We start from the raw sequence: 72089 nt of genomic DNA, 5'->3' as shown, positions 1-72089 counted from the left end.
GTGTGAGAATTTAAATATTTTAGAGATATGTCTTCCTAGTATTTTTTGGTTTGATGAAGATCTTACTTCACTAAGCCATGTAGGTTGTTTTTAAAAAGAAATGCAGATAAATCAATAATGCCTTCGGCTTTAACATTAAATATTGCTTTGAGGAAGATAACATAAGAAATAGTTTTATATTGAGGTGAACTTTCTATTTTGAGAGTTTGGATGTCGATTTAAAATAAAATTAAATACCTCGGTAGGAAAAAAACAAGTGGCGTCTTTTTGTCAATACACTTCAAACTGTAAAGTTTAAATTCGAAGTCTATTCTAAATAGGAGTTGGCTTCATGTGAAACTATTTTAGCTTTACTTGGCTCAGCTTAACCATTTTCATTTTGAAGCTGAGCATGCACCTATCTTCTTTTGTAACAGAAAACCTTCCTAAAATTGGTCCAATATTTTCTGAATTAGGTTTGCCACATTATAATTAATTAATTAGCTCTATTGGCATGGATTTCGGTCCGTGCATTGGAACTGAAAAACCCATGCTGCATGCATGGGTTGGTATGGGGTAGGTAGGTATCAGTGGCCGCTCTGAGCCCAATTAGCGCTTTGGTGCGCCGTTTTGATGCCACAAACTCCTAAGACCGTGACTGTTGTTATGGGAGTAGGGAAGCAGAGTCCAGCCGACTCGGATCTTCAGAGCCAGCCCGTAGCATTCACGAAGGAAAGCAGCTCTTCCACCCTGCAGCTAGAAATCTTTCTGAGGTCCCCAAAGGATGGTTTACCCACTGTCCGCAGCCTGACTCTAGCCAGAGCTGGGCAATCGCAGAGAAAGTGCATGAGGGTTTTCCTTCCTTCTCCGGCAATGCGAGTTGTAGGGTATGCCGAGCCTAGCGGCATGGTCCCCTATGGGCCAGTGCCCCGTGCAGACGTCGTAATCTTGAATGCATTTGCATTCAAGCTGCATCAGCTCTCCTTGACTTGGCGCAGGCTTACAAGCTGTGCTGTGCTGTATTATCTCAGGCCCGCGGTTGATAGGTAGTGCGAGTAGACTCCGCCCCCGACAGCCGCCAGCGGAACACCGACTGTATTCGCCGAGGGAGTACCAAGAGTCCGTCAGCCCGCTCATTCCCCTCTATGTTCCTATGCCCGGGAACCCAGAGGAGGGTGACCTTGAGCGTGCCGCCCAGATGGTTGAACGCATTTCTGCACTGCCCTACCAGCCGGGAAGATGTCGTCGTTGAGTACAAGGCCTTGATGGCCGCTTGGCTGCTGGTCAGAATGGCTATGTTACGCTTGCGACTCGAATCGCGCTAAAACCATCGACAGATTTTCAATATCGCCAGTAATTCCGCCTGGAATACACTGGCGAAACCTGGGAGACCATACGACTTAGATACACTGTGTGTATTCGAGAAAACCCCCGCGCCGACTCCATAGGCCATCTTTGATCCGTCCGTAAAGAATACCGTGTCATAATCTTGCAACACGCCGCCGGTCCTCCACTTTGCCCTGGTTGGACGGTTCACAGCAAAGTTTCTCGTGAAGTTCAGCTTGTGTGAGACATAGTGCATGGGTGATGCCCACATTTCTCGAGGTATTTCATCTAGGATGTTGCTGTGGCCGTAGGACTTCGCTGTCCAGCATCCGGACTCACGTAGGCTGACGGCACTGCACGCTACAACATATTTGATGTGGAGGTCTAAGGGGAGGAGATGCAGGAGTACATTGAGAGCATCTGTCGGGCAGGACTGCAGAGCCCCCGTAGAACCTGCACACGCGGTTCTTTGAATCCTATTAAGCTTCGTTCCATTGTATTTTTTCTTCAAAGCCTGCCACCATACAATAGAGCCGTACGTTAGGATCGGACGCACTACAGCTGTGTACATCCAGAGAACCATCCTCGGCCGGAGATCCCATTTCTTTGCAAAGGTTCTCTTGCAGGCATAGAAGGCTATACATGCCTTCTTAACCCTCAGTTCTATGTTCAACCTCCAATTTAGCTTAGGATCCAGGATTACACCTAGATACTTTACATTAGAGGAAAGAACCAATCTTTATTCATTCAGCCGTGGTAGATGGAATTCAGGTAGTAGTGGTGAATAGCATCAGTTGCGTTTTGGTTGGGTTTATGCTGAGTCCGCATCTTGCGGCCCACAGGCATACCTTTCGCAATGCTCCTTCCATGATCTCGCTCATAATGGAAAGAAACATCCCTGATACTAATATCATCAAGTCGTCGGCATACGTAAAATTTTGTCCATTACTATTAATCAGAGCACCGGTAAGATGGCGCCACCCGGGGGCGTGCCTCTGTTCACAGCTCTGGTCAAGTGGTGGCCTCCCAGATTGGACTGGATTATCCTGGTACTCAGCATGGATATAATCCAATGCGTGAGATACCCCTCCAATCCAATACCGGTCAAGGCTTCCTTGATGGCGTTGGTACTGACGTTGTTGAAAGCTCTCTCTATATCCAAGAAGACAGCAAGGGTATACTGCTTGTACTGCAGCGACCGCTTAACCGTGCCAATTACCTCGTGGAGGGCGGTTTCTGTGGATTTTCGTTTGAGGTAGGCATGCTGGGACTTAGAGAAAGGCGTTCCCTCCATAATCGTCCTTAAGTGAATATCCAGGACGCGTTCTAGGGTCTTCAGCACGAAAGAGGTCAGGCTGATTGGTCGGAAGTCCTTCGCGGACTCATGACCTGCCTGCCCGCTTTCGGTATGAAAACCATTCGTGCGCGCCTCCAGGACTGCGGTACGTATCCTAAAGTGATGCAGCTCCGGTAAATCTCAACAAGCCACGGCACAACCCTTTCCTGCTGCTTCTGTAAATTGACTGGCATTATGCCATCTGGGCCTGGAGATTTGTATGCGGAGAAGCTGTTTATAGCCCAGCTGATCCTATCCTCAGTAATTATCGATTTGATAGTCTCACACAGCGCTGGGGTTGCCGCAAACCCTCCAAGCATGGTTCTGACTCACAGTCTTCCTCGCTGGAGGGAAAGTGCTTTTGAACTAGCAGCTCCAAGGTTTCTTACTGAGCCTCGCGGATTCACTAGTGCTTTCGATATTCTGACAATAGTCCAGCGAAGACCGCCTCGTGGCGGTCCTGATGGCCGACTTGTACTTCTCCAGGCAGTCCTTGTATGGCTGCCAGTATTTTTGCCTGTAGCAGATGTTGAAGATTTCTCTGGTCAGCTTCTTGAGACTAGAGAGATCTTCGTTCCACCACGGTGGCAGGGTGTTTTTGCTGTACTTAGCAGGGGACGAGACTTCTCCAGAGCCCCGACCTTTGACTCTAGTTCGTCTGTCGGAGAGTTCGTTCTTAATTACCTGACCAAACTTTCTCCAGTCGATCCTCTTGGGGTCTCTAAAAGGCTTTGAGACCTCTGCGGCGAGATCTAGACTGAAGAGTATCCAACTGTTGTCAGAGATCATGGGTTGGTATAATTTTGAATTTTATTTATAAGCAGATGAAAGATCATCAAAAGGACTCTAGTAACAGTTCTTTGCTTTAATATAGTGACATAGTATATGAAAACGTTGCAGATAAGACCTCGGTGCTTAAGAACTGCGCCAAATGGTCCTTCAGGTTAGGGGTTGCGAAGCTATGGAAAGACTCTATGACTGGTTAATTAGTTGGTCGGTTTACTTTGGCAGGGAGGGGGGAACATAACCTTAAGCACTTATGTTTTCTGTGATGCATAATGCACGGTTCCCTAAAGTTCCAGATCTAACGGCCACACATCTGTGGCGTTCGCAGGCTTCCTGGAATCTGACAATATCCTCCAGAGATCTTATATTGGCTGCATGTAACCGAAACCACCTAGCCAAGTTTTTCTGTGTGGAAATTTAAGGAGCAATGCCTCGTTTAAATCCGTATAAGGGCTTTCATGTCTCATACATTATTTATTCGAAAATGGTTATAGCTATTTACATGACATTCAGTGAAAGCAACGTAGGGTTTCAAATCAAATGTTTCGATTAGTGTTTTTCTAAGCAGGAGTCATATTTTATGTTGATAGTGAAAGCGGAAGAAAGAGTTTAGAAATCTTGATAAAAAAATCGTACTTAAATCAAGGACCGGTTCTCAGAAACTTCCTAATCCTTATGCAAGATCTAGACTTCGTTATCTGAGTAATTAAAAGTAACAAAAGATTGTTACTATATTTTGTAAATTTACTGCGAACCTCCTAGAAATGCAAAATTCGGTAGTAGACTTATGTAACATAATGCTAAAGAGTTCGGTGGGACAAAGTTTGAGCTTCTTTTTGGTAAATGTATTGCATCCTAAGACGTAATTTGAAAATATTTAATATCATGTGAAAGTACTTTGATAAAATAAATGCATATATACTACGAAGTTACAAGTGGAACCATCAGGAACTAAGTTATTCTTACACGCAAAATCCAAAGCCTTTCGTTCCTTATTTGTCGAACTTTAGGTTCGGACTTCTTTCATTTTGTATAATAAATTTTCGTGCTATGCCTCTTGCTTATCTCTTCAAAGACATTTTGTGTGCTTCATAACTCCTTCGGGAAGATGCAATCTGCCATACTCTATTAAATTTACGAGGCCAGTGATTTGTTAAAGATTTTTTTCTATTACGGTTTAGCATCTACGATAAGTCTACCTTCTACACGTTTAGGAATCATTTCCCATTTTTGGTAAGGTTTCCAACTCAGTAGCGGCCCCTTAGTCGCAAATGATCATTCATATTGCTAAGATCTTATTTGTAATGATAGTAGGCTAGCTGTCACCTAAAAATAATGCCTAGACTAATAAGTCGAATCGGAGTCTGTTCATTTCGAGTGCCTAGCTTAAGACTGTGGTTTCAAAAACCCTAGAGCTTTATAATTGTGATGCCCTTTATGGTAATTACTCGTACGAATAGAAATGTGTTTTTTCTTGCATAACTGGTGCCGTATTCAATTGTTGTCGTTGGTGTAGTCTGACTTGATTTTTTATAATTCTGGCTGCTGTTTTGAGCACAACCTTGATTCAGGAGAAATTTGGTCTTTATTGAGTTTACCAGCACCTAATAAGGTGATAAGGATACTGGCCTTGATTACAATGGTAAGATACGCGATTTCTGCTCAAAAGTGGTACCGTTTTGTTTTGTGTTGAATGTAGAAATTCTGAACTGCCTGGTGTATAAGACAACGATTAAAGGGCCGAAAATGAACAATGAGTAGCTGCCCTACGACTCCAATGTGCTGATCATTAAATATTATAAAAGCATTCAAAAAATAGCCCAAAAACACAAAAGCCAAAGTTTACTGTTTATTATGCAATAAAAACTTTACAGAATATGGCTCCGCTTCTACTATGAGCAAACAAAACTATAGACTTTGCGAAACATAAGGAACTGCAGTATCTATTGCAAGGAATTTTGGCACAAAGGTATAGTAACAGGTCATCCTAAAACCGTTCGCAATTTTTTTAACAGAAAGGGATTAAGGGCCTATACTTCAAAGAAGAAGGCATTTCTTTCTCAAAGAAATCTTGCAAAAAAAGAGTTGAATATGCTTAACAAGATCATAATAATGAGCCAACAGTTAAACACGGCGGAGGCAGCATCATGATGTGGGGTGCTGTGGCATTTAAAGGACCAGGATTAAGGCAAATAATCTACGAAGCGGTCAAAGGATAGCATTGGTCCCAGGGCGAAACCCTGGAACAAATTGTATCAACTGCTCCTCTAGGTTGGGGGTTGGGTGGGACTGCCAACCCTACACAGAAAACCGATGTTACGACGCCACAGAAGGAACCTCGGACAGGATGGACTTTAAAACGAAGAACTCGGCAACGACAACGGAATAACGGTTTGCACATTTTCTCATAGAACGTGCGCTCCCTGTACAGATCGAATGTTGATGAGCAACTGCCGATATCCTGTCGCAATATAAGGCTGATGTAACAGCGCTGGAAGAGATGCCCTGGACAGGGACCGGGGTTGTTCACAAAGCATGTGCATAATGTCTTTCGTTTTTTGTTGAGGGCTGGGCACCTATCTTCCGACAGGCCTTGTCCTGTTTAGCTCGGCTCTTGTAGAAGAAGGTGGGATATAGGTTTGCTTAGGAAACATCGCAGCATTGCCTCAATTAGTCTTAGCAGACAGTCCTAGCCTTATTAAGAAAATTGGATGCCATCAACATAGCAATTACCCAACATTTATTAAAATTGAAATTGACAAACAACTTTTAGACAAATATTTTACTCTTCTGCTTCTGGAAAGGCTATTTTCGCGATTGCCTTTTAAAACAATAAGTACTGGGGAGGGATGCAATGTGAGAAAGAGAGGGATGAAGAGAAAGAAAGAGGCGGAGAGCATATTCATGGGAAAACATTTTGTTATTAAATGCTCGTTTACTGTCGGATTTTGGTTTTGCCAAAGTAACAACAAGTCAGCTAGTCTTGCATATTTCTCTGAAAGCCCATTTCTTGCCGTAGCTTTCAAAAGTTTTATGGAAAGTAAAATCTTATTCAAAGGGATATGGTTATCCCGCGTATTTTTTTCAGAAAGGGTGGTGTCTGCTGACACCAAGTCTGGTGGAGAGGCTGGAATTGTGAACGCATCCAGTGAATAAAACCATCCCACACTTTAAGAAACGTCCATGTACATGCAAAAGGCGAATGTGCACATATTTTCAACCGAATATAGGCATATGGAGTATCAGATAAACGGTGTCAATGAGAACTTTTCGAAGTAGGTTTTAGTTGTGATATCAACTGTAATTTTTAGAAACTACATACATACATTGCCGATAAATGCCTGACAATGCCTCACACACCGATATCTCTTCAAATGAAGTGAATTTTGTGAATATATATTTTGTGAATTTACTGGAAAGCTTGTGCAATTTTCTTTTTTGAAAAACCTATTATTTCTGTGAACAATTTCTTTTGCATGTCATTATGAATATCATGAAATATCAAAAAAATTTTGTCATTTGGTGGTTTTAGTTGCTCTTGACCGCTGTAAAGGGCACTTACCGATACCAATAAAAACGGTGCAATTCTTTGCTAAGTGTAACAGATTCATTGAAAATTCAAACTGGATTCCCTTCATGGCACTCCAAAGTTGTGTAAAACAAAACCTTATTAAAATCGATTCAATGTCTGTCTGTCTGTCTAGACTTTTCTCCAAAACGGCTAAACCGATCCGAACGAAATTCGGTGGACAGATGGGAGCTATGAAATCTCACGCATACAGCGAGTGGCATATATTTAGGTGGAGTTTAAAGAGGGGCTCCCCATACATGCAAAGGGGGGATTCAAAATTTTTTTTCACCGGATATAGTTGTGTAGGGTATCAAATGAAAGGCCCCGATTTGTACTTTCCGAAACTGACATTAGTTTTGACATAAGTTGCACGCACTTGAAGTGAGACAGGACTCATTTTCGGAAACTACCCAACCTAAAAATCCAAAAAAAATCAGGGTGGTGCGCCTAGATGAAATCTAGGCCTCAAAATATGTCCCATTCCGACATCTACTCAAATAAACTTACTAATAGTCTATTACTACTTTTCAGAAATTTACTGAAAACCCCTCCTTAAATTCACCCGAATTTTGTACCAGCATAGGGGGCAATATTTCGTATATATGTGCTAAATTTCATGGAAATCAGCCAATTAACGCCAAAGTTATAGCAGTTCATACTTAGCAATTTCGCGCGAGTTTACTGCTTCGAAAGCCATGCAAATCAGATGCTGACGTCATAATTACCCTGAATAATTGACATTCGCGTGGAATATTAAAGTCGCATTTATGAAGAATCTATTTATCTGCAGACCTTTTTAAGGTTTTGTGTAAAACACTTATGTGAAATTTAATCTTCGAGAGATGTCCCATTCCGGTATCTGCTCAAATAAATTTACTAATAGTATATTATCAACTTTTAGAAATTGACTAAAAAACTCTCGTTAAACTCATCCTAGGTGTACCAAATTTTGCACCGGCATAGAGGACAGTCTCGTGCGTACACATGCCATGAAAATCCAACTATCAGTGTCAAAGTTATAGAAGTTTAAACTTATCGATTTCGTGCTAATTAACAGCATCTTAAGCCATACAAATAAGATGCTGACGTCATAATTAACGAGAATAATTGAAATACGAGTGAAATATTAAAATTCCAGTCAAGAAGAATCTAATTCTCCCTAGCCCTTTTTAAGGTTTTGTTTGTAAAACAAAACCTTATTAAAATCGGTTTACTGTCTGTCTGTCTGTCCGTCTGTCTGTCTGTCTTTTTTTTTTCCGATGGAATGTGGAAAGCGTCAAAAGCTACCGCAGGCTCCTGCCACACGGTTATGTGGGACTTACCCACTAAAACCACCTCCTTCTCCTTCCACTCTCCCCGCGGGACTCCCATTTGGTATTACGTCGCGGGGCTAGATCAGAATTTATTCTGCGCTCATGTCAACATTCGTGTTCCTCTCGCGTTCATTCTTTCGGATGACTTCCTCCTGCCTAAACTTCTTTCCGATGGCTGTAATAACTTTTTCAACTTCGGTCCATATCCCCTTGGCTTTCACCATAAGCTCCATGATATTTTCGGGTGTAAAGTGCTCCCCGGTTGTAGCTTCTAATGTAGCCCTTTGGGTTTCGAATTTGGGGCAGTGAAAAAAGACGTGTTCTGCGTCCTCTGGAATGTTTGCACACTGTGGGCAATATGGCGAATCATCACGCCCAAATCGATACAGATATGCTCGATAGCCTCCGTGTCCGCTCAAGAATTGAGTTAGGTCGAAACCTACTTCGCCGTGAGGTCGTTCGATCCATTTCCGGATATCCCATATGATTTTGTGAGTCCAACGGCCTTTTTCTGACTCGTCCCACTTCTCTTGCCATTCCGCGACAGTCTGTCTGTCTGTCTGTCTGTCCGTCACACGCATTTTTCTCAGAGACGGTTATAGCGATTGGCACCAAATTGGTAGAAAGGTGGGAACTATCAACGCTCACGCATATAGTGAGTTACATCCTCTTACGACGAATTTAAGGGGGGGTCCCCATACATGCAAAAGGGGGGTGTACATTTTTTTTTCATCAAATATAGTCATGTGGGGTATCAAATTAAAGGTCTCGGCTAGTACTTTTCGAAGCCGGTATTAGTTTTGACTTTTGCTGAAAAGGTGAGGAGTGCGGGGGGTTGAAAGTGGTCATTTTTTTAACAAAGCCATTCTCAGGAACTACCCAACGGAAAAATCTGGAAAAAATCAGGAGGCTGCCACTATATGGTGCCTAGGCTCCGAAATACCCTCCATATCGATATCTGTTCAAATAAAGTTAATAATGGTATATTACTATAATTTTTAGTAATTAACAGGAAAACCCCCCTTAAGTTCAACCTAGAATCACAAAATTTTGCAGCAATATGGGCTACAGTATAGATCATAATCCTGCCAAATTTGGTGAAAATCGCACTATTACTAACAAAGTTATACTAGGTCAAATCTGCGCTCCTCTGCAAATTCAAGACTATAAATGTCAATATCACTTGAAAGTGGCTTTTTTCACATAATATATGCATATTTTACGTGCTACATGCTTATGGGACAAATGCACGCCCAAATCTCCTTATAAACGAAAAACACAAAACGTTTCATACCTGAAGCGTCTAGCTTTCGGTTTCCCGACTTGTTTATATTTCATGTTGGTTAAATTGTTGGCAAATGCTAATAATATTAAACTCAGGGTGTGAGGCGTATGAGGTTGACCATTATCAACACAGGGCTTTCCATCAAATGATTTACTTAAATTGGTTTTTAGAAAATAGAAGGCAATGGAATTTTTAGCTATATTACACGAAGCTGTCGTGCACTCGTCGCTTCTCACATCTTTTTCTTTTTGTGCAGCCTTGAGTTCACAAGCGGGGTCGGCTCGTGGTGATCGGTTTCGTCATTTTATTTTATCAAATGCCTGATCAGGATGTAATCTTGAGACCTTTAAATCCCCATCCAGCGTTGTTTTGGCCGGCTTTTTCGTTGCTTACCATTGCTTTCGATGTTCTGACCAATACTGGTTGTTGAATTCTCGTTAGCGTGAATTACGTGACCACACCATCGAAAAAGCCTCTCTTGCAGTTTTTCCGCGATCGGTACAAACCTGTTCGATCGCGGATATTCTCATTTCAGACGTAATCAAAACGTGTCACGCCACCAGTGGAATGCAACATCTTCGTCCCCATTGCCGCAAGACGCTGTTCATTGACCTTTATAGTCGGCCAGTACTCAGAACTATTGAGAGCGGCAGTCGGACGACACTAAAGTAAATTTTAGATTTGGGACGTGCGCTGATACGTCGATCACAAAGAACACCAGTTAGGGAATGCCACTTCATCCAGGTTGCGTAAATGTGTGAAACAATTTCATTACGCAGTTCTCCATTGGCAGATAGCATTGACTCGAAATATTTAAATCGCTCAGTTCTGACAATGGCAGTAACCTGCCCCTCGAGATATTTAAATCGCTGAGTTTTGGCAATGTCGGTAACCTGTCCTTCGAGATATTTAAATCGCTCAGTTCTGGCAATGGCTGTAACCTGCCCAGAACTGAGCGATTTCAATATCTCGGGTCAATGCTCCTCACATAGGGAAACACAAAACCTTTCATACCTGAAGCGTCAAGCTTCCGGTTTCCCGACTTGTCTTTATGTACTTATCTGCATATACTTTTTGAAAAATTCGAAAAATGCGTTTTTTGGGACAATTCCCCACATATAAAATAAGGCATTGCTCTTTTTTACTTTTTGAAGGTTTACTTTACTACATTCAAAGTTTCTCCCTACGAAAAACGGCCCAAAGCTCGTTTGAGAAAAGAGGAGCGGTGAGTCGCTGCAATGTACTCGTGTAACAACCAGGCGTCTCAGTGACTAGGTACCCGCACATAATAATATTCCTTATTAATGTGTTGCATCTTTACCTCACTACGAACTGTTCACCAAATAGATGACACATGATTTCCGCCATGAATGCATTCAAACGAAGTAAAGCCACTGGGCTTGGTAGTTTCCCCGCAGGGCTATACATTTCTGCTCTTACATTGTCTGTAGAGATGCAACTTCCACTCTTTCCTAGCTTTGAAATACAACATATTTTCCAGTGAGTGGAAGAAGGGGATGATCTTAAACGTTTCAAAAAGGGGCACTCACCTTCAATGCTACAATTGGATGGTTATTTGCGTGGTCCCTGCCGCTGCAAACATAATGACTAAAATAATCATCACACTTCTCGAGGACTTGTCACTATCACATTAAAGTGAAAGGTCTGCTTTACTTGATAAATTTAACTATCAGCCTTTTATATGAAAAACCAAGAAACCTTTCATACCTGGGTTATAGAAATAGGGTCGAAGTGATGACTAAATGGACCAGAAGCTTAAACAAAGACTGCAGAGTAGTATTACAAAAACGAGTATTACTGAATACAAGCGATATTTGAGCCTGTTAAATCACATTTTCTTGTCAAATTGAAGAAGTATTTTTGTGTTCTTGTTTTTCCAACGCTTAACTAAATCAATGTACTGATTCGCCAGTCGAAATAACTTGAACTGTATGGAGTACTGACAAGAGTTGTGTCATGCAACGCGAACACAGAACAATGGCTCTATGCTTACCGGAGAATTTTCAGTTCTACTTATAGCACCACGGAAGCCGAAAGAACAGCAAAAAGCACAACATGTCGATTTTGCAGTCAAGTTTTCGGAAGCGAGGTTATGGAATCTAAATATTTTCGGTTCAGAAATTTCTCTAAGCACGTTGCTGAGGGGGGCACAAACGTTGCGAAATGGGTTCCGTAGGAACATTCAAAATATTGTCATATCATGGGAGCTGTGATAATATCGATGTATGTTCCATGAAAAAACATCATGAGAAACATGTCCTTTCTACGTTGCCTTTTCCAATGTAGGAACTGTTTTATAAACTTATTTGATATGTACAGTGAGTTGACTTTAAAATTTGCTGATAATTCCAAACTACACCATGTCGTTTCCGGAGACGAAACGGTCACTAGGCATTGCCCCTCGATTTGATCATGCAGAAAGAAAATTGAATTTCTGACAATATATTCGGTTGTTAGAAACTCGATAAGCACGATCAATGCCCTTGACAGTGACCAGCTCGGAACTCAGATCGATATTATTTGAACCTGACAGAGTCACCCACCCGGGACCCAGCAGCACATTCACTCTCCAAACCTTTCACCGTCAACAATGGTTGAAGACAATGGAATGCCCTACCATGTATCCTTTTTAACATGGGCTTGGAAAACATGATCCGCGATGCTGATGTAAATCTGAGAGACACCTTCCCCTTCAATTCCACCAAACTACTGGCCAGCTAACGATATCGACATTATGGGAAGAGCAACCCAAGATGTATAAACGAAAATAACAACTGATGATAGTTATGAAATGATGACGACAATAGAGCCCATTTCAGCTTACAAAAGCTACTTTGCTTTAAACGTGTCACCATCTGTGAAGATACATGACATTTCACATATCTATCAAGATAGATGACATACTTTGGGAGGTAGTCATGGGGAAAGGAAATGTGATGATAATATTTTTTAGAAATGGTTTTGGGAGACCACTTGGCCCCCAATGGGTAATTAGGCACAAATGACATAGATAAGAAATCCAAGAAGGATGACCAAATAGAGGAATGTATAGAACAACAACAACAACATTCTGGGCCAGATATGTTGACGACATTTGTGCAATTGGGAAACGAAACACAAGCGGGACCATCTAAAAAATCTTAAGTTCCTATCATCCATTCCCGAATTAGCTACAAGGTGAAAACATTCTAAGGAAACGTGACATCGAAATGATATCTATCAGCACACTACATCCACTGAAGAAAAGATTAGGAAGCGTCAAGGACTCGAAGGAAGACAGGGAGAAAATCGAAATCTATCAGATAACCTGCACCAATTGTGAAAAATCAAACTAGAAGATTAATAACAACGAGGTTCAACGATCATATAAGGGAAGCAAATCTGGGGAAAGCATAAAGCAGAGTGTAATTAAGGAGGTTAATGACTTCCGCAAATTAGACGCATTAGATAGTTTCAACATCCACAAGATACGGGAGTAAAAAGAATAAACAGTGATTTAGGAAACGTCAACAGTTGGTTTTTGGATTAATTAGGCAATAAAATTAACTAGCAAGTCCGGATTTAGATATTTAGGGACAAACTGGACCATAAGCAGTTCAGATAAAAACTTAGTGAGGAAGGGGACAACTGGTCCTCGAAACACCGATATATGAGGAATAGAAAAATCACTATTCCGCATTTAAACAGTTCTTGGTGGTTACTCTAGATCTGGATTTCAGCCATAATTCGTATTTTTTGGAATACACCTCAGGCCTTCCCAGTCGATCAGATAGTGTATTTGTGGAGGTTACAACAAAAGGTGGAAGTTTTGTAGCATATTGCAAAATGAAACTGCTCCTGCCAACCGTTTAAAGAAGTTTATTCAGGGATATGAAATATCTAAACTAAAAGTTAAATTCGGAAGGCTTGCGATGCGACCATAAGTTGGATCCTTTTGGGGGGAATCCAATTTCAAGAGGAAAGTGATGGGCACAGACTACACGATAAGCCAGAAAATTTATGAATACTAAGTTAATGGTACGACTATTGTGATTATGAAGCATGTTCATAGTCGAATGTTAAGTAGTTTCATCGTATGGTTCTTATGTCATGGTAGTATAAGGAAATTTTATGGTCGCTTTCTATTTGTGTGTTGCAACTAAGGACTTGATATGCTGTGTTGAATTTTTCGCCGCTTGCTCTGACTCTTTTATGTATTCCCCGAATTTCGTTTTCGACAACCGCCTTGTCTGACATATATATATAAAGTCTACCGCAAAGCAAACAAGACTTTTCCAAAAACAACACAATTTTTTTTTCGTAAATAGTCTTACTTTTGAAAATAGTCGTATCGATACAGCGTTTTGCACGATGAATTAGCATGTCGTTCAGCAGGAATGTACTTCAGAATCGCGATCGACGCTTTTGTATAGTCTCAACATCGGCATAGCGCCTTCTTTTCAGTGAGAAATGTAGCTGTGTGAACAGGTAGAAGTCGCAAGGTGCCAAATCAGGTGAGGTGAGTGGCTGACAGTTGAAATTTGGCTTTTGGTCAAAAAATTAGTGGTAAGTGTCGAATGATGAGCTGGCGCATTATCGTGCAAAAGACGCCAGATGCCATTTTCACGTTATTGTGCGAATATACGACAACCGTTTCATTAGACCAGGATAATACGGCCCATTATTTGTTTGGTCTTGTGGAATAAACTCCTTCTGGATTATTCCTTTGGAATCGTAGAAACAAATCAAATCTGTCTTGACTTTTCTAGCGATGGCTACTTTTCAGTTCTGGCTCACTTGAGTGCTTTTATACGGCACTTTGACGCTTTATTTCGGAGTCATATAGGAAACACTACATCTCGTGCATAGTAACAATGCTGTACTTGATCAACAATCAATTTGTGTGGAACAAAGCGGTCAAAATGCGATGAAGTGCAATGAAGTTTTTGGTTCATTTTTGATAAATTCACTTACAGCTTCCATGTTAATCAAGAAGCTTTTCTGACAGGGATGCTCATCGTCCTTTTAGTTCTGGTCTCCTCCTTTGAATCTTTTAAACCACCCATGGAAACCAGCGCGGGATAATCAATTGTCATCATACACTTGTTTCATTAATTAAAACGTCTCAGTAAAAGTTTTGCTTAACTTGAAACAAAACTTCGATATTCGTCCCTTGTTCAAAGTTCATTTTACCATCGGTGCTATAAAGACACTTTCAAACTTTCAACAAAGACAACAGAGCACTGTCGTTTATAAAGCAATAACTCGGCTTCTAATTGACCGTTGGCCATGAAATTGGTACTGAACGTCAGTGAAGGAAGAACCTTTCCAACTCCTAGTTCTACTAGATGGTCAGTTAAAAATTGCTTCTGCAGGCAATGAAAGAAACATTTTGCGTAATCTGCGAAGCTTAATGGTTCAAAATACAGTTCAAATTAAACCCTCTATCAATTTAGGCTTAAATATTACCATAACAGCTGAAAGAATTCGCCAAAAGCTACAAGCTTTTGTTTTCGGGAAGAGCCAAAGTCAAAAGATCCTTGTTAGTAACAAGGCATTTGGTAAAATCTTTAGATTTCGCAAGAAAGTATTCGCAGTGGACTAACGTTGATTGGGCTAAGGTGTTGTTGTTCGAAGAGTCCAAAATCAACTGTTTTAGACCGAATGGTCACGAGTTAGTATGTATGTAATACCCGTCCTTAGATTTGGTGGAGTTCTGATAATGGCGTAGAAATATATGATGATCAGAGGCGTTGGTAAATTTCATAGAATGTTCGAAAAAAACTGAAATGGAATGTAATAGAAGTTAGTTTATGTTGCTGTTTGAAGAAGTAAATACATAAAACTAATGACCAAAACATTTGTGTAGAAAAATTAATCCCCGTCAATGTTGCATAAATGAAGCATGGTAGGATTTGAGATGGTATATTTTGGTTCATTTTGGGCATGTGATTCTATAGACCCGCTCGTTTCTTCCTTGGTTTTCGGGCCCCTTTCGCTCTTAAGACGAGTTTTAAATTGCACATGTCTACTTGTTAGTACTCCCATTCATGCCTTTTTTGAAAAACTTAGAGATTTTGCGAAGACCCAGTTAATACTCGGCCTCAATGAGAATACCTGTTTCCTCTTTTTCTTGAGCCTTTGTCCCGTTTACAAGCGGGGTTGGCTAGTCGTGATCGGTTTCGCCATTCGGCTCTACCGAATGCCTGATCTGGGTGCAATCTCGAGGCTTTTAAATCCTCATCCAGGGTATCAAGCCACCGTTGTTTCGGTCTGCCATCGTTTACCATCGACTTCGATGTTCAGACCAATCTTACCAAGCGAATTCTCGTTAGCACGAATTGCGTGACCATACCATCGAAGATGCCTCTCTCGCAATTTTTCCGCGATCGGTGCAACCCCATAACGATCGCAGATATCCTCAATGAGAATACCAATTCACACTATATATACGGTCTGTTTTCCAGTCACTGTCATATTAACAGTGGCCTTCCTCTTGTAGCATTCCTTCTTCCAATGATCATTTTTATTTCGTTAGGGTTATAGGCTTGATAAAAAAGTGTTTGCTGATCTACTATTTCTTTGATAAAGGATCTATGCCCAAAAGAACTGTTTTGCCCCTTTCACTGGTTATAAAGTACCTATTTATCATAGTACGTGAAGCAAGCCTATAATCGTCAGGAATTTTAGTATATTCCCCACTTCCAAATCAATCTTTGAACTTTGCATCTGGTATTAAGTGTTCTCCAAGATGCCTCCATCTACTTTGCGGAAGTGTCGAACACTGTTCCAGAACGTGTATAGAGGTTTCATCATACTCCGCACAGAATCTGTAGGCAGTGTCTGTAGATATCCCCAGCTTCCCTAGGTGATAGTTTAGCCGGCAGTGACCAGTATGAATTTCCACTATTATTCAGAAGTTCTTTTTGGTGAGGTATAAGCAAACCTTTGTGGGCTTGGGTCCGTATCCTCCAATAAGAACGCTAGACAGCTCCATTCCTGGTACCACCAGTTTAGAGTTCACCTGGTTAGACTTAAGTGCTTTGATTGCTGCTTGGCTGCCAGTCAGAATAGCAATGCTATACCTTCTGTAGTTTCTTTGGAGATTAAAAGGAAGTACATCTGTCTGTGCTTACCCATTGACTCCAACTACATTTTCCTTAGACCAATGACTCCGACACTCACTTCCTTTGCTGTGAGGGATCCGTCAGTGTTCCAAGTAATCAGTTGCTGGTATGACACAGCTATGCTCTCCTAGTTTGCCTAGGCACTCCAACGTGTTTCAAACTTCTTATCGAACAAAGGAAGGAACTATAGACATCCCGGTTTTGCACCGAGGTCCATAAGTCGGGATTCCCCCAAGAAAAAGTTTCAATCTTCCTACGATTTGTGCAGCTCCCCGGCTCACTGATATTCCCGGCCATCCTGAAGATGGCCCTACTTGCGTGAATTTGTATGTGCAGGTGGAGAGGGGTTAATCCCAGAAGGTCCTCATTGCCCCACCATTGATGTAACTTTAATGTCTAGCGCAATTAGCGCTTAGCAAGAAGAGTGTGTATTCCAAGCTACCTAGATTGAGTGAAGTTTTTCCGTTTTTTAATATCCAAGGCTACCACTGTAAACGGCGTGGGCCTCGAGTCTGAGTCTGTACGCGGAAGTATATACGGATACTGGAAGCATATTATACAATGTATGTGTTGCATATTGAGCATCAGAATATGAATGGGGAGAAAATCTAAATGTGACTATCGCTCAATCTCGTTTTAAACCAAATGAATGAATCATTTTTAAACGAAACGCGCAGATATACGATAACTGCATTTGACAATCTCGTTCAATTGCTTTAACTGATTTTTCACCTAACTGATGGCATACCACCCGTGGCTTGATTGGTTACACCGCCATATCTTATTCGCATAAGATCGAAAATATCAACAGAGACTTAAGGGACAACGTTAATAATATCACGTGAAGGAATCCGCGCGATACAAATTGGAAGTGACAAATTTCAGGCTTCCAAGTTTGCGAGCACGACAGTGATAAAAAATCGCTTGGTGAACAACTGTAATATATTTTACAAACTGTTGCAGCTCCAGGCGGGTATTGGCAACTTGAGCTGGTGGTGGAGCGTCATGGGTTAAATTGCACCTCATTTTATTTCAAATATACAACCATCCATACGCATGCGTGGCGGACGGTATCCCAACATTACACCTAAAATTTGTTATTATACGCTTCTTGTAGGCATCTTTTTTGGGTCCGTATCAGACGAGCGTCTATCTAGCCCGACGCAAACGATAATATTAAGAGTAGCAGTAGTCGCGATATCCCGCTGCGCTATCTGCTGGAGAATCTTATCCAGGGTGTTACGGAGTCTTCGAAGATATCCGACGATTTTTGAGATTTCACGCCTTTTACGGTTTAATATGAAAATTGTTATATCTACCCTGAGGTAAATGAGTTGGTCTTTTTAACGAAATTTTTCGAATGGGTCTTGTGAGATGAGAGAAATAGATTTTTATGGAAGATTTATTGTTGTCAAGGCAATCCTTCTTCCATAAATTCAATTTAGAAAACAGTAGTACACACGAGGTTGGGTCGATTCCTCAAAGAGGTTGGCTGCAATGTTGTCAAATTTTAAATTGATGATAAAGATGACCCATCTATGAGGCATGCACTTGTTCGTTGAGTCTTTTAAAAATATTGAGGAGATAAAACTAAGAAAATTAACTGTTACTGTTAGGCTACATACTTAGATCAGGAGCTAAGCCCTCAACCCAAATAAAATTGCTTTCTATACAAATTTCTTTTTATTCAAAGTAATTTTTGGATCTGTTTCTTGTAGTGAATTTAATAAGCTTTTCTTATCCCCTTAAGATAATTTTTCAAGTTCTCCTAAGACTTGGAAAATATTAAAATAAACGGACTCTTATGGTCACTAGAGTGTAAAAGTTGGAACGTCCTGTGCCAAATCAACTGGTTGGATGGTAAATTTCCTCGGCGTCAGCAAAAAGTATCACTGACTCTTGATATCCTCGGAATGAAATATTCTCAGACGTTAACTAACAAATCGTCGAAATGTATACCATCCTTTGTAACCCAATATTCATTGATTTCGTACCACGAAATAAATGTTCACGTTGTTTTCCCCTGCACCCAGTGGCGGTGCTATTACTTACTAATATTAATTCGTGTCAATTTTCCAAAAGAAAAATTACAAGGTAACCAGTAAACACGATAGTACGTAACCAGTACCGAGGTTCGGAGTAACAAGTAGACCTCACAACGATTCCGACATCATTTACAAATGTGCATGGCATTTTCAGCTTGAATTCGTCGGGCGTGCGTTCCCGTATCTTCATGAGAGTCATCTGTAGTCGTCTCTGGCTCCCGGTTACAATCTACCTTCCGGTGTTATCTTCCATCTAAGGTCTAAGGAGTATTTCTATATTATACTGTGCGCGTCTCTGTAGTTTTGTTAGTAGACTTCGTATTGGGGTGAAAATATTCAGAAGAGCAATGAAACTTCTAGTGGCTCACTATATTATGTATCTAGCCGTTCCCGAAATGAAAGCAGTTCCAGAAAACCTGGAATGCTTATTGTGCGATGTTAGATAGAAGTATTTGAATTTGCATTTTTCAGTCTATTCGGATGTTTACAATTCAATAATTTTAGACGTCCATTCATCGAAAGAAGTCGTAACGTGGTAGATGTGAAACACCTGTCTTTAATGAAATAACCCTTAATTTGGCCATGCGTACATCTGCTATTTTATCCTTTGTTAAAATTACGAAAAACAATAACATCCATCATTCAAGAAAGCACCACCATTTCTCAAGTTCACAGTTTCCTTTGTGCTATTTTGAATGGAAACAGATGTTTCCACTTTAATCTCAACGATTTTCCGCTAGTCGTAAATTATAAATCTAAAAGTGAAAAAGAAGCAATGGGGATAGTAAAATTCTTTTAGGTGCTGCCTCGTGCCAATTGTCCAGGCCTATTGTCAATCTTTTGCTGATCCTCCTATAAAATCTTCATTAGCGAAACTGGCTCCATGGAATCTTTCCAAATAATAAAAGAAATATCGCCTGCGGTAACCGATATGATCATTATGTCGCAGAAGTCTCGACAATTATATTAACAGCAAAATCAACAACAGTTTCCCATTTTCGACTTTAGTGACCACTGTCTCTGAATTTATAAATTGTCACAATACCGTATTTAATAGAAATGTTCAAAATGCTTTGTCGACAATTCAAAAGAAGATGCTGATCGACAGTAAATCTGCGCATTTCTCAAAATTTCGCACTTTGTTTTGAAGTAAATTTTAATAGAGTTTATGCAAATTATCCAAAGACAAATTACGAAATTTTGGTCACAAAATAGCAAATTCATGATTCTTCCTCACATCAAGTCTAAATCATAAGATTACCGTTGAAAAGGTCTAAATTTCTTTGGCTTCCAACCTGTTCTTAATCAAAAATTTGAATTCTTCATCTGCTCTTTAAAATTAAATAGTGGTTGTTGTCAAGATACTGCTTTTCAAATTCGTTAGAGATAAACAATTTGCGCGAATTTATGCATTTTATATGGCCTATTAAGAAATACAATAATTTGACGTGGTCATATTACAATTATTGAAATAAAGGCGATTCGTTAGAGCCAGAGTCGAAGAATAGAACAATAATTTAGGATACCTGAGCTTGGATGTAGCAATAAAGACTCGTGACGGCTTCCATTTAAATGAAGTGACAGTTAATATAGTTATTTTTAGATTGCTGCGGCTCTCTTTTACTATTCGCTAGCGATTCTATAATTAAAGACTGAGCGTGCATTTGGATATCCTGGAGTTCATTGTGCTCGTTATTCTAGTTAGCAATTCAGGCCAGGAACCGTTTACCTCAGCTACAGTTGTCCACTGCCTAAACTTGTTCATTCTGGGTAGGTTTTGCTGCCAGTCGGGGGTTATTCTGATTAAGGCGAATCTATCCAAGTGTGCCACTTTCATTTTCACCTGGTTCCTGTCACTCGTTCTATTGGTTATACTCTGTTATTGGTTTAAGTTACTAATCGAAATGACTCCTTTAGCTACCGGAAAGGTGCTTCCATTACTACTATAATGTAATTTCTTTTTCTAGCGCAACTCTTAACTGAATGGTTTGCTTCTGCCACTCGGCATCTTCGTGATAGCTGGCCTTCTGTAACTTAGTTACCGGTGAGACGTAACTATGCAGGCCAATATCTTAGTTTAATTTCACAGAAGTGGCTGCTCAACCAAAGCAACGTACTTGTTCTCGTTTAGATAAACAAGTCGTGAGGCTGGAAGCTTGAAACTTCACGTATTAAAGGTTTTGTGTTTCCCTATGTGAGGGGCATAACACAGTTCTCCATTGGCTAATAGCATTGACTCATGATATTTAAAATGCTCAGTTCTGTCAGTGGCAGTGACTTGCCCAGAACTGAGGAATTTAAATATCTCGGCTCAATGATATCAGTCAATGGAAAACTGCGTAACGAAGTTGCTTCACGAATTAACGCAACCTGGATGAAGTAACCTTCCACAACTGGTTTTCTTTGTGATCGACGTATCAGCGAGCGTCTCAAATCTAAAATTTCTTGTTATTCTGTATAGTTCTGAGTGTTGGCCGACTATAAAAGACAATGAAGGGCGTCTTGCGGTAATGGAGACGAAGATGCTGCGTTGGACTAGTGGCGTGATATGTTTTGATTACATACCAAACGAGGATATTCGCGATCGTGGAAAAACTGCAAGAGAGTCGTTTTCGGTGGTATAGTTACGTAATTCGCACACGAAAATTCACTTGCCAAGATTGGTCTGAAAATCGAAATCAATGGTAAGTGACCAAAAGGCCGGCCGAAATAACGGTGGCTTGATATGCTGGATGGGGATTTAAAAGCTTCGCGATTACATCCAGATCAGGCATTTGACAAAATAAAATGCGAAATCGATCACGACGAGTCGACCCCGTTTGTGAAGGAATGAGTGCATGATAGTTGCGTGTGCACATAGTTAAAAATTCCATTGCCCAAATAAATTATTTGATGTAAAGCACTGTATTGATAATAGTCAACCTCATACGCTTCACACTCGGATTTTAACATTATTAACAAATGTGAAGAACTTAACCTACAACAGGTACAAATAAGTCGGGAAACTGGAAGCTGGACGCTTCAGGTATGAAAGGTTTTGTGTATTTCTTTTGTAAAGATTTTTGAGTGTGGATTTGTCCCATTAGTACGTAACACGTAATATATGCATATACAAGGTGTACAAGCTTAAATCTGCTGTTTGCTCACAGATGTCATCAGCGAGCGTATCAAGCGTCTATGAGCACGCCATATTTTTTTTTAGTTCGATATTTGTCAACAATTGTCAGTGCATATCATCAGCAATTTCATGCAAGAACATTTTTTTCTCTTCAGTAATCATGCCCAGTTTTGTTCCCGGAAAGAAGCATTTGCGGGAGGCTCTGCTTTTTTGCTTCAATTTGAAAAAATCAGCCGCTGAATTGCATTGAATGCTTGCGGAAACCTACGGCGACAATGCTCTCTCAGAAACAACGTGCCGAGACTGGTTCCCTCGGTTCAAAGACGGCGATTTCTATCTGAGCGACAAGGAGCGTGAAAATTCACCCGGAAAAGTTAAGGATCATGAATTGGATACTCTTTTGGGCGAGGACGATACTCAATCGCAGAAAATGCTGGTCAAGCAATTAGGTGCCTCTCAACATGCGTTTCCATGCATCTACGTGCAATGGGTAACGTTCAAAAGATCGGCAAATGGGTGCCGCATGAATTGAACGATTGGCAGATGGAGCGGCGCCAAAACACATGGGAAATCTTGCTTGCCAGACACAAAAAAAAGATGTTTTTGCATCGGATTGTGACTGGCGATAAAAATGGATTTATTTTGAGAATCCTAAAGGAAAAAATTGTGGGTTGATGCCGACCAAGAGCGATATGTTCTGCAAGACAAAATCGCTGTGCGTTTGGAGGGATCAGCGGCATATTGTCTACTATGAACTGTAAACTTGTAAACCTGGTGAAACTGTTGGTGCCTGCCGCTATCACCAACAACTCATCAAATTACATCGTGTTTTGAATGAAAAACGGCCGGAATATCAACGAAGACATGAAAAGCTAATTTTCCTCCATGATAATGCTCGCTCCGTCGCACATGACGAAAACAATTCGAAACTACTTAGAAACGCTTAACTGAGAGATACTACCCCACGCCGCTTATTCACCAGACCTGGCCCCATCTGACTATCATCTGTTTTCATCGATAGGCCACTCGCTCACTGGGCAGCACTCTGATTCTTACGCAAACGTCCGAAAATGGCTTGATGGCGTGGTTTGCCTCGAAGGATAAACATGGTATCCATAAATTACCCAAGAGGTGGAAAAAATGTGTAGATAGCAAGGGCCAGCATTTTGAATAAAGTTTTCTTTGATTCCTATAGAAAAAACGTGTTTTGCTTGAAAAAAAACAGTGGATTTAAGCTTGTACACCTGGTATTAATAATAATAATCGTTGGCGCAACAATCCATATTGGATCTAGGCCTTGAAGTGTGTTAGAGCACTTCATTCAAGACCGTAACGGTACACTACAGTAGACTGTAGGAGGCAATGTGGTCAGCATTGCGCTCGTCCGAGATTATTACCCTGATTTGACTCAGGTACACATTCGCAGCTGAGTCGACTGGTATCCGACGTCAAATCACGATACAAATTCCACTGTCACCAGTGAGATTTGAACCGCGACCTTCCGTACGGTAGCCTAGTGCTCTAACCACTCAGCTACCCGGACACCTGGTATTATGTGAGAATATTCACTTTCGGGTGATGAAAACTTGAATTTTAAAGGAACTGACAACTTTAACCTATTATAACTTTGTTAATAATCTTGCGATTTCCACCAAACTTGGTAAGATCAAGCTCTATATTATAGCCTAAATTGCTTCGTGGTGCTAGGATGAACTTAAGGGGGGTTTGCAGTCAATCATTGAAAATTATAGTAATATAGTATTATTATTATTATTATTTAAAAGAATGTCGGTATGGCAGGTATTTCGTGGCAGTGGTAGTGGCAGCCTCTTGATTTTTTTCAGATTTTTCGGTTGGCAGTTTCTGAGAATGGCCCCGTTAAATAAATCGAAAGTGATCGACCTCCCGAACTCCCCGCCTTTCCAACAAATGTTAAAACTAAGACCACCTGTGGAAAGTACTAACCGAGACCTTTCATTTGATACCCTTCGTGATTATATTATATTTGGTGGAAAAAATTCACACCTCCCTTTGGCATGTATGGGGACCTTCCCTTAAGTTCGACGTAAAAGGATGTAACTCACTGTATGCGTGAGCGTTCATAGTTTCCACCTTTCCACCAAATTTGGTGTCAACCGCTACCATAGTCTCCGAGAAAAATGCGTGTGGCCGACAGACAGACAGATAGTAAACCAATTTTAAAAAGGTTTTGTTTTACACAAAACCTTAAAAGAGGCTGGGAAGAAGTTGATTCTTCATGAATGGAATTTTAATATTTCACTCGAATGTCAATTATTCTCGTTAATTATGACGTCAGCATCTTATTTGTATGGCTTTGTTTGCAGTAAATTCGCACGAAATTGATAAGTTTAAACTGCTATAATTTTGATACTAATAGTTGTATGAAACTTGGGATGTGTATACCTGTCCTCTACTACGGTGAAAAATTTAGTACTCCTAGGATAAACTTTAAGGGGGGTTTTCAGTCAATTTCTAAAAGATGGTAATATACTGTTAGTAAGTTTATCTGAGGAGATATTGGAATGGGACATCTTTCAGCGAATGTCAGCTTCTTATTCGTATGGCTTTGGAAGCAGTAAATTCGCGCGAAATTGCTAAGTTTGAATTGTTATAACTTTGGCGTAGATGGCCAGATTTCGATTAAATTTGGCATGTGCAAAATGTGGTCCTTTATGTTAGTGATCCTGGAATGAATATGAGAGGGTATTTTCAGTAAATTTGTAAAAGTTTGCAATATACTATTAGTAAGTTTATTTGCGCAGATATCGAAATGGCACATATTCCCATTCAAGAGCACCCTCTTCATTTTTTTCAAATTTTTGGGTTGGGTAGTTTCCGAAAATGAGTCCTGCCTCACTTTAAGTATTTACATTTTGACTCCTTAGTCACACACTTTGCAATTCACGTAGAAAGTAATATCAGAATCGCAAAGTACTAATTGAGACCTTTCATTTTATACCCCACATGACTATATTTGAAGAAAAAATTTTGTTGTATCCCTCTTTTAAATGTATGGGGAGCCCCCCTTTAAACTGCACGTAAATTTATATCACTCCCTGTATGCGTGGGATTTCATAGTTCCCATGTGTTCACCAAATTTCCTTCGGATTGGTTTAGCTATTTTGGAGCAAAGTGCATGCGGAAGATTGGGAGGCATACTAACAAGCAGACAGAGAAACAGACAGATAGATTTTAATAAGGTTTTGTTTTACACAAAACCTTAAAAATAACAAAAATTATCTTAATTGGAACCATCCCACCAAATGATAGTAAGAAGCGGTCATTCGGTCGCGAGAACAAATTTGTGTTATTCCACCAAAACCCAAAATGACTTGAATAGAAGGAAACATAGCAAAATGAGCGTAGTGCCAAAGGAGCACGTACCTGTTCCGTGATGCTGTTTTACTAGCGTCTCACAACAATTCTGATCTCGAGCAACTTATTCAAACGTTTGAGGATCGTCGCATGTAACAGGACCTGATACTAAATCTAAATCAAACAAAGTTTTTGGCAACCGACAACAATGTAAAAGTTTAGTCTTGGTAGTTTATCCTATCGTATCCGTCATCAGGGCCCCGCCACGACAAGCAACAACGGTATCAGTCTACACTGAATAGGTGGATACAAGATATACCTAAATGTCTATCGAACTAAGGTGTAACTGCACGTTTGAGGCCCGAAGGTCTCTTCTCTGCTTGGACGTAACCACAGCCCCCAGAAAACTCCCACCTGGGGATCAAACGCTAGTAAGCGGGCTGGAATTCTTTTACGTCATGTAGATTCAGAGGGCTATCCCGGTTCCAGTGTATCTCTGGTGAGGTTTTGTGCCCGAAGCCACTTCAGATGAGTCCCCATGCCGACTTAAGTATTATTGCCCAAATTGAGCCTTAAAGCATTGGCCTACTGTATTACGACCAACAAGTCGAGGTGAGCACAGTATTTCCCGGTGCCACCACGTGAAGGTCCTCCTCGACCACTTGGTTTCGATTGGGGGGGTTGCTGTTCCGTCTTTTTCCACGCGACCCCAATGAAGCAGGCATTAACATTTAAGACCGTAGCGGCACACTCCAGTACACTTTAGAAGGCAATGTGGTCAGTATTTATTATTGCCCCGATTTGATTCAGGTACTCATTCACAGCTGAATCGACTGATATTCGGCATCCAGTCACGATAATAAATCCCTCTGTCACCAATGAGATTTGAACCGCCACCTTCCGCCCGGCGTTCTAACCACTTAAGCCACCCGGGCACAATCCCATTGCTACCTACAAAAAAGTCTCTATCAGCAGCTTTCGGCCATTGAGGCACCATGAATTACCCAACGACCGCCTTAGCAGCAGTTTTTTAAGGAATAGCTTTTTCCTGCTTGTCTTTGCTTGACTTTGAATGGAATTTCAAAGAAATCATTTAGTAATTTCTAGATCTTTGGTTCAAGAGAAAACAGTGGGAAATGCGGTGCTTCAAAGGATAAAGATTCAAAACTAACTTATCAGAAAGAGCGACAAATGAGATAGGATCTGCACTTACTTCGCATGGGTCATTAAGATTGTACGTTAGCTAGAATTCTCGCGAGCAACTTTTTATTCCGTTATATATAACTACTTTTACATTGGTACTTCTGTTCTGTTTCTCATTATGGAACAGCTTCATTTGTCACTAACAATCGTAAATTTAGGCGATATGCCTGAGTAAAAACAAAATCTTATTAACATTGGGTTACTATCTACTTATGCATACTAAGAAATCCCACGACTCCAATTTAAAAGGAACTCTCCACGTAAGCGAAGAGGGCCTCAACAGTGTTTTTCTCCAAATATAACCTCATGCGACGAAAAACGAAAGGTTTCCATTAGTATTTTATAAAGCAGGTCTGATATTTGGGATCAGTTGAGCTGAGAATTCAAAAAGAACAAACCATAAGTGAAGTACTATTACTCTACTACCTAACCGAAACATCTGAAAAAAAAAATCTTGTTGATGCGCCTAAATGAAATTTGTTGCCATCATGATTTCTTTGGATTATATAATCGTACCACTGTCAGTCTCAGAACTTTTTGATAAGGTTATAACTTCTCATCGGCCATCTTGTGATAGTGGATTCCATTGCATCGTATAATTCGCAATGGAATTATCGTTCTTGTTCAATGTGTGAAGCTTCACCGTCATGCACTTTTATTTATTTTGCGCAGTTTCCCTGACTATGACTTTTTGTTACGGCATGCAATACGCTTCACACGTCACCAATCGCAATAATCATTGAACTGCCTTTAAATTATTATGATCAGCCTAATCCAAGTGCTGTGACGTTCCATTAGGATGTGGGTGAACACACACCACACCTAAAGGAGGAAATACTTTCAATGACGGCAATATTTTCCTATAAGTTGTTTAAAGTTTCTGTGGGCCACAGAGTAATAAATTGACCTAGATGACAGTGAGTCCTTGAGGGTTTAACGTGAGTACCTGTCTGGACGACTTAATCCCACGGTCTTCTTAAGACACGGATTGATTTTGTGACCACAATCCCCGAGACCCGAAGGTCTCTTCTTGCTTGAGCATAACCAATAATCCCCATGAAGCTCCTACTAGGGGCCAACAGCAAATAACCGAGCTGTACTCACATACAACGGGAGTTCACCCGAAGTTTGAGAGTCCAGGGGCTTTCCCGGTTCCCATGGTACCAGTATACCCCTGGTAAGGTTTCGTGACCAATTTGCCACTTCAGATGAGTCCCCGTGCTGACTCGGGTCTGATCGCCCTGATTAGGCCTTTGGAGCATTCGCCTACTGCATCACGGCCGGCAAGTCAAAGTGAGTACAGCGTCTCCCGGTGCCACCACTATGGAGGTTCTCCTCGGCCACTTGGTTTTGGTTTAGCCGATAGGGTTGCCGCCTCGTCTTCCTCACCGTCACCTCTGAGCATCTGACCTAGATGACAACAAAATATTGGATAGGACCCGTGTTTAATTTGGGTAGTCGCTGTTTGTGCCTTTGCGAATAGCAGTGGCGACATGCCAAACTCCACCATGCTATTAATATAGTGTGTTGGTCCCAAGCCCAGGTGAAGGAGGAGAGTTTGAGGCAACGTACTTTGTACTATCCTCAGTAAAACATAAATAAAATGGTGAGACCACGGAAAGAGATAAATAAAGTATAGTAGGAGTGATTCCACTATGTTAAATCCTACCTGATCTCTCTTCGTCCCGAGGTCCTTTTTGGGTAAGGTAGGTAATTCCCGTAGGGAGGAAGGGTGTAAATTCCTCCGGGCGACTAATGACCTGATTTATGTTACGTGCCAATCGATTTTCTTATACCAGAAATTCTGCACCCGATCCAGACCTGGGCCCTTCCAGTTCTTCGAGATGCTTATGCTCGTCGAGCTTCCTCTCCGATAAAATCCGCAAAATTCATGCCAGGCGTAGTGGCATGGCGGGTGCTTGCAGGGGTGATCCACTCAGCATGCTGGGCGGGTAACCTCCAAACTTCACGCCAATATTCTTTCGCTTCCGTCACCGAAAACTGTACTGTCTGGACGCTCTGTTAGGATTCGTTGAGTGATCTGAAAAAACTCTGCTGGTTCCTCACTTAAGCATTCTGAGCACGCCTGGAGTGACTTTCTCTATACCGTCGTACCCGAATGTATATGACAGAAAGTTTCTGCTTTAGTGTGTCCAGAATTTCAACTACGGGTATTTCATTGGGGATGGCATAGTTGCCGTAAACTCTCTGGCACTTTATTTCTCACACGTCTGCTGGCGTTGCCAATGGTGATTTGAAACAGTTTAGCAATGTCCTGCGGTAGCGAGTCTCGCAGACGTTCCAGACTTATTTGGTGGATCTTTTCGGTCATTCAAACCAATAACGCGAAAGCGCCTTTGTTGATTGATGGTAGGAGCTGATGATAAAGAGGTTCATTCCTTCAGTCCATTTCATCCGCTTCCTACGCAAAGTTGTTGAAGTGGTCGCCACAGATTGTGGCGAAACAGCTGCAGCAGGCGGAGTTATGCTCCTGGTCGTCGTGGCGCCTAGACGTCGAACCGCCCCACGACTAGCGGTTTCGACGCCGTGCTGTCCATCACGAGAGCCTGACCCAGTTACCAAGTCAGACGACTCCCGCCGATTATCCGTACGCTACCTCAAATTTCTCCTTCTTTTCATTGGATGGATTTGCATTTTATACCTAACTGCCAGGTGTGGGGATAGCTTCCGCAGTGAGTAATTTGCAGAACTGCAAAGTTCCTACACTTTCCTCACCTACTCCCTGAGACGCTGCAGTGCCGTAAAGCGATTCAGACTGAAGCTATCCACCCCTCCTCCTTTCACAACCGGGGTTGGGACCGGCTACGGCGGAGTTACTATTATTAACAATTATTATTATTAACAAAGTTACAATAGGTCAAACTTGCCTCTGCGCTTTGTGGCTTACAATGTCGGTGTTACGTTGAAGTGAATATTGCGACATACTTAATGTATATACATGAAGAGCTGGTGGAACCATTGTGTTTTTAAATATTTTTAAATAAAAAAATACGCAAAACCTTCCATACGTTGCCATTGCCGAACTTCTATTTTCCGACCAATTTCTGACTCGGGAAAAATTCCCGGTTTTTGGTTTTAGAGCTATCTTTTTCAAAAAATGAAAAAGTTTTTACAATGCTACAGTTCAGCTGTGATTCACTTTAATTCCAAGCTGAGAGTAGCTGCTGTAACAGAATAAACATTAATTTCTCACTCAATCGCGTACTTTACGGACAAAAACTGAAATTCCGAAAATGTTGTTGTACTACTACTACTAGGCGATTCGAAGCTCTAACTTTGATCAGAAAAGTATTGTGATTTCAGCGAATAAAATGACTGGGCAATAAATCAATACATAGTTAGTTTGAACAAATGAACAGGACATTCGATTGCTTCAATAAAGTTGCTCATTTTTCATCTGATTTTACTATGGAGCGCAACATAAAAGACGACATTTATTAGCGAAAATAAGCTTTGATTTACCAAAGTCATCAAAGGACTAATAAATATCTGTTACAAATAAAAGCTGCAAATTCGCAGCTAGATTTGAACGAATGGTAGATGCAACAAATTTATGTCCATGGTTGACCAAAAGCCAAGCCTACCTACACGTAGGTGTAGTAAACTTGTCGTTCCTCCCGTACGCGGTTCTGAGATATACAGCCGACATAAATTTGCGCTTGTGAATCGGATACACACTGTTAATACTTCTTTATGAATGTATGATCCTTAAAGAAGTCAGCGTGTTGCTACTATTGGAGCCATTACTCGCAGTCTGAAGGTACACGCTCACGTAGGCGGTATACGCACAATGGCAGTTTACTTTTTATTGCCTCGCTACTGCAATACCCATTCATTCATTTCGCGAATCTATTCACTTTAGCTCGGCATCCATTTATTGATTTAAGGCCATTTAGAGAGATGCATAATGTTTAGATTCCACGCACACTGAAGGTGTCATAGCCCCATTGATGGCCATACGATTCATTAAAGCGATTTTCCATTTCCATTAGAAACGAAAGAGGTATCTGAAAAAAGTGTTATGGTAATAATAAAATTTAAATAAAAAGCCGATTAAGAATAAATTTTTCAAATCCGAAACACGTTATCTACAACCTAAAATATGTATCCGATAACATAAATATTGACCTAACAGCAAGTGATCTTACAACAACAAGATCACCTGAAGTAGTTTATTCGATCTGATACAAACAGCAGGTTAACTGTTGGTTGCTGGATGTAGGCAACATGGAACATGATAGGTGAAAATGGACGCACTGAGTATAGGGTGGAATGTGGAGTCTCCTCTGAAAAAGAACGCCTTAATCGCCAGATCCATGTTCGAATAGTAAGTCACTAGTAATAAGTAAAGCGGAAAGAACGCAATGATTAGAAAAAGTCCTTATTGTTATTCTTTTCCTTTCACGGATCCGATATCTCAGGTCTAGGTTCCATTGATCTCCGAAGTTGTTCACACCAAGCCCCCTTCGCATTCACCCGTTATCATTATCAAAATCTTCCCAGATATCCAGCAAAAACCGAAAAACTCAAAAGTGGAATTTCTAAACGGCATTAGAAGAAATATCGGGACAAGTTTCATTTTTTCAGCCCAATCGTAAGAATCCCGAAATTGAGATGTTCTTTCCTGCTGCTGCAGATGCTGCCTTTGGCTCCGCTTGAAAATTCACCTGTGCTCCTACATATATACATGTGTGAACTATTGGAACAGAAACAAAACAATTATTTATGGGGATCGCTAATTGACATCTCTTCAGAAGATTAATGGATCTATCCAATTAGTAATGTCTTTATTTTTTCAGGCATATCTCTTGTCTGGACTGGACAAATTTATTTCTCCAGTTCACGGTTTCCTTGTCTATGATGATGAAAACGATGTTTTGTTGTGTCCACCATGTTCATTTCGACGGATTTTGTCATGTTTGCGGATGTCATAAGTAAACGATTGACACAAAAATGGGCAATGAAACAGATGAAAATGATGGTATCCAATAAATTTGATGCGCTTTAACAATATAACACCTCAAAGTTGAATACCATGTTCACCTGTCCACATCACTGTGAATGAAGACAATGTACTGAAATTTTTCATGCCTGATTGGATTTGTTTGGGCGGCGTGTGGCACTGATGGGTTAATTTGAATTTGTAAAGGAATTCGTTCATTTTTTTTGGGGATATTTCATCCAGGTCGTTGAGAAGATATAAAGATTACGACATAATGGATACTGTCTCTGCACCTCTCGTATGTAAGTACTAGATTTGCCACAAAATTCGGAATTGGAGACTTGAAGGAGGTGGACATGGCGGTTGACAAGCGGTTAACTAAGTTAAATGCTAGGCGTGTTTTCAGTAAGACGATTTCATTTTAGCTCAAACTTTGATTTATTGTTAGAGTTTGACCTTTAAATTGTTAACTGATCTTCAACGCCTCGAGTTTATAACTTGATTTGGATTGACGTATTGATTTCTTTAGCAAAATAGTTATTGAAAGATGATCGTATAAGAGTGGAACAAGAATCGTCATTAGTTTGAATGTTTGCATTTCCATGCGGATGTGGAATTTTGAAGCGTTACTCTGCAATATGTCCCCATCCTTATAGGCACCTGTTATTTGAATAATTCCTTTGAGAACTAGGGTACCCAGTTCGTACCTAGTAATCACACTAATATTTTCTAAACAGGTTGCGTTTTTGTATGTAAACTTCTTTAATTATTTACGTTTCTAGCTTTGAAGGTTTTGTATAAAACAAAATCTCATTAAAATCGGTTTACTGTCTGTCTGTCTGTCACACGCATTTTTTCTCGGAAACGGTTATAGCGATTGATACCAAATCCGAGGAAAAGGTAGAAACTGTGAATGCTTGCGCATACAGTGAGTTATACCATTCTACGTGGAACTTAAGGGGGGGGTCCCCATACATACAAAAGGGGGGGGGGGGGTGGCGTGGCTTATTTGCACATTTTTTTTCATCAAATATAGCCATGTGGGGTATCAAATGAAAGTTCTCGATTAGTACTTTCCGAAGTCGGTCCTAGTTTTGACATTTGATGGAAAGGTGGGAGTGCGGTGCGTCGATGATGATCATTTCTTTAACAGACCCATTCTCAGAAACTAAACAACCGCAAAATCTGAAAAAAAAACAAGAGGCTGCTACTATATGGTGCCTTAGCTTTGAAATACCCTCCATACCGATATATGTTCTAATAAAATTGATAATAGTATATTACTGCAATTTTTAGTAACTGGCTGCAAAACCCCATTTAGGTTCATCCTAGAACCACACAATTTTGCAGCCATGCAGGCTATAATAGCGTGGTGGAAATCGCTAGCAAAGTTATAATAGTTCAAAGTTGCTGCTTCCTTGCAAATTCAAGACTTTGTCAATAACACGCGGAAGTGGATATTCCCACATAATATATGCACTTAATGAATATAATGTGCTGCGTACAAATGGGATAAATGCACACTCAAGCGGCTTTATAAAAGAAATACACAAAACCTTTCATACGTGAAGCGTCTTACTTTCGGCTTCCCGACTTATTATCATCTGACCCTGGCCATAAAGTGTTTTACATTACTAGCTAGTTCCTGGTAAAGCTTCCTAGTTGGATAAAAGCACCAATTTCTACATTGGTAGATACATACGAAAATTCTAATGATCGAATCAGCATTTGATCTTAAGCCATAAACTCCAGTCTGTCTAAATAAATTTAATAACAGTAAATTATCAACTTTTTGGCCCTGAAAACCTCCTTAGATTTATTGCAGGAGCACAACATTTTGCAATAACATAGAGAATAATATCATGCATAATATTGGAAAGTTTCCACTCATTAATTTCAAAGTTATCAATTTCGAGCGAATTTGCTGTATCTTCGACAATAGAGATAAGATGTTAACGTGGTACGTTACGTGAATAATTGACATACGAGTGAAATATTAAAGTCTCATATATGAAGAAGTTACTTTTTCCTTGTCCTTTTTACGCAAATACTTCCCCCTTGCCTTGTTATCCTGTCCATTATATTGGAGGATTGCCCTAAATTATTGTAAGTTCTGCGAGTTTTGAGTGGAAAAGGGAATGGGAAATCGTCAAATCAAAAATGTAGTTCATCTTCTTTTCTATATACTTCATAGAAAAATTTATGCAGAGGAACACACATCATAAATTTAAGGAAAATACATATATAGAAATAGTAAAAAAATATGAGAGTACAAATTAAAAATTAAGGAATGGTAATAAAAATACGAACAATCCATAAACTAATTTCACCAGTTGTGAAAAGAGGAGGGGTGGATAGCTTCAGTTTGAATGCTTGTACGCCACCGTCATGACTCAGGGGGTAGATGAGAAAAGTGCAGAAATTTTGCAGTCTTGCAAATTACTCACTGAGGAAGCTATCATGACACATGGCAGTTAGGTATAAAATTCACTATTAAAAATGAGGAGAAGGAGAAATTTAAGTTCCGGTACGGAAAACTGATGGGAGACCTCTGACTTGCTGACTGAGTCGGGCTCCCGTAATGAACAGCACGGCATCCAAGCCGCTAATCGTGGGACGTTTCCACATCTACACGCCGCGATGACCAGGACCACAGCTCCGACTGTTGCTCCTCAATATGCGCACGGGACTGTGCAGCACCGCTGCGAGTAAGGCGGTGACGCAATCCCGGCCGTCATCCGGGAACATGTTTGGCTTGAGACCATTGTGGAAAATGGGGGCGTAGGCGGGGGCATCATCAACCCCACGCCGCACCGCGGGAAATACAAAATACTCGCACTTTTCCTCAAATTGAGGTTCGAGCCGAATTTCAAAGAGCGTTTACAAAAATCCCGAAAATGGATCGTTTGCATAGACTAGGTATTCCCAGGCTCCCTACAGCAACTCCGAGAATTCAATTTCAAATCAATGATGAGATTGCATCTCTGTTATGTGCAAATATGCACAACTACAATCACATGTGTATTGTGGTGCAGTGGCGACTGTCAGATTGCACGGTCAGAAAATTCGCTTTCGCATTATTGGTTTGATTGACCGAAGAGAGCTACCATGGAAAATTCGTGTGGACCGTCAGCGGGATTCATTGCGACAGGACATCGGTAGGCTGATTGAATTTTGCGGCTGTTATTGAAGAGGACATTCGACGAGCCATAAACAACGGGTGACGGGTTCTAATCTAGATAGGGTGCAGAATTTCTGATAAAAAAAGTTTACCAGCCTATATGGTTGGTTTGCACATAGCATAAGCCAGGTCATTAGTCGGGCGGGCGAATTTTTAACTTTTCTTTCCTTCTCATTGCCTATCCGTAAAAGGGACACGGTTCAGAACCCCGCAGACGCAAGACCGATTACTTCCTTACTAACTCTCCACGAATTCATAACTTCCATTATTATTGGAAGGGCCAATGCGCACCTCGAGATGAATAACGTTTTATCCCAGGAGCAGAAGGTCTGTCGAGTCGGATCAAGGTTAAGCAATATTCTACATCTGTATCAAACTAACAAAGGTTTTGGCGACAGTCGTTAACTGGAGTAATACCAAGTTATCGGGGCCTCCTCAGAGTCCGAGAGGCATTTTCCAGGGAGATTCATAGTGTCTCCTCGATTCTATATCGCACTGAACCCCCCTATGATGCTAAAGAGCATAATTTCGCAATAAAGTCCTACTGGCCTATGGGCTTAGTGCGAGCTGGCACACTTGATGAACCTTAGGTGACGGAATTGGATGTATTTTGAGGGTTAAATTTTGTATAGATGAACCATTGTAATTTTTTTCAGATTCTACGGTTGGATAGGGACTGACAATGAGGCCTGTTACACTTTTTGGGCATAATTGAAGCCCTCTCTCTCCAATGGTTGGTCCAATATCAGAGATAAAACCAGTCCTATGATTTGATACCCCTCATGACCATATGCGGTGGATAAGAATTACATCATACATACATGGATGACTTTCCTAAATGTTGGATATTGCTCGACGTATTATTAGCGTTTGATCTACTGTTACTGCTTTACTTAGGTCATGAAGTGCTAGTGTTTTTTCTTTGTTTCCACCCAAGAGTAGCTCCTGGAAAGTGATTATTACCATTGTGACTTAAAAGGTCCAAGTCTTCATCAACACCTGTTTACGGCATATCATCGGAGTATGCTGGTCCGTTATTATTTCAAACGAAAAACTTGGTCGGCGAACAGCCCTGTCAACGGTACCCGGGGGCCTACAAAAACAACAACTCTCCCAAGATGGCCAACGAGTGGGTCGCCCCAAGAGCACTTGGCGCAGAACAGTAAAAAATGATTGTGAGTGTCCCGAGGAGCTCTAGGGGGTAGTTGAAACTCATTTCGGGTTTTTCGAACGATGATGTGTAGGCGTGATTTATGCTCAATACCCAAAAAGGAGTGAGTAGTAACCCCATATATAAATATGCAGCCTAAAGTTGAAAAACGTTAATTTCAGTCGTATAGCATTGTTTAAGTATAGTCGAGGTAACACCTCGAAAGTTAGAAAGATAAAAGGTGATTAATGATTAGTTGTTACCCGAATTCCATTGGATAGTTTTGAAAATTGGGTGTCAAAAAATCGCACAAAACAGCAGTCGTTTTTGCCTTGTGTGTTAACAGAAGGCGGGATATGATGTGTTTACATCAATTTCAATGGAGTAGCTAATTACCTAGTTTGAACTGAAGAACAAGACTATGTATCTTCCGCGTTTGAAGAGGGATCAAGAAGGGGTATTTCATCGTGAATTGCGTGCGAAGCGATAATGTACGACCACACACTGCAAATGTCAGTAATGACATGAACCTTGTTAATAATAGTTGGACTTCCTTCAAACTTACCGAAAGTATGCCTTGTTTCTGGGTGAATTTTTAAAATATGGTAATACATATTTATTAACCTTATTTGCTCAGAGATTGGAACGGAATGTATTTTGTATAGATTTGCGATTTTTTGTAGATTTTTCGGCTAAAAAAAATGTTGCACCCTTCTTTCGCATGTATCGGGAAGGCCACTCTGAAATTTTTGTTTTTAAAAGTTGCTAAAATTCCATTTAGCAACTGGTCTGGCGCCATAGCTACCTGTGTTGTAAACAAAACAAATGCAGTTTTTCGGGTTCAAGCTTTTGTAAAAAACGTAAGTATGAAACAAGTCGGGAAACCGGAAGCTAGACGCTTCAGGTATGAAAGGTTTTGTTTATTTCTTTTATAAAGAGATTTGGGTGTGCATTTGTCCCATTAGCATGTAGCACGTAAAATATGCATATATTATGTGAAAATAGCCACTTTCAAGTGATATTGACATTCATAGTCTCGAATTTGCAGAGAAGCGACAGCTTTGACTTAGTATTACTTTGTTAGTAATAGCGCGATTTCCACCAAATTTGGCAGGATCATGCTCTATACTGTAGCCTATATTGTTGCAAAATTTTGTGATTCTAGGGTGAACTTAAGGGGGGTTTTCCTGTCAATTACTAAAAATTATAGTAATATACTATTATTAACTTTATTTGAACAGGTATCGGTATGGAGGGTATTTCGAAGCCTAGGCACCATATAGTGACAGCCCCCTGATTTTTTTCAGATTTTTCGGTTGAGTAGTTTCTGAGAATGGGTTCGTTAAAAAAATGACCACTTTCAACCCCCCGCACCCCCCACCTTTTCAACAAATATCAAAACTAAGACCGGCTTCGAAAAGTACTAATCGAGACCTTTAATTTGATACCCCACATGACTATATTTTATGAAAAAAAAATTTACACCCACCCTTTGCATGTATGGAGACCCCCCCTTGAATTCGACGTAAAAGGATGTAATTCACTATATGCGTGAACGTTCACAGTTCCCACCTTTCTACCAAATTTGGTGCCAATCGCTACAACCGTCTCCGAGAAAAATGCGTGTGACGGACAGACAGACAGACAGATAGACAGACAGACAGACAGACAGACGGACAGACAGACAGACAGTAAACCGATTTTAATAAGGTTTTGTTTTACAAACAAAACCTTAAAAAGGGTAATTCTAACACTAAATAGAAATATGTGTACAGCAACAACAACAACTGGATAAATTTTCCATTGTGGTTTAATTTTAATTTGCAAAAAAAAACTCAAATCAATGGATTATTTCATTTCAGAGAAATCAGAATTAAAAAAAACTATTAATTGCGGTCTGAGTGTGAAAAGAACTCTTGTACTTCTTTTAGAAAGACATTTGAGTGTGCATTTGTCTCATTAGTACGTAGCGCACATATATTATGTGAGAATATCCACATTCCACGATTTCCACTAAACTTGGTAGGATCATACTCTATGTTATACCCTACATTATTACAGAATTTCGTTGTGCTAGAATGGAATGATTAGAGCACAAGGCTGTCGTACGAAAGGTCGAGGTTCAAACCTCGCTGCGTCAGTGGGATTTGTATCATGATTTGACGTCGGATACCAGTCGACTCAGCTGTGAATGAGTACCTGAGTCAAATCAGGGTAATAATCTCGGGCGAGCGTAATCCTGACCACATTGCCTCCTACAGTGTAATGTAGTGTACCGTTACGGTCTTGAATGAAGTGCTCTAACACACTTCAAGGCCCTGATCCAATATGGATTGTTGCGCCAACGATTATTATTATTATAAAATGAACTTAAGGAGGGTTTGCAGCCAATTGCTAAAAATTATAGTAATATGCTATTATTAACTTTATTTGAATATATATCTCAATGGAGGGTATTCCGAGCCTAGGCACTATATAGTAGCAGTCACTTCAGATTTTTCGGTTGGGTAGTTTCTGAGAATGGGTCCCTTAAAGAAATGATTACTTTCTACCTCCGCACTCTTCACTTTCCAACCATGTCCAAACTAATACCGACTTCGGAAAGAACTAATCGATGCGTTTCATTCAATGCTCCACATGATTATATTTGATAACAAAAAAATGTACACCCCCCTTTTGAATGTATGGCGACCCCGATTCTTGTAGAATTATGTAACTCCCTGTATGAGGTAGCGTTCACAGTTCCCACATTTCCATCAAATTTAGTGTCAATCGTCGCCGAGAAAAATGCATGTGACAGAGAGACAGCTTCGTCTTAGAGGCATATATGCTTGCTAAATGCAATCGGTAAACTTTTCGAACGGGTCATCTTCAATAGGCACACACCAATCACAAAAAAGGAGGGTGGTCTCTCAGACAGGCAGTTCGATTCCGAAAGGCAAGATCTACTGTCAATGCGATGAGTACGTTGACGGAAATTGCGGAAAAAGCAATGGAGGCCAATCAATCTTGCGCGGTAGTTATTCTTGACGTCAAGAATGCCTTCAATACGGCAAAATGGAGTAAAATAATTGCAGCTTGGGCGTTCCTAAATACCTGGTGCACACAGTCATGGAATTTCTCCGGGAGAGAATATTGTGTTACGATTCGGACGATAGACTTAAGATGGATAGAACAATCAAAGCTTGCCCCGCAAGCGGTTGGCAAGAATGTTACGAAATATAGGTGGTCCTAAGCAAAGCCGTCGGCACCTTCTCTCACGAGTTGTCAGCTTTGTCTTGTTTTATGCAGATCCAGTCTGGGCACCGTCTTTGAAGTTGGAAGCAAATAGAAGAAAAATCGTAGCTCCATACCGATTGAGTGAATTGCGAACCTCGTGCACTTACCGTACAACATCAGACGATGTGTGATAGGCGGCATGGTCCCTATCGACATTTCGGCGAACGAGGGTCGATGACTCAATGACATTGTTTTACACAAAACATCTTATTTGCATCTTAGTGCTAAGTTTCAACTACAATAACTATGAGGTTAATAGCCAGAAATTGTCCTCTACACTGGCGAAATTTGGTAGTGCTAGGATGAATTTAAAAGGGGTTTTTCATTCAACTTCTAAAAGCTGGTAATATACTATCAGTAAGTTCATGTAAGTAGATATCGGGATGGGACATATTTTGGGGCCTAGATTTTATCTAAGCGCGCCTTCCTGAGTTTTTTTTGGATTTTTAAACCACCTATTTCGAAAATGAGTCCTATTTTATTTTAAATGTGAAAATTTTGACTTTTTACTCGCGCACTTTACACTTCACGTCGAAACTAATAGATTCGGAAAGTATTAATTGAGACCTTTAAGTTGGTACCCCACATGACTATATTCGATGAACATAATTTTTACATTTCCCCTTTCACTCACTCACTCACTGTATGCGTGGGATTTCGTAGTTCCCACATGTCCACCCAGTATGGGAAAAATATTTTTTTTCTGACGTGTGTTGTACGGATACGTAACGGCTGCCGGTGGTAAGTATGAATACTTGCCTAGTGAGTATATGGAAGAATAATTTTTTGTCTGATAATTAGTTGATGGACACGCTACTAAATGGTAGGTATGAGCTTTAGACATTCGCCGACATGCAAATTCGATAAAAGGACTGAAGCGAAAAAAATTGTCCTGCATACGAAGACAGTTGGTGCAGATGGCGCAAAGCTGAAGCTAAAGGAAAACTGGAAAATTTACCCCGCAACCAGCATCCTCTGACTGAAGAAGTTCAAACAGCCATCAATTCAATCTATGAAGATTTACGACGAGCTGCTCTGTTGAACAGATGTTTCGGAGCAGAAATGCAGAATAGCAATGCTCCTAACCACTTACATTGCAGCGCAAAGGTCGCTGAAATAGCAACTTTTCGGGCTATAATTATTTTCATTGAAGAATTTAATGGATTTCTGTTAAGAATAGGATGTCAAGTTGGTCAAATATTCCAAGTTTATGTCAACTGCCAAAATTCTCTTTTTGAGAAACTGTTTTTTAGGATCTCTTAAAAGTTGTGGGAAGTTGCTATATCTCTTTACCATTACTGCCAAAATGTAAGGTAAATTATCGGACTGTCTTTTCAAGTAACCATGTAACAATTTCACTCTTTTCCGTTGGAAATTGAATGAGTACATCAAAAGTCGGAAGCAAAATACTAAATCGTATGCTTTCGGGTAGTTAAAATTCAAACTACTCCTCCAGTGACGTCATAAAGTGTCAGCCAATCACCGCATTTTGCTTCGAGCCTTCAAACAATTCGATTTTTAAGCCATGATAATTAATAAATGAGTGTTGGAACCGGCGTAAAAAACATATGGTTATTTTCTAAGGCGGGGAGTCCATTGAAGGCAAGGAACAACAATCGGCTTTATGCGTCGTTTCTGAAGAAATTGAAACTCTTTATAGACCAAGTACAGCAGATTAACGTTGCGATAAAATTTTATTGTTAATAATGTTGTGTTTTTTAGACGCGTTTTTCAAAGCTATGTTGTGTCGAAAAAATTCTTTGTACTTTTCACAACTTATTCAGAACATATTTGTACGGTTCACAAACTAGGATAATTTATCGGGTCGTTTTTTTAATATATTGAAGGAGCCGCGAAAAACACCAAAATTCACACTAATTTTGATATTTTTTAATAATCCTAGTTCACGATCCGGGAAGTACTCCACGCGTTAAAATGCCGTCTGCTAGCATGGCCTTCAAAAAACACTTTTTTTTGGATGGGTGGATAAGTTGCTGTGTACTTCAATAATGAACGAAGATATCGAGCTGGAAAAATTGCCATTTATGTTCACAAATTCACACATTCAGTTCTTAAAAAAATAAAGTTTTCAAAACAGCGAAAAAGAGGAACTTTCCACGGACTGTCGTTTGCTAAAAGCGCTTTCAAATGAACTACGTGGAATTTCCTTCGATAATGACGTTCTGCTCTAAAAAGCGATCCTACCTCTTTTGCTTCAAAACCAAGTGAGTTTTTCAAATGAAAAATCTGAAAATCACTGTAAAGTTGGATGATTGTTAATAATATCGGAGAATTTATTAATGATTACTTTTTTGTTTCCCAAGCGACCCAAAATGAGGAAATAAATGGCGATAAGGAAGAAAACGGCAATATGATAAATATACCAATGTTTTAATAATTTTGGAGAGAACTCCTATAGTCCTGCGGATAGGTACGATTATTTAAAAATTTTGCGCAATGATGCACAATACATAATCGATAAATAAGTATATACGTATATATCAAAGTTTTGCCCTAATATATATCTACATATATATTTATGTATGTCCACGTTCCTTACGATCATTTCAACTAATTCCTTTCTCGTCAATTTGCGCCGTGTTAGCGTTACACATCACATAGCCCGTGCACTTACTTTGCACAGGTTATTACATTCGATGATATGGCAATTTTACACCTTGCCTTCCTCCAAAGGGTATCTGAAAAGATATGAAAGTACGGAATTATAATTATTGGTCACAGTACGTAATTTTCAGTAAATGATTGCAGGTGCCACGTGAAAAGTGTTATTTTCGTTTACGCCAGGCAAGGTTGCTAGGCAAGAACTTAACTGAATTGCATTTGAGTTGAAATAAATGAGGTTCAATTAAAATTGAATGGTGGATTCTAGCACGGTTTCCTAAAAATACAATTCCAGCAGTTTGACTTTCTACGCCAGAGTACAAAGTTCAGACATGTAAAATACAGGTTTCCGCGTTTAGGAGAGAAGCTTGACTATGATTTGAAATGTTAATTTATCTTGTAGGACATTTACCGTTGATATTGGATATGTAGATGTATTCCGCACAAAAGCTAATTAGTTCCCAACCGTATTTGGGCTGTAGTGTTTGCATTAGGCATGCCTTAGTGCAACTACCGGTGTTAAAGTTACACACCTACTACTCCACAGTAATATGGGAAATCCAATCTAACAGAATTTCTATAACAAGATCAAACAACAACATCCCATCGATCGCCCGATAAAAATGAGGTCGTTGATCAAACAAATTCGTAATCGATCACGTTTAATTAGTAATGGTTTTATTAAAGAGATCGTATCGGGGGAGAGGATGGTTAAAAAACTAGAGATCCAGCCTCCCGTTAAAGGTGCAACCCATCGTAAACTGTTGCGATGATCCTCATAATTCCAGTATCAAGTGATCTGGTAACGCAGTGATGCTTAACCTGCTAACAGCATTAGCCGATGCTTTGGGAGGTGGATCCCGAGCGGATAATTGTGTATTCAAACCTAAAATGAAGGCATCATGAGTCGTATCAGCAACAGTCAAAAGGTTACTTCATCTACTGGTCGTGCTCGCGGCTCATGATCAAAAAGCACTTCAAGTGTCTAGTTTACCTTGATTACATTTCAATATCGGAGAATTTTCGGATCAGATAGGAAAATAAGAAAAAAAACCTGAGAAAGGAGAGTTGGCCACAAGAGGTGTATTGTATATGAAAGTACTTAATATGTATATGGAACATGAAAAAGGTGATCGCATTGATCTTGCCGCTATTGCCATCATTTTGATTGCATCTTTATTTAGTTGTTGTTCTTTCCTATCTTCTTCATTTTAACGTCTGATTAGGAAACCATAATGATCATTTTATCTGTAATTGTGAGTCTTTGTTATTATAGTGGGAATTACTTGAGATAGATGTGCGATATTGATTTAAGAAAATTATGGTAACCAATCTCAAGTTTAAGGCTCTCGATATGATGGCAAGTTTAATATCTACATATCTATGTATTTATGGATGTTTCTTTTAATTGCAAATGGGGCGGTAGATTTTTTATTTCAAAAGGTGCTAATTAATTAACTATTTCACTTCGGACGAATGATCCTGGTTTGAATTGAGTTAATTCAGTAATCATTATTATATGTGATTTTGCGATTATTACCAAAATCTGGAACAGCGCTCAACCTAGAGGAGTAAAGATCGCTTAGTTAATGCAGAAAAATATATTTAAGTTGAAAACTGTTGCAAACGTAAAAACTACTGCAATCAAATAAGGTATTATCAGTTATTTCATTAGGTGTCTTCTCATACTAACAATTGGTCGCCATAAAGATAATTTATACATGTTTTTGAAGTGTTCGTATCGGTTAAAAAGCCTGTCCGATTGGATTCCACTGCATGGCGTAGACTGCTATGCAATTGTCGCCTCTCCTTAATATATGGCCTATTCACTGACATTGCCGGAATCCATACTAGATGGTGCAGTCCGCAACACAATTGCCACCCATTCTGTGTGACCTATCCACTGCGATTTTCGTTTTCCGGTCAAATAGCGTATGAGTGCCAGACCTGTGCGCCAACCAACGTCTTCGTTTGAGATAGTGTCAGGCCAGCGTACTTTGACGATACGACGCAGACAGGTGTTGACGAATGTTTGGTGCTTTTGAGGAACAGTGGAGTTCACTTCCCATCTGCTACGTCATATACCAACAGTTTGAACTTGATCTTAGTGTTGCGATAACTGCCTTTCCAAATTTTAGGCAGGGCACCGAAAGTGGATCTAGCGCCAATAATATGTCGGGCAACATCCAGTTGGGTACTACCGTCGGCAGGAACGAAGGTATGCAAATTAATGAACGTTTTCGATGCTATACCCATTAGTGCAGATAGGAATAGTGCGATGACCCGTCAGACTGAGAACATTGGTTTTGTTGGTGTTTATTTGCAATCCAACTGTACTTGCCTCTCTTTCCAAATTCAGAGCCATTTGGCACCTGGTGAGTGAGTAAGTAGATGTCATCAGCGTACACGAGGTATTTGAGGAAAAATGTTATAGTCCATTGAATTCCTCCATGAGCTCCGGACAAGGTAGCATGAAGAACATCACCGATAACAAGAAGAAAGTCGGTGACAAGATGCAACCCTGGAGGACTCCTCTGGACCTTTTTTTTACTTTTTTACCTTGATGCGGTAATAGTTATTTCTCTGGAAAGCCCCTCTTGTGCAGTTAACTCCGAAGCGCAGGTGCAGCGAACTCCGCGCACTGTTCCGAAATGATCCGTAGGGTGTAGGGTTGTTTTGTTCGCTACTTTCAACCTGGCATCTGACATTAAGTGTTCTCCCAGGTACCTGAACCTACTTTGCGCAAGTGCCGAAAACTGTCTGAATACATGTGTGGAGATTTCATCACTCTCCTCACAAAATCTACAGACAGTGTCCGTAGATATTTATCCCTAGCTTCCCCAGGTGACAGTCTAGCCAATAAGTATTCCCACTATGATCCGGAAACTGTTCTTGGTGAGGTTCAAACAACCTCTCGAGCGTTTCGTCTCCCTACATGAGCACCATGGATTCTTCTATTTCTTGTACGTTTGCCCAGTAAAGTTACCTCAGTCGTTCCTTTTAATTATTCAATAGCGTAGTCCATTTCCGACTCCACAGAATGGCTCTGGCCCGTATAGTGGCGTTGCTGCTCTTTTCCTAGCTAGCTCGTCGGTCGCGTCATTGCCTTCTAACCCAATGAGACCTGTAACCCAGACTATCCCGATCTTATTGAACGAGCCGAGCGTTTTCAGTTTATTGAGGCATTATCATACTAGTTTGGAATTTACCTGGTAGATACGCTATAGTTCCTACGAGGTTGAGGAAGGCACATCTGTCTATGGCGTATATTTCACCTGAAATATGTTGGTATGCTTACTCATTGGTTCAAAGTGCGTTTTCTTTGGACCAATGACCCCAGTGCTTGCTCCCTATGCTGTAAAGTATCCGTTAGGATATGAAAGGTCCACGTCAAAAGCTTCAGACACTTTTGGTACGTAGCGCGAGCATTGAGAGCGAAAAAATCATCCATGCTGCTTCATTTTAGGTATTCGCACGGCCACCGAAGCCACGCCTATCAGTTCTCACCATACACTTCAAGTAATCGCTGTATGTATCTATAGATTTTTGTGCACTTCATGCATGTTGATGAATTGCGTTTTTAAGGTTTTGTGTGGAAAAAAACCTTATTAGAATCGAGTCAATGTTGTCTATGTCCGTCTGTCAGTCTATCGCACTCGATTTATTCATGAAAATTGGTGAGAACGTGTGGTCTGTTGTTCCCTTTATATACAGCAAGTGTGTTAGATTTAAGGAGGGGGGGGGGGGGTGCAAAATTTTTTGTCAAAGAATGTGGCCTGAGTGGGTATCAAATGAAAAGGCTCAATTAGTACTTTTCGGAATTGATTCCGTATTTGATGTCGGGTGAGACATAAGGGGGTAAGGGCTCAAAATATGACTCTCAAAAAGTGTAACAGGTCTCGTTCTTAGAATCTACCCAACCGAAAAATCTGAAAAAAGTCGCAGTGATGTATCTAAACGCCATCTAGGCCTCGAAATACATCTCGTTCCGATATTTGCACAAATAAAGTTAATAATAGTATATTAGTATATTTTAGACATTTAGTCGAAAACCCCTAAATATGGAAACAATTTACATTTACTTTATTGTTATTAAACATCGTTGTCATGACTGCATTATTTTGAAATGCAAAATAGTCCGTCTTATAAATTTGTAAACGAAAGAGAATTTATGCAGTTTCAAAACAAAATAAACTTTTAAATCTCACAGACTTAGTAGACGATGTTTTGAGAATGAACTAGTATCGCGTCACCTTCTTAAAATTTTTGAACCTCAAAGTTATAGTTAAGTTTTCATTGGAACAAAGTTTGGCCAGCAAATAGGGCTGTTCTTAATAAAAGCACCTGAAGAGTTTTATCTGCCACTCTGGATTGTTTCCCTCTTTTTTTTATCAAGAAATTCAAACCAAGAATTGATCAAAAGCAAATTTCATAGATTAACAGTTTTATATTTCAAAAATTTCACCCGTTTAAAGTTTTAGTTTAAAAAAGATCTCTCCAATTTAAACATTCAACTCCCAATAAACTTATCAAAATCTGATCAAAACAATCATTTCAAACCAAATTAAAAACAACGAAAACCCGCGTTTGGAAGTATCGAATAATCTCAACTTTTTTCTTGATAAAATTAAAACCAACAAATTCTGAATAATTTTACATAAAATTCACATTAGTTGTAAATGAAATGGTCCAACGCTGCTCGAAGTCGAAAAATGTCCACTTCCCATAACCAATCGATATTGATAATTGATGCTGCTTGATATTGAACTCTTATTAGGGAGTCAGAGAAAAAACTTCATTCAGAATGGAATCTGTTCGAAAACACGTTTTATATAAAGTGGAAGGTATGGTTTTAAGGTGAGACATGTAAAGTGCTAAGATAATTTTCCAAAATCCAATCACTATTTTGATTGTGTATCTAGAATAGAATCTAGTGTCCGGATAGCTGAGTGGTTAGAGCGCAAGGCTGTCGTACGGAAGGTCGCGGTTCAAATCTCGCTGGTGGCAGAGGGATTTGTATCGTGATTTGACGTCGGATACCAGTCGACTCAGCTGTGAATGAGTACCTGAGTCAAATCAGGGTAATAATCTCGGGCGAGCGCAATGCTGACCACATTGTCTCCTACAGTCTACTGTAGTGTACCGTTACGGTCTTGAATGAAGTGCTCTAACACACTTCAAGGCCCTGATCCAATATGGATTGTTGTGCCAACGATTATTATTATTATTATCTAGAATATTTCTGAGAAAATGTTTTTTGACGGTATTAAAGAAAATCAAAATAACGAAAATCAAATAATTAAAGTTAAAGAAGAAAACCAAATAATAAATAATTAATTAAAAGTTATTTTACTGATTATACAACCTTAATGAAAATGAATTATTTTCAGTTCCAGTTTACACAGAACTGAGATTATAACAAATATCAGTACTCTCACTCTGTGAAAATCTAAAACGGATGAAGAATAAGAATCAAACTCTAAACTTCTTTTCCGTCTGTGTGAGTTTAGTGTTCCAGCGGCTTTCCAGGAAATGGTTTCCTTTTCATTTTGCCTTTAATTTCTAAGGTTGTTCAACAAAAAATATTGCGCCACCTACACTCCGATTCCACCACTCATAGTTCCAGTTTGCAGGCTACATTTACCGCTAGGATTTTCCGAAGATCTCATTCACTTTCTCAGTTTCCTTGCCCTTTGTAGTGTAAACTACTCATTAGTTTTGCCTGCACCATTCTCAGTCTCCAATCATGGGATTTCTCTCATGGCCGTGTAAATTTTTACCCTGGCTATGCTATCATAGGTCTTAAAGTAGATGAGAAGATGGTGCAACTGATGTCTATATTCCAACAGTTTTTCCATCGCTTGCCGCAGAGAGAAAATCTGATCTGTTCCTGATTTGTCTGGAGTGAAGCCTCTTTGGTATGGGTCAATGATGTTCTGGGCGTATGGGGCTATCCGGCCTAGCAAGATAGCGGAGAATATCTTATAGATGGTACTCAGCAACGTGATACCTCTATAGTTGCTGCACTGTGTGATGTCTCCCTTTTTATGTATGGGACAGATAATGCCTTGTTGCCAGTCGTCAGGCATTGATTGGCTGTTCTTGCGCATAAGTTGAGAAACCCCTTGGTGTAATCGGTCGCTTCCATATTTGACTAATTTGTCTGTAATTCCATCGGCTCCTGGGGACTTATGATTTTTATGCCGATGAATTGCACGGCCTGCTTCTTCTATACTTGGTGGTGGCAGTATGTGTTCATCGTCTTCAGTTGGCGGGACCTCCAACTCGCCGATGTATTAGTTGTTGGGCAGTTCATCAAAATACTTAACCGATCGCTCCAATATGCCTATTCTGTCGGAAATCAAATTTCCCTTTGTCTCGGCAGGTGGTGCTCAGAGGTGGCGGCGAGGAAGATGGGGCGGCAACCCTATCGGCTAAACCAAAACCAAGTGGCCGAGGAGAACCTCCATAGTGGTGGCACCGGAAGACGCTGTAATCACTTTGGTTTGCCGGCCTTGATGCAGTAGGCGAATGCTCCAAAGGCCTAATCAGGGCGATCAGACCCGAGTCTGCACGGGGACTCATCTGAAGTGGCAAATTGGTCACGAAACCTTACCAGGGGTATACTGGTACCATGGGAACCGGGAAAGCCCCTGGACTCACATACTTCGGGTGAATTCATGTTGTATGTGAGGACAGCTCGGTTATTTGCGGTTGGCCCCCTAGTGAGAGTTTCATGGTGGTTGTGGTTATGCTCAAGCGAGAAGAGACCTTCGGGTCTCGACGTGGTGTTGCGTATCAACACGGGTACCGTACTACTTAGTTTGGTAGAGATTTAGGTAATTCTTGCATCCACCAGTATGAATGCTAAGCCATGCACTTGGTATAGACTGGTACCGTTGTTGCTTGTCTCAGCGGGGATCTGATTGTGGTCACAAAACCAATCCGTGTCTGAAGAGGACCATAGGATTAAGTCTCCACGACAGGTGCCTACGCAAAACACCATGGGCTTCACTCTCTCGGCAGGTGTGTAGGGCTTCAACCTGCTGACTTCATGATGAAACTTCCGCGCCTAGTGCAGTTTCTCCCTGTGCTTTTCGAGTTCAGAGACTTGTCGTTTCTCCCAGGTGGCCTTTTTGCGTTTGTGAAGTCGCTTTTCCACTCGCCGGAGTTCGTTATGAGTCTCGAACCAGCCGTTCCGATTTTTCATGCAGCTGAGGTCAAGTATGTTTCTGGCCGTATTTATGATAGCGTTCTTCAGGTGGTTGTGAAGATCATTTGTTGATTCTTCATCTCCAGGATATCTGTTGACTACGGTTATTGCGCCATCCATTTCTTCCTTATAGGCATTGCGCAGGGCTGTGTTGTGGATGGATTCGGTGTTACTTCTCACTTAGTTGTGAGAGGGGATTGTAGGTGGTGTCGTAATTGGAGTCGTCAGCTGTTCTCTACGGTCATTTAATGCAGCGGTGGAATCGAATTCACAATAGCACGCAGGTTTGCGCCCCCGAGTGCAACTAACGATTCATATAGGTTTGATATCGGCCAATTAGAGGGTCATACGTCCATCTGGAAATTCGTTCGAAAACATAAGGTGGCTGTGATGCCCGCCGATTATATGGTTTCCAGATTCATCTTCGAAAAGACGTACTCCGTCGTAATCAACAAAAAGAATAGTATTCGATAAATGGCCACGAGTTTTTCGGGATTACTGACATAATAATCTTCAGCGACTGGCGCCATTTCCTAAAAAAATAATGACCATATTTCAGGCGGACATATATGCCATTTCATTGGCAGCAGAAGACTGTTTGTGACAAAAATGTAGGGGTCGCACCATGCGAATCTGTTCCGATTAAACACCATTAAAATTCCTGATGTGGGTGCCTGGGTACTCAAACATCGTTCTGCTTCGACAATGGTGTGGCAGAACCAGCATTGTTAATAATAATAGGATTTGCTTGAAACTTTCCAGTTTGATATCCCCTATCAAAGTCTATTTTACTGCAATTTTACAGACCTAGGATGAACTTAAATTCTTCAAAACATAGTAATATACTATTTTATTTGAGCAGATATCGTAACGGAGAGTATTTTGAGGCCCATATATCATGTGCGTAGACCACCATGATTTTTTCCAGATTTTTGGTTGAGTAGAGGTGGTTTTAGTTGATAAAAATCCTATACTCGCTCATGAGTTCTAGGGTTAGCTTTTTGAAGATTTCGACCTCTACATACCTCCTACATATAAATGGAAGAGTTGTACATCCAAAGTTCCTCATATAAGAAAATATAAAACCTTTCATGCCTGAAGTATCGAGCTTCCTGTTTTCCGAATTCCTGTTATTGCCATATTAACTCCATGATTATTCATTGTATGTAGCAAGGTAACTTATGTTAAGATATTGAACCGGAAGTAAAAACTCATCAAGAATAGGTTCCCATAGGCTATTTCCTCATTTGTTACGTGTTTATAAAATAAAGTCGTACACAGCACACAGACTACGGCCTATTATAATCATCTATGTGCAATAATTGTTCGTAGATGTTCGATTGGAATTTTAAATTGTATTGAGGCGAATAGAAGACATTCAGTGATTCCATGAAAACTGCTTTCCCGATTTCTAGTTTTTCACCAATAATCTACTTAAAAATACATATTCATCGATCCAGTCCACCCTAATCAACTCCACAAAATATCGATAATGGCGTGAAAAATTATGGAACAACTAAAAAGACAAGTAAAATAGCCAAATTTATGATATTGATATGTGAATAAAATCGATATAAATTATGCTCTTGGAATATAGTTAATTGCCGAATGATCACCTGTTTACTCGATAAATTGGTAGATCACACCAAAATCTGAAATGAACTGGATCCGATTGGCCCCATCTTCGCGCATGGTGTGTGAAGAAATCCATTTATTATCCGGGAAGAGAATTAAGCTGTACGCGGGAATGTTATTATAAAGATGTCGTAATGCCTACGACAAATCTCAAGCTGTTATTTATGAATTTTCCATTAAAAGAAGATTATTTTTTTTTCGAATAGACTGAAACGGATGGGAGATAATAGAAACAAGAAGCAAAAACAGCCATTCCAGTACGAGTGCTAATTGTTAAGCTGTAAAAAATAAATTTATAACGTATGTGCAACGGCCTACCAAAATTATCTATTTTTTGTTATTTTTCTATAACGCGAGGCTCAGCGGGTTGCCGAAAAAACAGGTTATTTAATAGATGTTCGTCCTGTTAAGTTTCCTTTACGTTGTATTCATTTTTGTCTTTTGTATGAACAGTTGCAATGACACATACATGTTCTACTATGAGGACTTTTAAAAACTTGCATTCTGTTGATTTCATCATTTAATCTACTCAGTCCAATCAATTATGCAGTGACGGATGTGGTCAAACCGTATCACGCCACTAGTCCAACGTAACATCTTCGTCTCCATTACCGCAAGACGCCGTTCATTGTCTTTTATAGTAGGCCACCACTCAGAACCATAGAGACCACTCAGAACCAGGACGGACGACATTGGGGTAAATTTTAGATTTAAGACGTTCGTTGATACGTCGATCACAAAAAACACCAGTTGTGGAACGCTCCTTCATCCAGGTTGAGATCACAGTTAGATACTAGACAGCTACCACACTCCCCTTTGCCCCCCAAGGGGGAAATCAGTGCGAGTACGGACGATTTCAAAGTGTTGTGCCCTTGAGCATGAGCGAGATGTAACGAAAATCCGATCAGCTGTGTTTGACATACCGCCCGGACTTGCCAATGTATTGGTGAGATCGGCAAGTTTTTGCTTATGTATAAGTGAATACGTGAAACAACTTTTTGCTATATGGGTGCGCACGCCGTAGTATAAGAATAGAAAAGCTCACCGATCTCTCTCTTACCAATACGATTTGACGAAGATTATGCCTTTTCTTGTTTAGCGTCTCTGATGTGTACAGATAAGCTTCTGCAAGCACATTTGCAAATGGGGTCATTTTAGTGTGGGTACTGCCTATAGTAGATCTATTGTGGTTGAGGTATTTAGATCGCTCGTTTCTGGGCAGATCACTGCCGCTGACAGTGATTGTGCCCGTTTCATGGGGATCGGTCATCGAAAATTCAGCTTTGTTTCATTCAATCCTTCTTACATGAAAACATCATCTGCATAAATCAGTGTGTAGGGCGCTGGACGTTGGATATCCCGTGTGACGGTGTCCATAACAAGAACAAAGGGGAGTGGTGAGAGGGCGCTTCCTTGATGAACACCAACAGAGACACGAAGCGGTTTTGATACACCCGCCATACTTACTTTTCGGATCGTGGTAGAGCAATTAAACTGAGTGCACGAGTTCTTCTGGCACTAAGTCTTGTCGTAAAGCATACCAGATGAGTTCGTGTGGCACACGGTCAAACGCTTTCTCTAGATCCAGAAATGCAATGTAAAGAGGGCGATGTTTCTCACGGTGGTTCTCCATGAGTAACCGCGCAGTGTGTATTGCGTCAGAAGTTGAAGTTGAAGCTGAAAAAAATCAGGAGGCTGCCACTATATGGTGCCTGGCCTCCGAAATACCTTCCATGCCGATATCTGTTTAAATAAAGTTAATAATAGTATATTACTTTAGTTTTCTGTAATTCGTTAGAAACCCCCCTTAAGTTCATCCTAGTACCAGGAACTTTTGCAATGATATAGGCTATAATATAGAGCATGATCTTACCAAGTTTGGTGGAAATCGCACCATTACTAACAAAGTTATAATACCTCAAATTTGTTGTTTCTTTGAAAATTGACGACTATGAATGTCAATACTACCCGAAAGTAGCTACTCTCACATAATATATGGATATATTACGTGCTACGTACTAAGAAATACACAAAACCTTTCGTACCTGAAGCGTCCAGCTTCCGGTTTCCCGACTTGTTTCATATTGGAACTGTGGTTCTTTTTTGCCAGTTAGATGGCGTTCTTCCTTCCTGACTGACCCGATTAAAAAAGTCTCTAGGTCACAGTGTTTGGTCCCAGCTCTTCGCTTTCCAAACCGCAGATGCAATGTAGTCAGGTCCTGTGGCTTTCCCCAATTTCATTCGTTTTATTCCCCTCTCGACTTCAGTTGCGCTGACAGTTAAGCCCATGGTGTTTAACGTAGGTACCTGTCGTGGCGACTTAATCTTACGGTCCTTTTTAGACACGTATTGATTTTGTGACCACAATCAGAGCCCCACTGAGACAAGCAACAACGGTACCAGTCTATACCAAGTGCATGGCTTAGCATTCATACTTGTGGATGCAAGAATTACCTGAATTTCTACCGAACTAAGGAGTACGGCACCCGTGCTGGAACGCAACACCACGCCGAGGCCCAAAGGTCTCTTCTCGCTTGAGCACAACCACAACCACCATGAAACTCTCACTAGGGGGGCCAACCGCAAACAACCGAGCTGTACTCACATACAACAGGAGTTCACCCGAAGTATGTGGGTCCAGGGGCTATCTCGGCTCCCATGGTATCAATATACCTCTGGTAAGGTTTCGTGACCGAAGCCACTTCAGATGAGTCCCCGTGCAGACTCGAGTCTGATCGCCCTAATTAGGCCTTTGGAGCATTCGCCTACTGAATCACGGCCGGCAAATCAAAGTGATTACAGCGTCTCCCGGTGCCAAAACTATGGAGGTTCTCCTCGGCCACTTGGTTTTGGTTGGCCGACAGGGTTGCCGCCCCGTCTTCCTCACCGCCACCTCTGAGCACCAGTTGCACCGACAGGTGGAACTGATCCAAATGTCGGCAATGATTGTAGAAGTGGACGATGAGCATCAATCCGTTGCGGCTCGACGATTGGTAAGGAAATTACCGTTCTTGTCATCAGTGCAACAGAAGTGTTCGATGTCCTGTGTACGTTCGTTACGACTTTTAGCAAGTCGATACATATCTCTTGCGCCATCCCATGTGTATAGCTTACCGTAAAGATTTTTGTATTGCTATTATAAATTTGCCGATTGGCCAGTGTTTTATCGTCGAGAAATTTGTGGTAGAGCGCGTTTCTTTTCACGGACCATCATTTCAACGTCATCATTCCAAAGCCAAGTATCTCGGTTGATGTACCACCTACCCGGCTTGGTGACCCCGAGGGTTGCAGACGCCGTTTTGTGGATCGTGTCTTCCATTTGGTTCCACGATTCTTCCACATTCGTAATGGTCGGTAATCGTGTGAGTAAGACCGCTCCTTCTTTCTTCTCATCAAATCGTCACCATTTGATGCGCCGCGGGCCAGTGCGTTCTTCACACTGTTTTGTCGGTGGCTTAATTCGCAGGACGGCCGATGTTGAGGTGCGATGGTCTCATAGAGAACGGCCTTGTAATCAGTGACAGTAATAAAATGTCGGCGTCTTATGAGAATATAGCCGATTTACGTTTTACTGTTCCCACTATAAAATGTAGGAAAATGAGGCAATCGTTTGATGAATCATGTATTGATAAGAACAAGGTTATGTGTATCCGCAAAATCGATAGTCAAACATAACGAACCCCTTCTGTTGGAAAGAGCATGAATTTTGATAAGCTGAACCATAATATTCGGCAGTCCAGCCTTTGAGACCCCATTCAACGTATTCTTTCGCGAATCATAATCCTGTGTAACAGTTTTGTACACCGCTATGGTGCGTCCAATCCTAACGTACGGCTCTATTGTATGGCGGCAGGCTTTGAGCAAAAAATGCAATAGAACGAAGCTTAATAGGATTGAAAGAACCGCGTGTGCAGGTGCTACTGGGGCTCTGCAGTCCTGCCCGGGAGATGCTCTCAATGTACTCCTCTGCCTTTTACCCCAAGATCTCGACATTTAATACGTTGTAGCGTGCAGTGCCGTCAGATTACGCGAGTCCGGATGCTGGGCAGCGAAGTCTTATACAGTAACATCCTAGACGAAGTACCTCGGGAAATCTGAGCATTCGCCACGGACTATTCCACACGCAAGCTGAACTTCACGATAAATTTTGCTGTGATTTTCCAACCCGGGCAAAGTGAAAGACCAACGGCGTGTTGAAAGGTTGTGGCACAGTATTCTTTACTGATGGATCAAAGATGGTCTGTGGAATTGGCGGGGGAGTGTGATTGGCCAGGCTCTGCTCTTGGCAGCCCTTCGGTGAGTACAGTCGGTGTCATTACTTAGCAGCCGTGGCCTCAGATGGCAAAGGCTTACCAGCTATGCCAAGTCAAGAGGATTCGGCTCGATCACGAGAGCTCCTGTACCAGACGCGCGCAAATGCATTCAAAATTACGGCGCACTGAACGGGCATTGGCCCATAGGGGACCATGCCGTCCGGCTTGGCTTACCCCCGTATTTTGCATTGTCGAAGCTGCGGAGAAAGAAGGGGGGCCTCATGCACTTTCTCTGAGATTGTCCAGCTATAGCTAGAGTCAGGCAACGGACATTGGGTAAACCATTCTTTGGGGACCTAAATGAGATTTCTAGCTGCAGGGTGGGGAAGATGCTTTCCTTCAAGGATGCTACGGGCTGGCTCTGGAGATCCGCGCCGGCTGGACTCTGACTCCCTGCTCTCATAACGGCAGTCACGGTCTTAGGAGTTTGCACTATAAAACACAGGCCACTGATACCTATCCACCTACCTACGGTCAATCTGACACTCCTGGGTCTCATTTGATTTCCTCGGATGTCGGCTGCCCTTCTTTCTCGTAATGGGGTTGAAAGGAGTTCCTTCGCAACTACTCTCTGGCTAGAGCCCTTTAGTACCCCTTTAACTTGATCGTTCAGCTTCAGCTTCTTAAATATAACTTACAATCTAAAGATTAAAAATATTATATATCCGTTTTTTAACGGGAGACATCTTTAAAAACTTTTTCTTTTTCTGCCACTGTAGAAGTCATCTTATTTTCAAAAAGTGTCTATTTGCTAGGTTACTAACCATTACAATCGCACTAATGTCATTGGCTTATTGATCCACATCAATGGTGAAATATTTAGCGCTCATGATCGTAAAATTTCATTGAAATTAAGATGGAAAACATGCTAAAGTAGATATTAATACTAGATACCTCATTAAGAAAACACTAATTTTTATTTTACGAAAAAACATTTGGTTGGTGACATTCAATCCTCTTTTCCAACAGCGAATGCGGCGAAATCAATTAGAAGTTTGCGATATGCAAATATCCATCTTTTCCCGATATTAAATTTCATCTACTGAAGAATTTATTTAAATTTAATATTGAATCTGATTTACCAATTTGATAGTGATATTTAAGATGAAAAACAAACTGTTGGATGTTATCGAAATGTGACACTATCTCCTCAAAAAATTTATAGTAAATGTCTACGGAAGATACAAGTTTGCACCTTCACGGTAATATCAACTAACAAAAAAACAAGTTTTTAAAAATGCAGCGGAGAAGTGAACTCGATGGAAATTTATTTTTTCTGAAATTTATTACTTGTTGGAACATTTTAATTTTTGAAACATCTAAAAATAAAACATAAAAAATTATATACATATGCATATTCTGTATACCATAAATCGTTTATTAATTGTAACTAGCAATTGAAATTTATGTCGCACTTTAAATTCATCGTTCGTTATGAGCGGCTTTTTATTTCCAAAAGGACAGAAGCCTGAAGAAGCATAGAAGGCAGGAAACAAAGAAAATAGAAAAGTAAAAGCTTACACGCGAAAAAATATAGCGTCTTTGTGGTGGTCAATAAAGCGGTGATGCGGTACTTGATGACCTATGTTCATGGCTTGGAACACTGTCTAAACCAAATTCAATCCGAATGTCAATGGCTGAACATGTTTGTCATCCGCAATAGACATCTAAGATGGTTAATTACGCCATGCTTTCGATGGAAATTCAATAAATCTCTTAATATGTTCCTCTCAGGTGGAAGATAAACAATCCCGTCAATGGGGAGTTGCTGAGATCATTAAAATGAACAACACGAAAGCGGATCTTCTTGTTGTGCAATGTGACAGCCGTGACTCATCATCACCATCAATGGCGCAACAACCGGTATCCGGTCTAGGCCTGCTTTAACAAGGAACTCCAGACATCCCGCTTTTGCGCCGACGTCCACCAATTTCCTAAAAGCTGTCTGGTGTCCTGACACGCCATCGCTCCATCTCAGACAGGGTCTGCCTTGTCTTCTTTTTCTACCATAGATATTGCCCTTATAGACTTTCCGGGCTGAATCCTCCTCATCCATAGGCTTTGACCCTATGGTGAGACATTTCGAGCGGAACAGTTTTTGTAAGCTGAAATAGGCTCTGTTGGCTGCCAACATCCGTGCGTGGATTTCATCATCTTAACTGTTATCGGTTGTGATTTTCGACCCTAGATAGAAGAAATCCCGTTTGACCAGTGCAGTTTGGTGTTGTTGATTGGTTGGTTCTTGGTGCTGACGTTGCCACCGTATACTTTGTCTTGCCTTCATTGATGTGCAGCCCAAGATCTCGCGCCGCCTGCTCGATCTGGATGAAGGTAGACTGTACCTCTCGGATTGTTCTTCCCATGATGTCGATATCGTCAGCGTAGGCCAGTAGTTGGGTCGACTTGAAGAGAATGGTGACTCTCGCATTTACATCAGGCATCGCGAATCACTTTCTCCAGGGCACGATTAAAGAGGACGCATGATAGGGAATCCCCTTGTCGTAGACCGTTGTTAATGTCGAATGGTCGTGAGAATGATCCTGCTGCTTTTATCTGGCCTCGCACATTGGTCAGAGTCAGCCTAGTCCGTCTTATTAATTTCGTTGGGATACCGAATTCTCTTATGGCCGTGTACAGTTTTACCCTGGCTATGCAATCATAGGCGGCTTTAAAGTCGGTGAAAAGATGGTGCAACTGATGTCCATATCCCAACAGTTTTTCCATTGCTTGCTGCAGAGGGAAAATCTGATCTGTTGCTGATTTGCCTGGAGTGAAATTTCTTTGGTATGGGCCAATGATGTTCTGGGCGTATGGGGCTATCCGGCTTAGCAAGATAGCTAAGAATGTCTTATAGATGGTATTCAGCAACATGATACCTCTATAATTGCTGCACTGTGTGGTCGTCTTCAGTTGGTGGGACCTCCAACTCGCCGATATTTTGGTTGTTGAGCAGTTCATCAAAATACTCAACCCATCGCTCCAATATGTCCATTTTTTCGGAAATCAGATTTCCCTCTTTGTCTTGCCAGAATAAACATCAAGGTGTGTAAGGGTTCATCCTGCTGACTTGTTGGTAAAACTTGCGCGCCTGGTGCGCTTACTTCCTGTACTTTTTGAGTTCACAGACTTGTTGGTTCTCCCAGGCTTCCTTTTTCTGCCTGTGAAGTCGCTTATCTAGTCGTGACTGCAAGACCGAATATAATTGACTGCACTTGTAGTCACAACAAATTAATACACAATCAAGAAGAAATCTTGTCGTTGATTTGGAAAGTGATAACGGGTGGAATTAGAAAAGCGCGATTAATGCAATCCTTGATCAATCTTTGGTGTATTAAGGGGGTGTGATGTTCTGCAAGGTTTCGCTGCGGTGATGAAATAGGAGGGGATGATAAAGAGGTTCATTTCCTTTGTCCGCTTCATCCGCTGCCTACGTGAGGCTTCTCGTTCCTTGTAACAGGACGAGCCAAGATCCTAGTCATCGCGACCGGCCCGACGAACACCTGTTTCTGTGCGATAAAAATTGTGAAAGAAATGATAAAACATACCGATTTGCGGCTTTCTTTATTTTGAAGAAAAAGAGGAATGAAATCAAAATAAAAAATATATCCGGTTGTTGTTGATGTCATACATAGTTTTGTATTTGGTGTTGAAATTGCCTTTTTTGAGACATGATCCAACTTCTCCTGCCTCTTTGACCACACCGCGAACCCAATGAAGAAAGTGTAAAGTGTAAAGCGAACAAGGACTAACAGGAACGGTTGAAAAATAGATTTCGATAGTTTTTAAAATGGGTTTTCATTTTTATATTAATGCAATTTTACGTATCTAGGATGAACTTAAAGGGGGAACTTAAGCTTAAAGTTTAAGTTTAAAAATATTCCAATATACTATAATTAACTTTATTTTAGCAGATACCGACATGGACTGTATTTGGTCATATAGAGGCGCCATCACATTTTTTTCTGCAGATTTGGTGATGGGTAGTTTCTGAGAATGGCTTCTGAATTTAAGTGACCCTCTTATGACCCCTTCTTCTGCACATACAACGATGTAACTCAATGCATGTCACAATTTCCTTCTTATTAAATTTGAAGTCAATTGATAAAATGGTGTGACAGACAGACAAACAGTAAACCGATTTTAATAAAAATTGCCCAATGGATCGAAATTATCCTAGTTTGCAGACAGTGCAAATTCTATATGTTCTGAATAAGCCGAGAAATTTTCTAAGAATTTTCATGGATAGATTTTGGGCTATAGTGGCACCCAATTAAAAAAAAATAGAATATGATTAGTAATTATAAAATTTTAATGGGTCATTAATTTGCTATACCTAGTCCAGGTTTCTTCAAAAATATATGAAAAGCCTCGCTCTTTAACTGTCGTTCGGACCGAGAAATTGGCGCTTCATTACGGCGATCGACATGTTTAACACTGTAATTTCCGAACGACTCGGAATATCTAAAAATAACTTAGCTCACATATTCTACACAATATTTAGGTACAGGTAATGTAAAAAAATGTAAAATGTAAAAAAAATCGATTCCAAGGATCCGACACACTGGATCACTCCTTAAGGGAGCTGAGCTAAAATACCAAGCCAGACAATTCCTACTGGCTATTTGTAGCAGACCTCAAATTTCGTCCCCTCCTCAATTGATGGTGGTGATTTATATATGTTACTGATTCCCAGGTGTTATGGTAGCTTGCTTAATGAGTAATCTGCAAAAACACCGCTATTCGCATTTTCTCTATTTTCTTAAGGTCTGGCGGTAACCTGCAGGCGTTTAGACTGAAGTTATCTGCTCTTCTTTCGCAATCAACTGATGCCCTTCAACGAACACTTTTATTTTTATGGGACATACGTCTGTAATTCTGTTGAGCATAACAATTGTCTGCGAAGTGACATTCATTATCTTGCAAATTTCACTAACTGAAAGACTTCAGAAGGAGTTGAAGCCATTTCGTCTGTATCTAAATTCGGATTGGTGTCGTATAACCGTTCTCGGCATTGATTTGTAAACAATTGTTTAACGACTTGAACATTTTTGCGGATTCTTTGCAAGCTCGTTAATTTGGATTTCAATAGATAGATTTAGCAGCGTAAAGTCTTCTTCTTTTTCTTCAGTCTTTGTCCCATTCACAAGTGGAGTCAGCTCGTCGTGATCGGTTTCGCCATTGAGCTCTATCGAATGCCTGATCTGGGTGCAATCCCGAGGCTTTTAAATCCCCGTCCAGCGTATCAAGCCACCGTTGTTTAGGCCTGCCTTTTGGTCGTTTACCATCGACTTCGATGTTCAGACCAATTTTGGCAAGTGAATTCTCGTTAGTACGAATTGCGTGACCATACCATCGAAGACGCTTCTCTCGCAACTTTTTCACGATCGGTGAAACCCCATAACGATCGCAGATATCCTCATTTCGGATATGATCAAAACGTGTCACGCCACTAGTCCAACGTAACATCTTCGTTTCCATTACCGCAAGACGCCGTTCATCGTCTTTTATAGTCGGCCAACACCCAGAACCATAGAGAGGTCTCCAAAGGATTGATTGGCATCTATAGTTGAGCAATAGCAAATGAAGTGCCTGAGAACCTCTTCTGCGCACCTTCAGTAATACGAATTAGGTTGTAATTTTGAATGCATTTGCACACATCTGGCCTAAAAGCTCCGGAGGACTGTCACAAGTACAGCTACGCTTAGCCAGGCTATCTGGCCCTCATTTCCGTTTATATTCCTACGATCGGGAATCTAGAGAAGGGTGACTTCGAACGAAATTTACAGAGTTACTTGGCGTCTCTGCACTGCTCGGCCAAGTTCGAGTCCAAAGCCTTAATAGCCGCTTGGCTGTCGGTCAGAATGACTATGTTATGTATGGAGCTCGGATCATGCCCCAGCCATCAATAGGCTTCCAATATCGCCTGTACCTTTGTTTGGAATACAATGGTGAATTCTGGACGTACGACTTGGCTATACTGTGCGAAAAAGAACAGCGGGATATTTTAGTCTAAGGCAATATCAAATGAAGAACTTCATTGACATGCAGCCAGATATCCGTAGAAGACAGCGACCTTCATTGAACTCAATTCGGCCAATTGAATTTTTGAATAACGTTAGGATAATCGACGCACTTTACTGTTTCTGCAATTTGTTGAATAGTTTTTGGGACTCTCTTGATTTGAAGTTCTTGCAGTGCTGAATTGTAAATGATAGCTATTTAGGTCAGCTGTTCTAGTTACGAAACGATTAATTAAACGAAATGGAAGTAGCACAAATTGTTAATTAGGTATGAAGTTATGTCATTTTTCTGAAACTTTAATTAGCGTGGGTATATTTTTGAAACGACAAAAGTTGCCACAAAAGTTGAAGGAATTTGTGTTCATGAAAGAAAACCTTGCCAGAATTAATTTATTTAAAAATTAAATTGTGTGTGAAAAATTTGAAATTTTTTAAACTGTTATCTATATGCAAAACATGCAAATTTGTTATCAATATGCGAAACATGCAAAACTGTGAAAGTATATTAATAAAATACGATCTGTTTACTATCTATAAATGACATCAATGGCTCCGTGGAGCAATGCTGAATAAAAGTAGTCTGAAACCGGCAGTTGGACGCCTCGAGTATGAAAGGTTTTGTAATTTTGTTATGTGAAGCTTTGCGGTCACAGGTATTCCATTCATAGACATACAATTTACAGGATGGATTCTTTCTGGAGAGCACTGCCTCAGGATTTGCGTTAGTATATTAATGACGAGAGCGAAAATTGAAAGTCACAACTGAAACAAATACTAAATGAGTGGAAAAAAGTAGTAGCATTAGTTACTTTTGCATTTTCCGCGCTGTTATTTATTGTCAATTATCTGTGTCTATCTTGCGAAGACAGTTGACAGAGGAGGGAGGACAGAGGGCAGATTACAGTGGACAGAGGATGGACGACAGAGAACAGTGGACAGAGAACAGAATACAGAGGATACAGAGGAGATGATACAGGACAGAGAATAGCAGAAAGAGGACCGAAGACAGAAGGCACATGACAGTGCATAGAGGATCGTGAGAGTTGTTGATTCTCATAGTGATTTTCATAATGCACCAGTTATGGTAGCTCAAATGATAAATTATGTAAAAAATCCTTATCCCTGTTAACTACCGTAGTTTATTTTCGTGGTTTATTTCGACAAATCGAGTTACCCTGGGAGGGTTACAAACGGAAATTGTGGTCAATGTTATATCCTTCAACTTTAACATGGAGGAAGATTATCAGTCTATCTAAAGATACTTTTAAAAATAGTTAATGCTTCTTTAAAAAAAATCGACAAAGTAGAAGAAGAGGACTGCTGGCGTTGCATATCGAAGATTTATATACTACTTGACAAAAATTTAAGCCGAAAAAGTTTAAAATGCGAAACTATTCATCGTAATTGACTATAAAGCACTTACACTAGCGCCTTAGTTCACCACAGAAACATTTTATAAATTCTGTGTTTGGTATATCCATTAGAGCCACCTTCAATTTTTCCATACTTCTTCTCGGGTGATGAAACGAGTTTCTTGTGTTGTTTTTAAGGTTTTGTCTAAAACAAAACCTTACGAAAATCGGTTGACTGTATGTCTGTCTGTCTGTCACATACATTGTTCTCGGAGACGGTTATAGCGATTGACACCAAATTTGGTGGAAAGATAGGAACTGTGAACGCTCTCACATGCAGTGAGTTACATCCTCTTACGTCGAATCTAAGGGCGGTCCCTTTACATGCAAATGGAGGGTGTACATTTTTTTTTATATAGTCATGTGGGTTATCAAATGATTGATATTTGGTGGAAAGGCGGGGAGTGCGGGGGGTCGAAAGTGATTATTGACCCATTCTCAGAAACTACCCAGCCGAAAAATATGAAAGAGATCAAGAGGCTGCTACTATATGGTCCCTATGCTCCGAAATACTTTACATAAAATACGATACGATATCTGTTCAAATAAAGTTAATAATAGTACATTACTATAATTTTCAGTAATTAGCAGAAAAACCCCCTTAACTTCAACGTAGAATCATGGAATTTTGCGGGAATATAGGCTACAGCGTAGAGCATGATCCTACCGAGCGGTGGTGGTGAAAATGGAACTATTACTAACAAAGTTATAATAGACCAAACTTGTCGCATCTTTGTAAATTCAAGACTTTGAATGTCAATGTCACTTGAAAGTGGATATTTTCACATAATATATGGATATATTACGTGGCACGTACTAATGGGGCAAATACACACTGAAATGTCTTGCCTCTATAAGAATTACATAAAACCTTTCATATCTGAAGCGTCCAGCTTCCGGTTTCTCGACTTGTTGGATGGCGTTTGGTAAAAAGAATCTTGGATAATGATGCCATTGGCGAAGGTTTGCGGAATTGCTTCACGATAATGTCTCATAAAGCCCAAATAATAGTTGATACTTCTTTATTAGTTATCAATCACTTCAAAGATTCTTAGCATAGCAGAATACAATATCGAACAGCATAGCTGACGTGTGGCTTATTTTTGGTGTGATGAGAGCAAGCTGCTTTCAGTTCTCTAGTTTCACTTGTTGAGGTAGCCGTGGAAGCATTCTTTTGAATATAATTTATTGAACAGACTAGTAAGAGGTTAGTTTCTACTCTTCTTATAGATTACCAGTTATACAGGTTGCTAATTGATCTCCGAATGGGTCAATGATTAGGCTCTCGGAGGGGAAGATCGCAGTTCAAATCTTACTGGTGACAGAGGAATTTGTATCGTGACTGGCTGTCGGATATCAGTCGACATAACTGTGAATGAATACCTGAGTCAAATCAGGGTAATAATCACGGGCGAGAGTAACGCTGAACACATTGCTTCCTACAGTGTATTGTAGTGCACCGTGTTGATCTTAAATTAAGCGTTCTAACACACTCCAAGGCTCAGAACTGAGTCTAAATTGTCCCACCAACGATTATTATTATTATAAGAGTGGTAGTGTGCAGCATTCGGTACTTAAAAGAATTTGAGAGTACGCCCTTTGAATTCTGTAATTCAGCAGCAGTATTTCAGAGACAAATTCGAGAGTTATTTCGTGAGCTCAAGGGTGACAAAGATGGAGTGAAAAATCCGAATTTATTAAGGAGATCGAGGATGTCATAAAGAATAGCTCACTGTCGAAAACCAGAACCATGTGAAGAATAGTTCAACGGGCTCTTATTTACGAAGACGAAGTTCCGTCACATAAATTGTCTACAAAAAAAGTATATCTGTTTATTGTGGTATTCTCCTTAGAGGTCAAAGGGTAGTATAGATCTCAGGGCGATACGAGGACTGGTTCCCACGATGGGGCATGAAACCTGGGAAACGCCTGATGAACCATCACCCTGTACAGAGATGGAGCTGCCCAGCAGCTAGAATATACCCTGTCCCAATATAAGGTTGATGTAACAGCGTTACAGGAGATGCTTTGGGCAGGGACCAGTTTCCTGGAGAAGAGTCGCTACACCGTATATTATAGTGACCTTTCAGTAAACCATGTGATCGGTGTGGGTTTCTTAGTCAGCCAAAAAGTGAAACCTGCTGTTATCAGCTTTGAAACATAAGCGAAAGATTATGCACTCTGCGCTTGCGAGGCAAATTTAGAAATATAAGCCTCATTAACGTTCACGCCCCTACAGAGGAGACTGCAGAATCGGAGAAGGATACCTTCTACGAGTTAGTATAACGAACCCTCGAAGCCTGTTTCAAGTATGATATCAAAATCAGACTTGGGGATTTTAACAGTCAAGTAGGGACGGAGCCAGCGATACGCTGGCTTGCATAGTTTACAGCAAAATACAAATGATAACGGACTGCGGATTATTCAACTAGCAATGCCACACGAAACGATTGTTGGAAGTACCTGGTTTGCGCAGAAAGTGGTCCACAAACAAACGTGGGCCCCTCGAGACGGGACCAGTTTCAATCGAATTGACCACGTGCTGATCGAACGCCACCACCTCTCAGCCTTGATGAATATAGACTCGCATCTCGTTGGCATGGTGCTTCGAGCTCGAATAACAACACCACCCAGAATATCCTCTGACAATTAGGTGAGAGTTAACATTAGAGCCATCCACAATACAGCTCTCCGTAACACCTGTAATGGGTAAATGGACGACAAGTCAGCAACAGGTCTGTGAACTCGAAAAATACAAGGAGCAACCGCAATAGGCGCAGAAGTTTTACAAACAAGTCAGCAGGATGAAACCTTATACCTCTCGATGCTCATCTTACTGAGACACAGAGGGAAATCTGATTTCCGACAGGATGAGCATATTGGAGTGATGGGTTAAGTCATTTGATGAGCTGCTGAACAACCCAGAATATCGGCGAGTTGGAGGTCCCGACAACTGAGGACGACGAGCAAATACTACCACCACCAAGTATAGAAGAAATAGTTCGTGCAATTCATCGGCTTAAAAATCATAATTCGCCAGGAACCGATGGAATTACAGTCGAATTGATTAAATATGGAGACGACAATTACACCAAACGGTTCATCAATTTATGCTCAAGGTGTGGGACAGCGAATGCTGTCAATGAATCAATGCCTGATGACTGGCAACGAAGCATTATCGGCCCCATACATAAAAAGGGAGATATCACGCAGTGCAGCAATATTCTGCGCTATCTTGGTAGGTCGGATAGCTCCACACGACCAGAACATCATTGGTCCATAGCAAAGAGACTGCAACTTTGAGACCGTTGAAAATTTCTCCTATCTAGGGTCGAAAATCACAACCGATAACAGCTATGACGATCAAATCAGCTCACCTTCAGAGTTATTGATAAGGCGCTACTGGAGTAAGAGCGGACACTTTGTTTGCTTCTCGGTTGACATTCTTATAAATTTGAAAATTGACCAGCATTTTATTGATGACTAATGACAGAGGTATTTCTTCCCGTGCACCTTCATTTGGGCATCGTAAATTTAACCCCCCGTGGTTTAATGCACTCCTTAATGTGCAATCCACTGCCACTTTCCGGGCGACAATTGCATTGTGGGCTACGCCATGCAGTGGAATCCTCTCTTCTAAGATGATCGACGATTGGGACGCCCTAAGACCATTTGGCGCAGAGCAGAAGAGGAGGAGTTCGAGCGTCTCGGGAAGTCTTGGGGGGAGCTGAAGCGCATTTCAAGTTACCGCGAACGATGACGCGTAGGTGTGGTTGACATGCTATACCCCATGAAGAGGTAAATGACGACCATATATATATGAATATATATGTATTAATTCTGTCTAAATATTTTTGACAAAGTGCTACCCGAGTCTTTCTATTTGAGATTCTACACGGATAGATTCGGCAAAAAGAGTCCCCATCGTTGCTTATGTGGAGAAGCCCATTCCACCTAAATTCCACACCAAAGCTGGCATTGACGGTATGCAGGGGATTTCATAATTCCCCCGTGAAGATGGGTTTCCCAGAGAGGCAGACCGATAGCAAAATGATTTTATACAAATCCGTAACGGCATCTCTTTGTGCTAGACCATAAAGGAAGCAGGAGGAAATTCTTCTTTACCTGGTAGGGAAGGAGTGAGATGAAGCAAGACTTCTAAGTAAGGTAAGCTTAGCTCAGAAGCAAGGTTCATCAGAATTACGTTTCTCTGAAATATAATTAGCAACAAATATTAATATAGTAGGAACACAAGACCACATGAGTACCACGTGATTCATGGGTCTGCAAACTAAGAATGCCTAGAGTAGACATAAATTTGATACCGTTTTTGTTCCTGCATTGGCCATTTCATTTAAGAAAGTAACCTTAAAGATACGCCTTTGTTTTTGCACTCAATCAAATTCCTCCTTGATAAATCGAGAATTTTTAGCTTCCTGAGAAGAAACACTCATTGGAATCGGACAGCTAACTTTGGCTACGAAAAACTTTCACAAACAAAGTTTGGAAGAATATTTTCATAATGTTTGAACTTGGAAAATTCGGTAGATGCATTCATCGCGAACTATTTCTACCTGCTCAGAAATGTACGGGTGGCTCACCTAAGTAGATATGTATCTACATGTACCACCTTCCTTAAACATAAATATAACACATATTTACATATATATAGCACATACATATCTACATTATAAGCGATGTGATTGCACACGCTGGTTTAAAGTTGAAATGATTCCGATTTAAAAGGCGAGAAAAGAGATTCAAATCTCAAATTCTGACAATAATTTCCCGTCTTTACGGAAGAGATTGTATCCAAGCAATTTGATGCTTTCACCTATACCCCACCCTTTACCCTCAGTGTATGTGACGGGTTAAAGTGTCTTCAGGTAATGTATTAAAAAATTGCTGGTAACACTACCTGCCACTGATCCGGACGTATAAATGTGCTCTGACAATGTCAGCAGGAAGTACTTTTGGTACTTCAGATTTCTTCCGAAGTGAGTAAAGAAATTGCGAAAAGTTTTTTTCTTTTTTTCGCTCAGTATGAAATGCAAACGTTTGAATATATCTATGCACGTGTTACTATAGATACACATATGAATATTTACATCTCCCTATGTGTGTATACCCATGCGAGGGCTGCACCATTACGTTTTAGCCCATCACAACCCCATCGGCAAAGCCCCAAGCACCGCACCTAGGCGAAGGTATATCTTTTACATAATGACGAGTTGCAAGAAGTGTTATCATTCAACCGAAAAGCCTGTAGAAGAAAAATGAATGCGTAAAAGGTGTCACGTGATGACAAATGACTTTAATCGAGTCAATTGTGTGTCACGTGACACACGATAAATTACATTAATGTATGCTACCGATCGGTTTTCACTTTCATGCTCACAAGGGCAGGCGAAAGGACGTGACACGCAAACATTACGCTAAATCTATGAAAAAATGAAAATAACATCCAATGATGTTACTTAATAGCTAGAAATGGAACAGGAAGTTTGTCTGCATAATGCCAGGGTAATTATAGGTATTAGAAATCAAATACCCTACATACATACTTACATTATGGAGGAACAATTTTCTTGGAATTTCCTTTGCCATACGAGCATTGTTATACCATATATCGATAACACGAAGACATCTGCCTTTAGCTAGACGATAAATGAAAGCTTGGCAAAAGAAATTTAATTTTGCATGAAAATCTTTAAAGATCAAGGAGCCTAGAATGGAGTCTGTTATATGGTAAGTAGAGAAAAGACAATCTGAAGGGTCCAAAAATCTTTCGTTGTATATGGTTGACGCTGTTTGGCTATTATACCTACATGTCGTCGTTGTCGTTTGTTAAGGTATGGCCCAGTTCCCTTCAGGTCTTCTCGAGAAGCTTGAACTCCTCCTCAACTATCTCGATCCGGGATAGTAAATTCTATTGTATGGAAAAACCAGCAATGGAGTTGTTACCCTTTCTTAAGTGGTAACATACAATTGCAGTGGGTGATATGATTACATTTTCTCGAGTCTTTTTCGACAGATTAGTAAATGTTTATTATTATTCGTAAATATTTATAAAAACATTGATTAATATATATTGTACTAAAAGGCTTAAAAATGAGGGATGTACAGCTGTTTTGCTGGAGTGCTTTTTTTTAGATTTTGAGTGAAACAAAACCTTATTAAAGTCGATTCAATGTCTGTCTGCCAGTCTGTCCATCTGTTTATTTGTCCGTGATGAATCCGAAAGTGCTCAAACGTCTGATCGTTTCTAGAGTGGGTTTATTGAACCGAACGATATCCTAGTGAGTTGAGTTGTTTTATATTAGGAATAGGAATCGAATTGATAGTGAGGGTCATATTCTTGGCGTCAGAAAACATTTTCGTTGTCATCTTCATCCTGTTTCCGCGGAAGACAATTGTTTGACACTTGAAAGGATTTAGGACTAATTTCCATGGTAAAATATCGATAAAGCTCGTCTAAATATAAATTTAGACAGGCTTCCCCGCATTCTATATCCTTGGTTGAGATCAACTATAAGGTCACACGTATATTGGAACATCTTGATGAGATTGCGGTTAGGAACGGGCTCGCGAATGTCCACTGTGAAGAGCCAAAAAAGGGTTGCAGAAAAGACGCACCCTTGTGGAGTCCCCACACGCTAGTATAAGAAGAGGATCGCTGCAGCCGAACTTTTACTTGCAATTGTCGGCCATCTAGGAAGCTTAAGATTAGCTTGCACGGGTGCGGATAAAAATTGATGATATTATTGAGCTTATAGACTAATCTGTATTGCCATACGGAGTCAAAAGCTTTTTTTATATCAAGAAGGCAGACTATTGTAGGTGTCTTGCAATGAATCCCGAGCAAGATGTCGGTTGTAAGGATTAAAAAGTGTTCAATTCGCCAACGGGAAAACTGGGATAGTATTGTTTCTATCACACGCTCGGCGATGATTAGTTTAATGTTCCGCATCGAAGATTTTAGGGGATGTTGAAAGGATGGAAATAGGACTGTAACTATCAGGAAGAAAAGGATTTTCGTTCTTTGAGTGATTTGAGTACACTTCCAGCTCGCAGGGCAATTAGTGTTCAGCAGGCAATGATTAGTTAGAGAGGACAGGAAGGTATTAATGGTAGCAGAGCAAGCAGCAAGGATAATAGTTGTGGTTTGGTCAAGTCTGGTCGACTTTTTGTTTTTCCTTGGCTTAATGGGCTTCGATTTAGGCTTGACAAAGTAAATTGATGCGTTAGGGCCAGTAAGTCTGGTTGGGAGAAGTGGGTACTGGAATGAACCGGATTGGTTGGTTGTTTGGGAATATGATGATATGGATTTACGGGAGGTGATTGATGCATTGGGTGTAGAATGGTGAGCTTTGAGGAAGCGGTTCGCAAGAACATTCGCTTTGGGAGGGAGGGAGCGCCGGACTAAAATGGGAAATGCTTTCTTGTCGGAGACTAGTATTATAGTGCCTCCGGCAAAGTGCGTGCTTGAGTGATTAGGATATGTCTGCCAGTAAGGAAGAGGTTACAATTGGGAAATGAGGGCCTATGACGGTAATGCAACCTAGTTTCACACAAGAGCACTATTTGCGGATTATGTTCACCAAGGAAAAGTTCGAGCTCAAGCCTACATCCATGTTTGGATGATGATGAACATCATCATGAATTGCTGCGATTTCTCGGCAAACTTACGGAGATCCGGCATAACTTGGTGTGGCGAGAGAGATCACACGAGGTTTGGTTGCTAGGACCGGGTTATTCCGGGATGGAGGAGCCCGTTTTTGGGCGTTCCTGAGGGCACTTGCGGTAATCGGCGGGATGGTCGCTTGCCTTGCAGTTTAAGCACTTGAGATTTTCATTCAGCATCTTGGGACACTCACCGGCTTCATGTGTGCCGCCAAATTTGACGGAGCCATATTGAAGATGGCAGGATTCATGATTCGCACAAAGCGTACCAAAGTGCTGTTTATCGCCTTAATAGGAGTGACATCATCCATTTCGAAAGTTGCATAAAAGGTTACTAGCCTTAGATTCATTCTGCGGCCCTCTCCTTTCGCCTTCGTTGTGGCGAAGGGTTTCACAGAAAGCACACTGGCAATGCCTTGGGCGTTTAGGTCCTCAGCAACTCCTGTGCAGAGTAAGTATGGTCTAATCTACAAATTATCAGTGATGTGGTTTTCTCCGAAGAAAGAGTATAGGTGAAGAACTTCGTCTGGTTCTTTACAAGAAGGCTCTTAGTTGCGGCATAGTCCTCGTTGTCCTTGAGTGGTATCTGAAGATTAGAACTTCCTGTATGACATATGTCGATTTGATGGTTGCCTCTAGCGATGCGATTGTCCCCTGCAAACTGCGGATTAAGTACGTTTCAGGATTGTTATTATAGATGCAACCTCCACGGTGATAGGAAGCACATAAATTTTCAATTATCACGCTCTAAACTCTTTGGGTAAGATCTCAGATCGCCGTATAAGTGGAAGTAGCAACTCTGTATAAACTGCTGGGATACTTATGAACAGTTTTGCGAGGAGACCGTCAAGTTTAGCGGCTTAACTCGATTTGAGTGAGTTTATGGCGGAGATGATTTCAATTTTGTTTACACGAGCAGCTCGAATCCGCAAGTTCAGTGACTAGTCATTTCATCCATGAGAAGTGGAAGTGTGGAAGCTATGCTCTTGACAACCGTGGTGAAATGCTTCTTCCACTTCCTCAGCTGCTCGTTGTTGTGAATGAAGAACCATGACAGAACTATCGAAGAATTTGCAATACGGCTCTGAAATCAATGCTATCTGCTGCTTTCCAAGCCAGGCAAAAATCAATTTACTTTTATTACTTCGCACACTACACTGAACTTTCCAAGATTTCTCACAGCATCGGGGCTCGAGCGAGGCATGCTCCGCACCGATCGACAGAGCTTTCGTTCCCTTAAGTTCATCGATCCGCTTCCATGATTTTGCAGTCAATCAGAACTTGTGGTGCTCATTCGGGACATAGTTGATGGCTTGACTAGTACCCAAGGAAATAGCATTTTGAATGGCGCTCAAATGCTCATTAATATTCTCAAGAGAACTATTCAGGATATGTGCCCACCGATCATTAAGATACCTCTTGAACTGCCGCACGACATCTGGATCATTTGTGTTGAACTAAGAAGGTCGAAGTTCCCTACACTTGCGAAAAGCAATGAACGCAAGCGAAATGAAGCGACCATTAGATAATGATTCTAAGTGAATTTCGGTGCCTCTCTAGTTACATATATCTAAGAAAGAGCCAAGTCTACTACTGATTGTAATCTGGTTAATCTGATTGCTTGTATGTTTTTAGTCAGGTGTTTCTACGTTGTTTCTCAGGTGCCGCATATAATAAGGTGGAAAAGCTGCAGAAAATCACAAACCTTTTACTGATATCGTTACGGTCGCCAAGACCGCGTTTCACCATCACATCTTCGACTAAAGTGTTGGCGGAACCCAAAACCTTTAGAAAGCCTCTCCTCGACCACATGTAATTGCTTTTTCTCTTAATTATCGGTAATACATATGCAAGGCATTATAATATTGAAACGTTCCTCATTCTCGACTGGAATGTCGCAGTAAGTATCCTTTCCAAAAGCGGCTCCCAAAAAAGAAAGGCACATCTTACGGTTGTTGCAAGCATTAACTAACATCGGATTCACGTTTACTAACGAGCTACAATTGCTGTGCTCCAAGTTAGAAAAGGTAAGTATTCTGGGGTTTCATTCCAAACAAACTCGTATCCTAGTACGATAGCCAAATTACGTTACCGGTAAGGGCGTTCTTCTCTGAGGCATGGATATCGTTTCCTTTCGAAATTTCTGTCCCTTTAGTCAATTTTTACAAAATTGACTGAAAGTAGAGTCGCTCG

Source organism: Hermetia illucens, chromosome 3 (assembly GCF_905115235.1).
Source record: "Hermetia illucens chromosome 3, iHerIll2.2.curated.20191125, whole genome shotgun sequence".
Taxonomy (NCBI): domain Eukaryota; kingdom Metazoa; phylum Arthropoda; class Insecta; order Diptera; family Stratiomyidae; genus Hermetia; species Hermetia illucens.
This window is presented reverse-complemented; position numbering follows the sequence as displayed.